The following is a 68,706-nucleotide window of genomic DNA, read 5'->3' on the forward strand; positions in this document are numbered from 1 at the left end:
GGCGAGTCGTGGGGCCGCTGCGGATGCCTTGGGGCGGGCTCGGGGCCACGCCGGCAGTCCTGCTTGGAACCTGGGCAGTGGGGGAGGGACTGGATTCCCAGCGGAACCTGCTGGCTCCGAGTCAGCCCCCAAGTGCGACGGCCAAGGCTTTCTCTCCCCAGCCCGCCAAGGGTGGGGTTTGGCCCGCGAGGGGCGCTGGAGGTGGCCAGGCCAGAGAAATTCCTTCCATTTCCCCGCCGGCTGCGGAGAACGGGTTCCAGGAGCTCAGGAGCCCGGCTGCCAGGTGACCCGGCCGGGAGGGACCGGCATAGCGCGACGCAAGCCCTTCGTGGGACTGCGTCGAGACACGAACCTGGAGAGGGTCTCATGGAGTCAGGCACGGAGCTGGGATTCGGACTTAAGTCCTGTGTCTCCCAGGCGTGTTTTTTGTCTCAGCATCTTCTCTCCTGATAATGGCCTTGTACTCGGGGGAGAGCGGTGTTTCCAGACCCCCCTCCCCTTGGTTTGCGGCGAGCGCAGGGGCGCTGGGCGTAGTTCTTGACTTCCAGACATTCCATTTGTACGTCTCCATTTTTGATAGGTGACCTGTTGGACGAGAGACATGCAGTGGCAGTGGTTTAGAGTGAATTATTAATTTGGGTTTGGGGCTAGTATTAGGGGCATGCTGGGAAGACGCAGGCTGCGCAGAGGTAGGTACGTTCACAGCAGTTGTACCCAAAGAGTGCTGATGGATTAGGGGCTGTTGTCGCCTGGCCTGGGGCTCCGGTGGTGGCCACAAGGCTTGATCCTAGATGTTACTCCAAGTGAACATTTAGATCAGTGACTTGGATGAAGACTTGGAAAAGGAAGCCAGCCGACTTTGTAGTGACCCAGAGCTGAGAGGAATGACAAGTGTACAGTATGATAAAATCAAGATTCTAAATGAAGACGATAGGGCAGAACGATGGGCCAAGACTAACAAGATGAATGAGACTGATGATAAATATTAAGGCCTTTGCTGGAGTTAAGATCAGCTCAGGAGTTAGGCCCTGTGCCTGGCTCAAAGGCCCAGTAACCCAGGACACCAGCTTCCCACCTGCTCCCTGGGTGGGGGCAAGTCAGACTCCTCTGTGCAATCTGAGGCCTCTACCTACTATACAGGTCCAAGGGGGCTGGTGGGGGGGATGCCCGGTTCTGGGTTCTCTTGTTGGGCTCCCTGGTTCTCCCAGTGTTGCCAATTCCTAGCTGTGTGATCTTGGGCAAGTTACTTAACATTTCTGGGCCATAGGTTCACATTGGTAAAATGTGCATAATAATAATTGCTTCCTCATAGCATTGTGAGGCTGAAAAGAAAAAATTCATGTAAAGTGCTTAGTAATGTATCTAGCACATGTTGTTCAACAAATATTAGCTGCTGTTGGTATTGCTAATAATAGTAATATGCCCATTTCTGGGTGGGGACATTGGCCAATGTAGAGCTTGTGCCCAGGAGGCCACCAGGCTTGCAGAGAATCTGTCAGCCATGTCCTGTTGCAAGGAGGAGTTTAATTTAAAAGAGTCTCAAATACTTAATAGGACTAGAAGGTTTTTGGTGGGCCCATGAGGTTTCTGGGGTTTTTTGGAGTCAGGGTTGTGACTCACCATAAGGAAGAACCCTGACTGTTGCATGCCCCCAGAGGGAAGGGACAGCCCCTCAGCTGGAAGGCTCTCCCCACCCAGCTGATCTCCTCTCAGCCCAGGTCCAATGCCGGCGTGTGTGGGGCCCCCCCACATCCCACACACACTTAGCAAACACCTGGTAGTGCTGAGCAGGGTTTAGAGACTGAAGACTGCAGAGAGACAATGTCCTTATGTTCTAGTTGGGTAGACAGGTGATAAACAAGTGAACAGATGAACGTTAGGCCTATGGAGAGAATTAAAATGGGCTGATGTGGTGGAGTGGGGGTGCAGGCTGTTGGAGGAGGTGACATGGGAATGGAAACTTGATTGCTGAGGAGGAGCCAGCCATACAAACGTAGGGCAGTGACTTTCTGGGCAGAGGGGACAACCAGTGCAAAGGCCTTGAGTGGGGAGAGAAGACCCCTGAGGCTGGGGCACAGTGAGTTGGGGAGATGAGGTGAGGAGGGGAGCAGGAGTGGGGTACTGTAGTCTGTCGGGCCTGATGCTCCACCCATTTTGGGGAATCACTTTCTTTTTCTTTTCTTTTCTTTTCTTTTTTTTTTTTTTTGAGACAGAGTCTCACTCTGTTGCCTGGGCTAGAGTGAGTGCCGTGGCATCAGCCTAGCTCACAGCAACCTCAAACTCCTGGGCTCAAGCGATCCTTCTGCCTCAGCCTCCCGAGTAGCTGGGACTACAGGCATGCGCCACCATGCCTGGCTAATTTTTTCTATACATTTTTAGTTGGCCAGCTAATTTCTTTCTATTTTTTTTTTTAGTAGAGACAGGGTCTCACTCTTGCTCAGGCTGGTCTCGAACTCCTGAGCTCAAACAATCCGCCCACCTCGGCCTCCCAGAGTGCTAGGATTACAGTCGTAAGTCACCGCGCCCAGCCTGGGGGGATCACCTTCTCTTCCTCCAAGCCCACTCAGCCCGTGGGCTGCTCTCTGCACAATGCTGATTGTAGTTCACTGTGGTTCATCCCCCCACCATGAGCTCCTGGGGCCCAGGGCTCTTGGTGTGCTCATTCTTGGCTCTCCCATTGTTTGGGGCACACTGCCCAGCCCTGGAGGGTCTTCAGTAAATGCCTGTGGTGTGACTGTTGAGGGGGGAATTTTGATCAGATACCTGTTCAAAGATGTTATGGATCACTTTCTGGGTACCACCTGGGAGCCAGAGTCTGGCCCCTGTTCTCAGACACAGATGGGGAGGGCCTGGGTGCTCAGGTTGGGCCTGACTGTGGTAGGTGGAATTTGGCCCTCCCTCCCCTTTCCCCTCAGCTGTGGGCTGGTAGGGAGAACAGGGAAGGCTGGGGGCACCTGTGGACCCATTTCCCGGGTATGGGAGGATGGCACTGTCATTCTGGGAAGCAGGTGTAGTCTGTGGGCTGGGGCAGGTTTGAAGGCTCGTTTTGCTTTCCGTTTGGAGTTGGAAGTGCTCCAGATGCTCCTCCCTTCCCTCCTTCTCTCCTGTGGCCTTCACTTCCTGTTCCCCATAATAGCCACAGAAACATGAGAGGCTCTGGTAGCTCTGAAAGGGGAGAGGCTGGGTACCATGGGCCAGAGGAGCTCCCCTTGGCCTGTGGACCCTGGTGCAGAGGTCTCGGGTGACAGGGTGAGGACACTCATCACCCACCTCTGGGGCCCTGCTTCTTGCCTCCTCTGTCTCCCAGCATGGAAACATCTCCTTCTTTCTCAGGCTCCTGTTGGCATGCGGCAGCCAAATAGCCAGCGAGGGTCGAGCCGTGGCTGGTCCTGCCTTCACTCTGGGAGCAGCTGAGAGAGAACACTGAACAAGGGTGGGAAAAAAGAAGGGGAGTTGTGGGTTCGGGTGCTCTGGCTGAAGGGGGCTTTGGCCCCAGCGGGGCAGGAAAGAGCTGAAGAGGCTGGCGGTGGGGTGAGGCACATAATGGCTTCCAGCCAGGAGATGCCAGGTGCCCAGAAGTGGCTTAGATGAGGAACCAGGGTCTCAGGTTAGGCTTTTATGTGTCCTCATATAATTTCTCCTAATAATGATACGTAGCAGCTATGTGTGTCCAGCGCTATTCTAAGTCCTTTACACATTAACTCGTTTTAAGCCTGATGATACCCTATAATTTTTTTTTTTTTTTTTGAGACACGGGCTTGCTTTGTTGCCCAGGCTGGAGTGCAGGGGCATCATCATAGTTTACTGGAGCCTCAAACTCCTGGGCTCAAGTGATCCTCCCACCTCAGCCTCCTAGTAGCTGGGACTACAGGCACATGCCACTGTGCCTGGCCACCCATAATTGTTAATTTTAGAGATGCCATCATTTTTACAGATGAGGAACTTGAGGGACAAAGAGGTTATGTTTTTTGCTCAAGGTGTTAAGTGATGGAGCCGGCATCCCGCATCTGTGCCCCTGACTGCTCTGCTCTAAGTTGGGCCTTCCCGTTTGGGGACAGAAGTTTTGCCACAGAGGGTTTCCCAGAGTCCCCTTTGCTCTGGTTTGAAGGCTGGGCTCCTGAGACAGGAGCATGGAGCCCCTGCCCTTTTAGGGCCTCTGAGATTTCAGGGGCCGAGCTGGAGCCCCTCAAGGAGAGGGGTATTCTGCTCTGTCCTCACAATAGCTCCCTTCTCTCTGCCTGCAAATGCCCTTTTGTGCATGTCAAGGGCTGGGAGCTGGGAGGCCGAGTGCTGGTATGTGTCTCAGTGGCTCTGGGCTGCCCCAGATGCTGCCTGCAGCTCCTGGCCACACCCCACAGCCCAGAGCTGATTGCCTGGGGTGTGGGCCCCCAGGCTCTGACGCCCAGCCCAGGGAGGTCCCTGGGCTGGCTTGTCCCCCTCTTGTGGCCTGGATCCTGCTCCTGCTTGTTTCCTGTCTGTGCTGTCTCCAGGATATGTCTCTGCTGGCCACTTTCTTTTGCTGACACTGACTCTCCTCCCTCTGTAGGCCTCCACCATGGACAGAGGCCAACTCCTGCCCCTCCTTGATATCCTGGCTCCTCTGCCTGACCCTGAAGGCTGAGGGGTAGTGTGAGTGTTGGCCAAGGCCTGTTGGTCTATCCAGAGAGGTAAGTGCTCTGCTGTTGCCCTTTCAACACCCCTGGGGCCTCCAAGCAGGTGAGGTTGGGGGCAGAGGTGGGTGTGGAGCTGCCTAAAACGGATGTGGTTTGGGGGCTGGAGGGGGAAGCCCTGCAGAGGTGGCAGGTGTGGTGCTGCTCAGCATGGGGAGATCTGATTTCTTCAGAGGTGGGGGTAATGTGGGGACAGGATGGGGGAAGCCTTATTTTCTCAGCAGGACGGGCTAGAGGGCTCTGGGCCCAGGTGACAAGGGCTGATGGGGGAGGGAAGATGACAGCTGCTTCCAAGGCAGCATGAAGCTGGTGGGGTTGGGCGGCGTACGGTAGCTTGGGGCTGGGAGTGGGCCGGGCTGGGAGTATAGTGGGGCAGATGTGGCAGGGGGGAGCTGGCCTGTGTCCAGACGTAGACACCAGAGAGGAGAGTGCAGAAAGGACCACCCCTCCCTCCCTGAAAGGGTGGTGACCACTCTCCTCACCGTGGCCAGCCTGTAGGTTCTGTGGAGTCTGTGGTATGGGGAGGTGGCTTCTGTCAATGGGAAGGCAGGGACAGACCTTCCACTATCCATGCAACATCCTTGAGAGGGAAAATCCCAACTTGCGACTGTGGCCAGAAGGATCCTTGGTCATCTAGCATATCCCCTGCTCTTACAGACGAGGAAACGGAGCTATAGAGGGGAGAAGTGACTTTTCAAAGTCCTGCAGTGAGGACGTGTAGAGCCAAGCCTGGGATCTGGGTCTCCTGGGTTCCCAGCCAGCCCAGAGGCTTGGTCTTATGGTGCAGGACACGCCTGCCTTGTCTGAAGGTTCTTCCAGAGAAGGCTCAAGCTGATCTATGGTGAGGGGTAGAGGGCAGGAATGGGCTTTCCACCAGGCCTTCCTCAGGGGACCAGAGATACTGGGATGGGCTAAGGGCACCGTAGTCCCGGTTACTGTGCCTGAGGAGCTGGAGCTCAGCCTGGCATCTGGACAGGGGCCCTGTGATTCCCTTCCTCCTGTCCCAAGACAGAGGCCGTCTCTGAGCAGCAGACCCCTCAGGCCTTGAGAGATCGCGGACGAAGCAGGAGCTGGCTCAGTGTCTGCCCCGGCAGCCTACACACTGGACTCACACGGGGTTAGCGTTCAGGGTGCAAAGAGTCCCAGAGGACTGGGATGGGGAGGACGGGTTGTCCCTTCCGAGCCTGCATGGAAGGGGGGAAGCCCTGGGAAGCAGGGCCTCTTGTTCTGGGGGCTGGGCTGGGTGTGCACCTGGCCTCTTGCTGGCAGCAGGCTCTGTGCCACCAACCTTGGGCCGGGGACAGGGAGAGGAATTACTGTAAGTGGGAGAAGCAGGTGTTCTCTGGTCAGCCGGAGATCTGGACTTGGGAAGCACGTGAGTGACAGCAGTGGCCAGGTGTTCTTCCCTTCACTTGGCCCCCACCTCATCCCCCAGCCCAGACCTGGCTTCTCATGTGCCCAGCCTTCCCTCTGGGTACACAGCAGCCCTGGTGGGCAGAATTCCTTGTGTTTACCCCGTTGTCTGGGTGATGGTGGTGATTGGGTGGAACTCCCATGCCAGATACACTGCCAAGGCCACCCTGAGGGGCTGCCAGCCGGGGCCCCATGAGTGCTAGGGCTGCTGGTCTTGTGACGTGGGCACCTGTCAGCCAGGCCCGGGCATGGGCCCAGGGTCACGCTCACGCCGGGGCTCCCATCAGCTGACTATTTTGGGCTCTTGCTGACCTGGGCCAAAGTCAGACCCAGCCAAGAGGGCCCAAAGCAGCTCCCCCCATCCCCAGAGGCCGGCTCTGGTTTCCGCAATATAAACAGAGGAGAACACGCTGCCGTGGACGTAGCTCCACATCCAGAGCCCACTCAGCCGGTGCACAGCCTCAGCCGTGACGACAGGCTGACCAGGCGGTCACGTCTCACCCTGCAGGGTTCCCTGAGGCCGCCAGGAAGAGCCCCCAACCAACCCTGGGGTTCTCCCTTCGTATAGTCATCCAGGATCGCTGAGGGTCAAAGCAGATCGTGAGGAGGAAGCTGGTGAGTCTTGGGATGAGGACACTGAGGCAGGGGCTGGGCTGTTTGGATTTTTTCCCACTGTGCCCATCATGCCAAACCTTTGGCCTCGAGGAGGAGGGGGAGGAGGAGGAAGCAAGTGTAGCTGACCGTCCTGGGGAATGAGAGTGTGGCTTGACCACAGGTGGGTGATGGAGTTGGACTTGGGAACACTCTGACTGAGAACCGGAGAGGTGGAATTAGGCAGGTGATGCTGCCTGTCTCTTCCTCAGAGGTTGCCTACAGGGTCTCAATCCTCCTCTCCTGCCCACCCGGCCTGGACGAGGTGCTGGTCTTCTCAGGCAGGAGAGGGATTCTACAGTGACTTTGGTGTCCACCAGGGTCCCTCAAGATTGGTCTTTGAGCAGGGTCCCTGAGCCCTCCACTGGTTGGGACTAGGTGGCTGGCCAGGCCCTTGGCGTCCTGCGAAGCCCTCAGCCCTTTGCCTGCCCTCCGTGCCGGGCCTCCCAGCTGCTTTTGGTGTCGAAGGAGCAGGGCCCGAGCCAGGTCTGGCAAGTCCGCCAGCCAGCTTGCCACAAACACGCTCCCAGGACCCATGCCAGGGACTTTGGCCCAGCACGGAATAAGTGGCAGCTCCTTACGTGGGAGGCTCTTGTGCTCTCCTTCCCAGTTCTCAAAAAAAATTTTTTTCCCTTTCTGAACGTGAGTCTCTAAATGAATCCAGAGCCTGTGTCTAAAAATACTTTAACAATAGGAAAGTGCATCAGTCTTTCCGGCTGGGGCTTGTTATCAGAGGGTTTTTATTTTGGAATTTGAAATTTGGCCTGTGGAGGCTGGGTGGAGGCCTTGGGCAGGGGCAGGGGGGCATTTGGTGGGTGTCAGTGTTCTGCAAGGTGGTGGGAGACTCTCCAAGGTGGGAGGAGAGAGGAGCTGGCCAGGAGCTCAACAGACTGAGGGGTCCTAGAGGGAGATTTGAAGTGTGGGCCGACCTTTCCCAGAGGAACTCCGTGATCTTGTTTGTGTTTTCCAGCCCTGTCTGGCTGTTCTTCCTGAAGTCTGATCCTTTTTTTTTTTTTTGAGACAGAATCTCTCTCACTCTTTTGCCCAGTTCAGTGGCATCATCATAGTTCACAGCAACTTCAAACCCCTGGGCTCAAGTGGTCCTCCTGCCTCAGCCTCTCAAGTAGCTGGGACTATAGATGTACACCACCATGCCCAGCTAATCTTCTAATTTTTGTAGAGATGGGGTCTCGCTATGTTGTTCAAGTTGGTCTCCAACTCCTGGCCTTGAGTGATCCTCCTGCCTCAGCCTCCCAAAGTGCTGGGATTACAGGCATGAGCCACTGTGCCCAGCCTGAAGTCTGATCTTATTCCTTAATGCTGTCATTTCTTCTGGACTGAGAGGGTGATGGGTGTAGAGAAATCACTAGACTGAAGATAGTTTCTGTGGCCATAGCCTGACCTCCTTAATTAACCAGCTTTCTCCAGAGTATTAGTTGAACACTTGCTGCACACAGAGTCTGGAATTTTCCCAGTATTGGGTAGAACCACATCTCTGGGCACATTCTTATTTCCTCTCACTGAGCCCTGGAGCAGGGGGAAGTGGGGATGGGGTTACTGTTTATCTGTAGTTCTCCAGAGAAGGAGGGCTGCTGGCTCCCCAGTCCAGCTGAGGACCCTGGTGTCTGCTGTCCCTGCCTGCTACTGTCACCCTCCCCACCAACTCCGCCAGCCCCAGGATTCTGCTGCAGGCCCCTAAAGTCCAGGCACCAGTGCTCGATTTCGATGTTGAGCCTCTCTCTTCCATTGGTGAGTTGAATTCTCTCAGCACCAGGGCTTGTGACTCCGTCTGCATTGGGCAGATGAGAAAACAGTCTTGGAGAGGGCAAGGGACTGGCCCCAGGCCACATACCAGGCTTGCTGGCTCCTGGTCAAAGATGCCCTGGTAGCTCTTCCATCTTTTGCCCCTGCTGAGGACTGGGGGGGAACTGGCTGATCTGTCTGCATCCTTGGGAGCCTGTTTTTGGGGTGGTAATGATACATGTGGTCATATGGCAGGGCCAGGGCAGGGGCCAGATCAGAGCTGGAGGCCTGGGCCTGACCCTTCACCCCTGGTTCCCAGAGTTGCCCATGGGAAGCCCCCGGGGCAGTGGGCAATGCTTCCTTGCCCACAGCACAAATCTCCCTGCCCGCTGCTAGGGCAGGAAGAGGAAGTGGCCAGGTTAGGGCTGGCAATAAGCCTTGGGGTTGAGGAGGGGAAGCTCCCTGGACCACTTCCCAGCTGGAAGGCAAAGCTCACGCATTCTGCCCACCCCAGGGGAAGGGCGTGGGGCCTAGGGGTGGGGATGGTCTCAGTGAAAGTAGGGCAGTTCCCGCCCTCTGCTCAGCAAGGCTGGGGCCCAGCCCAAGGTTGGGGGGCAGTGTGGGAAAGGGGCCATGTAATTCCACTTCCTCTGTTTCCTATTACCCAATTTCACACCCACTGTCTTGACTTGGGGATGATAGTGGGCATTGGCTGCCCATTTTGGGCCTGCCCTGGGCTACTTACTATGTAAGTATGAGGATGTACGATGGGTCCTCCTGCCAAGGTGTGGGAGACAGTGCTCTTGCCTTCATGGTGTTCACATACTGTCAGGGAGGGATGGGTCTGAGCACGTGATAAGTCCTCGGGCCTCATAAGGTTTGATGGGGAGGGCTAAGGGCCTGGTGAACAGTTCAGATAACATACTGTGTTGTCAGCATGAGGACCAGATATTGCAGCCTCTCCTAACTGTACTTGTACTCTATCTGTTGATAGAACAAATACATAATGAGAAACAGCCACTATGATTTCAGAAACACATACTTGAATGAATTTACTCAGTAAATTCCAACTGCATCTGCATCCACTGGAATAAATATGTGTCTCCCATTTAAGCTTGGCTATTTTTTTTTTAAATGAATTTTTTTTGGGAAAACATAACATACATACAGAAAAGTACACAAATCATAGGTGTATAATCTTAAGAGTATAGTTTGATGACTTTTCCAGAGTGAACACCCATGTGTGACCATTGTCCAGATCGAGAACTAGAATGCTCCCAGCCCCACCAAAGACCCCCTCATAGGCACCCCCATTTCTGATTTCCAGGCAATGTGTGTGTGCTCCTAGTTTCATGGTGCACTCATAAGAAACAAGGCTGAGGGGCAGAAGCCACAGCCCCAGGAGTTCAGAGTCAAGAACACTGGGAGTTAGGAGACCGTAGTTCGAGTCCTGCCCCCGAGCCTCTGTTTCCTCATTTATAAAATGCAGATTGTAATTCCAAACCAGGAAGGATTGGGGAGAGTGTTAATGGGAGAATCCATGTGAAGTGCCTGAGCCAAGGTCTGACCCACCCCTGTTGAGAGGATCCTTGGTAGAGTTGGGTGGGTCCAGGAGGGTGGCCGGTGAGCTCAAGTCTTAGGGATGAGCAGGAATAGAGTAGAGGGAGGGTGGGAAACAATGTGCCCAGTGGGTCAAACAGGATGTGCAAAAGTGGGTGTTGGGAAGGTTTAGCTCCAGGTCCTTGTGGGGGGGTACTGGGGAGCTGGCTATGGGGGCCTGACTAGGTGGGCTGTGTTGTCTCCAGCATGACCTCTCCCTGCCCTTCCTGTGTTATACGGCCTGGCCTTACCTTCAGGTCCTTGTCTCTAGTTTCAGATTCCTCTCCCATCATGACCTGTTCGTTCCCATCTTAACCTCCTCCACAATGAGCTGTTGACTCTGACTTTGTTCTTGAAGGCTGGACTTGGGGGTCCACTGGGGGTCTCTGTCCAGTCTGGAACCAGCTTTTGCTCTAGGCCTCCCAAAGTCTGCATCAGTTATGCCTTTCCCCAGAGTTCTGCCTTAGGTGGGCTTCACTCTTGCAGAGCCCCAGGCCACCCTCCCTGGAGGGCCCTTGAGGCCTGGGATCTCCAAGCCCTTTTCACCTCTCTCTCCTCTGTCCTGGGCTAGGTGTTCCACATGGGTACCTGCATGAGTGGCCCCTCCTGTGTTCCCACAGAGGGACTTTGCCTTTTTCTCCTTATTTACTTATTTTCAGAGTGTGGTATTTTCAGACCTTCTCAAGCATGGCCAAGTGGCAGCTGCAGTTCCTCACCCTCCTTTTGGTTTTGGGGCAGCAGGACTGCAGACTCCACAACCTGCAACAGCTCAGGGAGGGGGGGCCTGGGCTGCAGGCCCAGATCTGGAGGCTAGATGCTGAGATGCTGGATTCAGACCAGGGACCCTTGTGCTCCTGAGCAAGGTGCAGTTCCTCTTGGAACCCTTGCATCCTAATCTACAAAATGGGAGGACTTGAATTCTGTTAGTGTTTTTAAACCCTTTTTTAGCTGTAGAACCATTTGCCACAAAAGGATTCCCCAAAATCCAAGCAAAATCTTATGCGAAAGCTCAAGAGAAAGAAAAACAAAACTTTGGTGGAAGTGGGATGGGGATCCTGGATTCTGGGGATCGTGGTCCAATTGGCACCATCCTGCACATACTTCTCCTTCACCCAGCTGGCCCTGAAGGTCTTTCTGGAAGTTGGTTTGGGACAACTCAGAGCTCTCTGCAGGCTCATTCATATTGAGATTGTATGCTGGGCTGGGGAGCTCTGAATGAGATTGGTATTACAGTCGTCACTTGGTATTTGAGGGGGTTGGTTCCAGAAGCCCTGCATATACCAAAATTGGCACATATTCAAGTCCTGCAATTGGCCCTGTGGAACCTGCGTACATAGGAAAAGTCGGCCCTCCATATATGCAGACTTTGCATCATGCCAGTGCATTTGGTTGAAAAAAAAAACCCACTTATAAGTGGACCTTTGCAGTTCAAACTGGCGTTGTTCAAGGAACAACTGTATATGAACACTGCTCCATCCATGGTGGACCGTGAGGATTTAGAAAGAGGAGACAGGCTGGTTAAGGGGTAGTTTTCTAAATGGGGGTGAGCGAGGAGAAGGAGAGGTCAAGGGGCATATCGGGTTGGTCTGCTGGACCAATGAGGTGGGGGTTGTGCCTGGCAGTAGGAAGCGGGAGGGAGGGGTGTCCAAAAGATGTTCCAAAAAAGAATTTCAGGAAAAATGAAAAGTTGCAATTGGGGCATCTGGAGCAGAGATGAGGTGGCAGGCAGGGGGTGCAGAGATGACAAGCTCTGCCTGGAACAGATGAAGTTTGAGGTGTTTGTGGGACCTTTGAGTGTGCAGAAGCGGGGGCTGGGGACAAGGGTGTGGGAATCCTGTGATGGAGGTGAGGGTGGAAGTGAGGAGCAGGCAGTGCCTCAGGGCAGAGGGAAGTGCTATAGGGTGAGCAGAAGAGGTGAGAGCAGGGTCAGTGGGTGTGGGCTCAGTGGAAGCAGAACTCCTATGGATGTTGACTTAAACGGGAGAAGGGGAATGGGGCAGGGGGCACGGGGCTCTCTTCTCCTCAGTGTTAACCCTTCTTCCTTCCTCTCTTACCTTGCTCTGGGGAGGAGCAGGTGGACTCCCCAAGCTCTGGGGAAATGGAGGTGGAGAGGTGACAGCCAGACCAGAGAAGGCTCCAGGTACCTGCAGCCTGGCCTGTGCTGATACAGCCCTGGCAGGCTGTTCCCCGCTCCACAGGGCAGGTGATAACTGGTCTGAGCTACTCTCCCCACGCGGTGCTGGAGGTGGGGTGTGGGGGGCAGGTGCTCCCTGTTGGTGGGCAGGGGGAAGAGATTGGTAGAAGGGAATGAAAAGATCCCCTAGAGATGCAGTTCGTGGTCCAGCGTTCTGCCCCAGTGTGCCACCACCTCGCTCTGTGACCTTGAGCAAATGCCATTATTTCTCTGAGCGTTTATTTATAAAATGGGGAAGAGTTCACACAAGTTTGAAAATATTTCTCAGGCTCCACCCGGTTCTGAAATTCGGTGATTTCCCAGCTAGGGTGCACTCACCCTGTAAGGGGCTGGGGAGAGAACTGGTGAGAAACCAAGTTCGGCGCGTGGAGCAGAGCCCACTGGCTGAGCTTGGGCCTGGCAAACCCCTGCCCTTGGGAAGGTACTTTGCAGGGGAGACTGCCAGGAGGGACTAAGCAGGGGCTCTAACTGACTGTCTCTAGGGCAGCCTCTCAGCATGAGAGCCTGCTAGGGAAGACGAGTTAAGTGCACAAGCTGCGCCTTGGGCAGATGTGTGAGCGCAGGCTCGGCAGGGTGTGTCCCCGAGCTGCCCGCCCCAGCCCTCGGCCTGCTCAGGCCGCTCTGCGGCGGCAGGGGCAAACCCCAGGCCTCCAGTAAGGACCTGGGAGGGTGCAAAGGCGGGGCCGGTCACGGCGCGAGCTGGAGGGACCGGGCACAGCTGGCTCCCGGGAGCAGCCGGAGGGTGAGGAGATCTCGTCCGGGGAAGCCCCGCGGCCGCGGCTCTACAGCGCCGCCTTCTCGGGCTCCGGCCCTCCAGCCCGTTATTTCGGACCTGGGGTCCCGGACCGGGACCGGGGTCTGGTATGGGGAGCCTAGCAGGTCCGGGAGCTGCTATTTTTAGCCGGCGCGGCGGGCGCGAGGAGACTATTTATAGATCAAACAATCCGCGCTCCCTGCGTCAATGGAACCCCGCGTGCGTCACGCGCGCAGACATTCCAGGCCCCCCTCCCCGCCCCGCCCCCTCGGGCTCCCCGTCCCCGCGCCTCCCCCTGGCCGCCTCCCGCCGGAACCGCGCCGCCCCCCGCGCCCTTGTATGGCCAAAGCTCGCCGGGCCGCGTGCGTCAGTGGCGCCCCCGCCCCTCCCCGTGCGTCACGGAGCGCTTAAGAGGAGGGTCCGGCTCGCCGGGGAGCCCCAGTGGCGGAGGCTGCGAAAGTTGGGGGAGTGCACAGGAGGAACTGCGGGAACGCACGCGGGACCAGGCTGCTTTTCGGAGCGCTGGTCCCAGGCAGGGGGAGCAGGAGCCGGCCGGGTAGGTGCCCCTCGGGGAGCGTGCATCTGTTTTAGGGGTGGTGCATGAAGGAGGTGGCTGTACGCGCGGGCAGAAAGGATGTTGTAGGGTTGGCATGCGGGGGGACGGGTGTAGAGTGCAGCTCTGGCGTTGAGGGGTAGCGGTTGTTGTGGGATGAGGATCCGGAGCAGAGTGAAATCTATTGGGGGTGAGGGGTACAGTGTCTGCAAGGTGGAAACAGCAGGGGTTGGGGTTGGCGCCAGGAGTTGGGGACTTGTCCAGAAGGCAACTGACCTTAGTTGTCTCCCAGGATGCCCAAGTGGGCACAAGCTGCTCTGTATTTGGGGATCGTTGGGGGTCTCAGCACAGTGGAGGAAAAAATAACAGAACTTTGGCACTGCTGGGATCCATCCACTCCAACCAGGATTGGATTTCCAAAAGGGTCTCCTTCCTCCCAGCCTGTCAGCTTCCCTCCCCTTGCCCCAGTTGTTTTCTTAACAGTTTAGAGACTGTAGCTTAGTTTGCAGGGATTCCCCACCCTGAACTTTCTGCTGGAACTAAATTAGGAGACCTCTGGATCACTGAAGGAAATGGCTCAGTTGGTGGCTGATCTGTGGAGGGCTGCTGTGTGTTGGAATAAAGGAGACTGCTTCAGGTCAGGGCAGGGAGGATTGTTTTAGCTGGAACTTGGATCCCGTGCGTGCATGCGTGTGTGTGTGTGTGTGTGTGTGTGTGTGTGAGAGAGAGAGAGAGAGAGAGAGAGAGAAGGGGGAAGAGAGGTGGACACCCTTGTCCTTGGGGATCCTGGATGGAAGTTGCTAATGTTGGAGTCTTGGGAGTGGTGCTACCTGGAGGATACTACCACCCACCATTCCAGCTCCACATGCCGATCGCCTCTGTGCCCCCTCCCTCATAGGCCCTGTTGGATCTTACAGGTAGGGTGCAGCCTGAGGCCTGTTCAGCAGAACAGGTGCAAACCACATTGTTGCCAGGACCTGCCTGAAGCCGGATTCTCCCCACTCCCTCCTTCAGCCCCGCCTCTTCCTTCTCCTTGTGGGACTGCCCCCCCCGACCCCCCCCCCCCCCCCGCCAGTGAGGCTAGATATAGGTCCATATCTTGTGTTGCTAAGTACCTGCATGAAAGGGGGGGCAGATTGATGGGGGTTGATCCGGATGTGGGATGTCCAAGTGGAGAAACAGGATTTGAATAAGGCTGGAATGAACGCCCAGTTCTGTGTGGCTACCGTCTTTCCTCCTCCACCCCCAGCCCATCCCTGCACAGGCTGTCCTAGTGCAGGCAGATGTGGCCACCCTCACCTCTCGCAGGTGCTGTATGCCTGTGGACGGGTGCCCCTGGGTGGGTGGAGCCTGGGCTTCAAGGGGCTCTGTTGTGTTGGTCGGTTGTGTGTCAGGCCAGGGGGGGAGGTGCCCTCTTCAGGGGCCATGGAGTTGGGATAGAGACTAGGACCAGAGGACTTGCTGGGCTCTTGCCCAGGAGGTGGTGACAGCCTTTGCCCCCACTGCTGTACCCCGTATGTGGTACTCTCTGTTGCAGCTTGATTTCTTACTCAGATTTCCTCCCTGACTGGTGAAGCCAGTTATGCAGACCCAGACATGGAGGAGGGAGGCGAGACTGTGTCCCAGAGCCTCCTCTGCAGTATTTTTTGACCCATCTGTGAATTTGGGAATCTCCCCTAAATGATGTTATCTCTGTTCCTTCAGGCTTCTGAGGATTAGGGGTGCATAACCCCCTTTACCTCAGCCTCTGGGTTCTTCAGGGCACAGACATAGCTTTAGTGGAGGAGCCCAGGCAGGGGGCAGGATGTCCTCACCATCCAGCAGCTGGCTCCTGCTTCTCGCATAGCCACCCTAAGTCTTCTGCTGGACTCTGAGAGTTCCCTTATAAAAATAACTGGGGATAGCAGAGACATCCCTCTTAGGGACTGTCCATTGTCCCGGAAGTCCAGAGGACTGTGCTCCCCTCACTCCACCCCATCCCTCCCTCCAGCAAATGGTCTTTAAAGGTCTGGAGCCAGATTACCCATGAGCAGGCCTAGGCTCCTTTACTCTTTGCTTCTGGGAGCTTCCCAGACAGTGCAGAGTGGGTTCCCAGCCCCAGATGGCAGGACTGGGGTGTGTGTGGGATCTGCCACCTTTAGTCAGTATGCAGGGTTGGGGTGAGGAAGGGGGACAGGCTGGAGGCAGCTGCATTGCTACTTAGGCCACCTTCTTAAACAGCTGGGCCTTCATTCCAGGCTCCTCTTCCATGTCCAGGATGTCCTTCTTCCAAGGCACTGTGGGGGGAGCAGAAGAAGGTTTTGCAGAGGCTGGGGTATGCTGGGAGTATTCCCAGGAAGTGCCTGGTTGGAGAAACAACATGTCTGCTCCTGGGAGCTGGGCTGAGGCTTTGCTGGGCTGCCTCTCCCACCCACCCTTCTCCCAGCCCCAACCCACGCCTTCCCCAGTCGGGGAGGGGCAGGGGGCTGGAGGAACACAGCTTCCCCCTGTTCCAGCAGAGAAATGCTGGCTGGATGCCTTCCCCAGGGTTCCCAGGCCGACTGGGGTGTGGCTGGCCTTCTGACTGAGCCCACTCTTGCTGGGCCACTGCCCAGGGGCTTTGTGGCACGTAGGTCGGGATGGTATTCCGGCCAGGGGTCAGGATTCTTGGGTTCTGTGGTGGGCATGGTCCTGATGCCTCAGTGTCCCCTCTCTGGGCTGGGCTTCCTGCCACCTGGCTGCTCTGGGGCCTGTATGCTTTGAGACCAGGTTTCGAGCTCTTCTCACTGACCTTTCCCCTCCGCTTCCTGGGGTTTCCTCCCTCTCCAGAGATGCCCTGTATCCAAGCCCAATATGGGACGCCATCACCAAGCCCAGGACCGCGTGACCATCTGGCAAATGATCCCCTGACCCCCGAGTTCAACAAGCCCACTATGGACCTGGCCAGCCCTGAGGCGGCCCCCGCTGCCCCCACTGCGCTGCCCAGCTTCAGCACCTTCATGGATGGCTACACAGGAGAGTTTGACACCTTCTTCTACCAGCTCCCAGGAACAGTCCAGCCATGCTCCTCGGCCTCCTCCTCGGCCTCTTCCACATCCTCATCCTCGGCCACCTCCCCTGCCTCTGCCTCCTTCAAGTTCGAGGACTTCCAGGTGTATGGCTGCTACCCTGGCCCCCTGAGTGGCCCACTAGATGAGACCCTGTCCTCCAGCGGCTCTGACTACTATGGCAGCCCCTGCTCGGCCCCGTCACCGTCCACGCCCAGCTTCCAGCCTCCCCAGCTCTCTCCCTGGGACGGCTCATTCGGCCATTTCTCACCCAGCCAGACTTACGAAGGCCTACGAGCATGGACAGAGCAGCTGCCCAAGGTGTCTGGGCCCCCACAGCCTCCAGCCTTCTTCTCCTTCAGTCCCCCCACCGGCCCCAGCACCAGCCTGGCCCAGAGCTCCCTGAAGTTGTTCCCCTCGCAGGCCGCTCGCCAACTGGGGGAGGGAGAGAGCTATTCCATGCCAACAGCTTTCCCAGGCCTGGCGCCCACCTCCCCACACCTTGACGGCTCAGGGATACTGGATGCGCCTGTGACCTCAGCCAAAGCCCGGAGCGGGGCCCCAGGTGGAAGTGAGGGCCGCTGTGCTGTGTGTGGGGACAGCGCTTCATGCCAGCATTACGGTGTCCGCACCTGCGAGGGCTGCAAGGGCTTTTTCAAGGTATTGTGCTACCCTGGGTGGGGCTGTTTGTGTGAAGTGGGGCTGGTCTCTCACCCATTGGGGTCTGTGGCAGCCTCGCTTGGGTTCTCCTCCTGGCTGGTCGTGTCCCACAGGAAGGGGGAAGGCCTGTCAGGTGGGCTGCATTCCTAGAGACCCTTAGAGGCAGGGGCTGGAACTTCTCATTCGCCAGGACACGCAGGGGCCTATGGAACTGCAGAGAGCTTGAGGGAGGGGTGAGACACAGGCTGCAGGGGTCCCCAGGAGGGAAGTTGTAGCAGCCAGCCTCTGGTTTTCCCTGCCCCTCCTCCCTCAACTCAAGGTCCTCGTGGGAAGGGGCGCCCCAGGCTCTCGTGTTCCTGGCATGAGATGAAAGGATCTGGGCAGAGGGTTTGGTTGTTGAGGGCTGGGGGTGGACTCGGGAACAGGCTGTGTGTTTGTCCCAGCCCTGGGTGCCTGCTTAGCTTCCGGTTCCCACCCCCAGCCCCTTGGCCCTCTCCTGTCTGCCCAGGGAAGGGGCAGCGGACACAGGCACGTTAGAAAGTACAGGTGTCTGGACTGCTGGGGAGCTCCTAGCCCCTGACCTGTGTCCTGGGTCCTCCTGAGGCAGAAACCACCTCCAGTGTCTCTAAGACTTTTCTCTTCCCCACACCCCCTTCCATCTCTCCCTCCCTTGCCACCCAAATGTTAGAAAAATAGCTGTGAACAGAGAGCGCTTTTGTCTGTAATGGCAGCAGGATCTGGAAGGTCCCCTCCCCTGGGCTCCCCCCCTCTGACAGCCTGTTCCGTGTTGCCCCCCCTACTCAGCGCACAGTGCAGAAAAACGCCAAGTACATCTGCCTGGCTAACAAGGACTGCCCTGTGGACAAGAGGCGGCGAAACCGCTGCCAGTTCTGCCGCTTCCAGAAGTGCCTGGCTGTGGGCATGGTGAAGGAAGGTGTGTGCCTGGGATGGGGCCCAGCAGGGCAGAGGTGGGCCTGGGCACGGTGGGCAGGCAGAGTCCCCAGGCTTCTGCCCTGGAGGACCACAGGGGAGGGCATGCCTAGACCTTTCTTCCACCCCCACCTCCAGACCCCTGGGCCTGAGTGGGAGGCAGCGTCCGCCTGCCTGGCTTGTGAGGGTGGTGGTAGGAGAAGGTCCCTTTAGTGGATCTCCGGGGCTGTGGGTCCTTGAGACTTGGGGTGGGGGGTTCGTCTCAGCAGTGGTGTGCACAGCTTGGGTTGAGGATCCCTTCCTTCCTCACCCCTGCCTGTTCCTCTGCAGTTGTCCGTACAGACAGCCTGAAGGGGCGGCGGGGCCGATTACCTTCAAAACCCAAGCAGCCCCCGGATGCCTCCCCTGCCAATCTCCTCACCTCCCTGGTCCGGGCGCACCTGGACTCTGGGCCCAGCGCTGCCAAACTGGACTACTCCAAGGTGAGGCCCCACCCGCCCCGCCCCGCTGCTGCTCCTGGGAAGGCTGTGCGTGCACATGTGCTTTTGGGCATGTTAGAAAAGGCCCCCCTCCAATCTGACAAATCAGAAATAGAGGAGCCCCCTCTGGGCTGACCAGATGGGAAATTGCACCCCCTCAGGCAGGTGGCCAGTTAAAAAAACATGTTCCTTCTGGGAGCTGCAGCGCTGGGTTAACGCGTGAGTCTCGGCAAGTAAGAGCGTAGGCCGAGTCTCAGGTGCACTCTCACTCCCGGGATCTGGCCTCCACGTGTCGGACACAGCTGGACAAGGGGCGCTGCAGGACCCTGCCTGGGGTGCTGACCGCACTGGACCGCCCTCTTAGTTCCAGGAGCTGGTGCTGCCCCGCTTTGGGAAGGAAGATGCCGGGGATGTGCAGCAATTCTACGACTTGCTCTCCAGTTCCCTGGAGGTCATCCGCAAGTGGGCCGAGAAGATCCCTGGCTTTGCCGAGCTGTCACCGGGTGACCAGGACCTGCTGTTGGAGTCAGCCTTCCTGGAGCTCTTCATCCTCCGCCTGGCCTACCGGTGAGCTGTCCGCTGTCTGCTTGGCCCCTCCCTCTTCTGTCCTTACCCTTGAGCCACCCTGACCACTTTCCATGCCCCCCTGCCCACCAGGTCCAAGCCAGGCGAAGGGAAGCTCATCTTCTGCTCCGGCCTGGTGCTGCACCGGCTGCAGTGTGCCCGAGGCTTCGGCGACTGGATTGACAGCATCCTGGCCTTCTCCAGGTCCCTGCACAGCTTGGTTGTCGACGTCCCTGCCTTCTCCTGCCTGTCTGCTCTGGTCCTCATCACAGGTAAGTGCCCAGCGCCAAGCTGGGTCCAAGGGGGTGGGTGTCATGGAGTTGACTGGTCTTCAGGAGGGCGTTGGGTGGGCTGGCACTTCCTGGGCTCCTGCACTGCCCCATGCTCATACCCACCTGTGAAGTGGAGGTGACAGGAGTTGGAGAGGGGCTCTGCTACATCTGACTCCACAGCCCAAGCCGGCCTCTCAGTGATCCCAGACTGCCTGGGAGATAGACTGTAGGTGTCATGTATGTGGCCTAGGGTTTTGGTTTATTTTGAAACCTTTCCTGTCAATTATACTGCATACAGAAACATACACAGATGATAAATTTTCATAAACCACACTTGCATAACCAGATGTTGGTCAAGAAGGAGGACATGACTAGCCCCCCAGTGCCCTTCCTTGTGCCCCCTTCCAGCCACTGTCCCCTCAAAGGTAACCACTGCTCTGACTGCTGACAGCACAGATTAGCTTTGCCTGTTTGGGACTTCATGTAACACAGTTGTGTAGGATGGACTTTGGTGTTAATACGGGGTTTCAGATCTCATTTTTTTGTTTGTTTTTCAAAGCACCAGAATCTGCCCCTACCTCCTTTTTCACTTAAATTTCCCAGAGGAAGCAACTATCTAGAACACAATCGGAGGTCCGGGCTGCAGAGGGAGTGGCGAGTTCTGAAGCTGACTCTCCTTGGAGGCAGCCCCTAAAACACTGCTGCCCAACTCCAGGGCTTCTCAGAACCGTCTAGATGAAAAACCACAGGCCTAGCCAGAAGTCCTGGGTTAGGGTTTTACTTTTTGCGACCTTGGGCAAGTCATTTAATCTGGCTGGGCCTGGGTTTCTCACTTGGAAAGTGACGCTAATGAGTGTTACTGCCTTATCAGACGTGTGCTGAGGCTTACACGTGGGCTCGTGCTTTAGTGACGTGCCAGAGGAGCTTGAGGGGTGGCCAGTGGCAGCAGCTTACAGGCCCCGGGGGGAGGCCAGGTCTTCGGGGGTCTGGTCCTCAGATGTGTGGGTAATCCTGTACCCTCCTTGCAGAGCGGCACGGGCTGCAGGAGCCGAGGCGGGTGGAGGAGCTGCAGAACCGCATTGCCAGCTGCCTGAAGGAGCACGTGTCCGCCATGGCTGGCGAGCCCCAACCGGCCGGCTGCCTGTCACGCCTGCTGGGCAAACTGCCCGAGCTGCGGACCCTGTGCACCCAGGGCCTACAGCGCATCTTCTACCTCAAGCTGGAGGACCTGGTGCCCCCTCCACCCATCATCGACAAGATCTTTATGGACACGCTGCCCTTCTGACCCCAGCCCGGGAACACGCGTGCACACTTGTGTGCACTCTCATTTGCCGCCCCATGTGCCTTTAGCCCACGGACCCCCAGAGCACCCCCAAGCCTAGGCCTGAGCCGCAGCCTGGGCCACCTTCTCGCCTGCTCCAGGAGGTTGGCAGGGAGCTCAAGCCCCGGGGGAGGGGGTGCATTCCTGGGGGTGACCCCACTATTTGTCTTACCCCCCAGCCCAGCCCTGGCCTTCATGTTTTTTGTAAGTAAACTGTTTTTAACACACACTGCCATGCTGTACATAAGCTGGATGACGCTGTAAATATAGGAAGGAAGAGGTTGAGGTGGGAGTGGGGGTTGGAAGGAAGGGACGGGCCCCCCACTGGCCTGGGCAGGCCTCTCCAGCCTCCTCCTGCTGGCGCTCTCTTCCCACCCTCCTTCCACGTGTACATAAACTGTCACTCTAGGAAGAAGACAAATGACAGATTCTGACATTTATATTTGTGTATTTTCCTGGATTTATAGTATGTGACTTTTCTGATTAATATATTTAATATATTGAATAAAAAATAGACATGTAGCTGAAACTGGGATCTAGTCTCTCTCTGACACCCTCCCCCTGTCCCCCATAATGACATAGGAGACAGGGTGGCTCTGGATCGATCCTGGATGTTACCAGCCTGAGCCAACGGGCCTGAGTGTACTCACTTGTAAAGGCGGATGGTGATGACACCTGCTTCACAGGCTTGTGCACAGCACTTAGACTGGTTGCTAACACGGGAGCCTCCACTAAACTTGCCTGGCCTGTGCTAGGGCCTTCAGTGGCAGCAACTAGCCCAGGGATCACAGCACCAGCTCTAGCGATAGCCCGGGCTGCGGGTCTCAGGGCTGTCGTTGCACTTCCCAACCTGGGCAAGTTATTCTGATTCTTGGTTTCCACATCTGTAAAACAGGAAGAGGGTAGGCCCAGCCTCGTGGAGCTTTCAGGACCAGAGGAGTGTGTTTGTGTAGTGCTTCGCATGGGCTGGGTAGGATAAGCCCCAGATGGCAGTGGCTGCTGGTATCCAGTTAAAGTGTTTTTCCATCCTTGTCCTCAGCATTCCTCCCCACGCCCCTGCCACCCCAGCAACAGCATCCGGGGAGCTGGTGGCCCTCGCCTTCGTGGCAAGGTTGTACTGAGATCCCCACCTGTGGCCTCCAGGCTCATCGGTGGTTTAGTCAGCTGGCTTAAAATGTAGATTCCTCCTAGAAAGGAAGGGGCTTAATGAGAAAAAAGAAGGAAGCAAATTTCTAGGCTCTACCCCCAGAGACTCAGACTTGGTGAGGGGTGGACCCTTATATCCGTACTTGCAGCAAGTGCCTGGGTGCTTGTGACACAGGTGGTCTGGGCGCCACCCTTTTGAGACACACGAATCTAGATGGACCCAACATGAGGCCCAAGGTAGCTGGCCACCAGGCGGGGCCTGGCACCCTTCACTGCCTGTCCAGCCTCACCGTTTCCTTCCCCAGGACCTGGTAGGAGCCCTAAAGGCTGTGCCCTCACACCTGTTGCTTACAGCCCTTGGCCCAGGCCCCCTGAGTCTCCACCTCCATGGCCCCTGGGAACTGGCTGGATGAGGGGCAGCTGGAGGTGGGTCAGATGAAACAGGGCTCTCCCCTGGGTAGGGGAGACGGAAGGGCCTTCACGGTGCTCCAGCCACAGCCTACAGGCTCCCCAAGGGCCCCCCAGCCAATGCCTTCACTTGGGTTTTGGGAACACGGTCCAGCCTCAGGCCTTCTGAAGTGTCCACGTGGGGCTGGGGTGGGGCGACCACCACCCCCAGCAGTGCTGTGGACTTCCAGGCACGTATCCTTGGCACCCCCCCAGATCCCCCGAGTGGGCCTCTGTCAGCAGCAACTGCACCTGACAGCACTGGGCCATCAAGAGATGGGCTTCTGTCCCCAGTCCTGCCTCCAACTCCATGCTGCCCTCCAAGAAGCTCCCCTTCCTCATTGAGCCTCGGTGTCCCTGTCTGTTCAGCAGGGAGCTGAGTCTGGTGGCAGTGCTCTGGTTAGGAGCAGACAGAGCTTGCTGGTAAATACCCCACCAGCTGTGGCTGGACTGAGTCTTCTTTTGGGTCACCCTCCTCCAGATTCCTGCTTTTAGCACAGACAGATGTGGGGCAGGACAGCCCCTGGGGGAGGCAAAAGGACTCCTTAGATGCTTGGGAACAGGGTGGGGCAGAGGGAGGGTCTTGATCCTTGTAGATCTCTAAGCCCTGTCCTGATGATAGTAGCTACTGGGCGTTATGGTCACCACCGGCTAGATTCTTGCCACGTGATGCTTGTTATTTCTAGCCCTCGCTACCGTCCAATGAGGAGAGCATGATCCCGCCCCCTGACGGGTGGGCACTGCTGTGGAGTTGTAAAGACCAAGGACACTGGAGCTGACCGCCTAGGTTTAAATCTTGGCTCCAGCTCTTACAGCTGTGTTATTTTGGGCACGTTACTTAACCTTTCTGTGCCTCTGCTTTCATCTATAAATGAGGAAAACAATTGTATCTATTTTATAAAGTTGCTGTAGGGATTACAGGAGAGAATACATATAAAGAATTTCCAAGAGTGCCTGGCACGTAGCAAGTACCCAGTAAATATTAGCTATTGTTTTTACAAAAGAGACTTCATTTCAGAGAAAGGAAATGACTTTCCCAAGGTCACTTGGCTTGTAAGTAGCTGAGCTGGGTGTGTCTGGCTACTTAACCACTAGGTCTCCCTGCCCAGGCCCTCGAAAATAAAAGAAGCTCCATTGATGGCGGTTCCTTTCCAGGACTCGGGCAACTGGGGTACTGAGCGAGAGGGGCTGAGGCCTCCAGCCCCACCCTGCCCCACCCTGCCCCACCCAAGGCTGGAGCCTGGAGGCAGACCCTTTCTTCCCACTAAGCAACTGGAAGAACTGGCCTCCAAGTCTTGCTAGGGGCTGGGAGGGCAAACAAGGGGGCATTGAGCCTGGTGGGGCCTCACAATGGCTGCTCTGTCCTGGCTGGCCGGGGGCTGGGCCCATTTCCGACAGGGACAATAGTCAAAAGGCAGTGACGCTGGCAGGGCCTGGAACCCCGGGCGGGATTTTCCAAGGCCTCAAAGCCTGCTGTTTGTCCTCACACGGAGACCCAGGAAGCCTGCCTCCCTGTCTCCCCCACCCCACCTACGCTGGGCCCCATGCCCAGAAGCCTGGCCCCCTCCCCAGCCCTGAGGTGCCACTGTGACTCAAGGGACAGAGGGGAGCTCTGCACCCCAGGGGTCTGTGCGTGATAGCCCTTCCCCGGGACCAGGGGTGGAGGAAGCTGCCCCACACCTGGGCTCTGGCCACCAGGTCTTGGTGATGGAGGAAAGTGGGGAGCTTCTGAAGGTCACGAGTGACCGTGCTGTGGTGGACCTGCGCTGACCGTGTGGCGCACTCTGAGCACCCGCGCGCTCAGCCATGGGGCAGCCCAGCTCTGTGGCTACACGGGGAAGCCTGAGAGGGTGAGCGGGAGCCTGTCGGGGGTGGGTGGCTGCTGTGTGGTAACTGGACAGTCAGCAGTGACATCCTTTTGCAGCCACGAGTCAGTTTGCCAGCCATGTCAGAGTCGCACCTTGGCAAGGGCACTGCTGGGGCACCCTCGTGTGAGAGCTAGGCCTGGGAACCTCAGGGAGTGTGACCTCAGACATCTGAATGAGCCCACCAGCCCCGGACCGAGCAGAGGCCCCAGGGCCGCTGGGCCCCCTCAGAAGATGAGGCTCAAGGGGTGAGCCTTGTCTACCTGCATCCAGCCCTGTGTGGGCCTGGCCTTGCAGCCCCTCAGCTCAGCTGGCAGCTGCTCTGTCCTCCCCAGAGCAGCCAGCGCTCAGCCCCAGGCTGTGGTCTCTGCCCAAACCTCTGCCTCCATCCCTGCTCCGGTCTCAGGCTCTCAGGCCTCTGCCCAGGCCCTTCCTCGGCCCCAGGCTGGGGGCTGTGTGGTTAAGGCCCAGGTGGCCCTCTATGGTGGGCACAGAAAGGAGTTGGTGCGAGGCAGAGGAAAGCTCCCTTACTCCCCTGCATCTCCTTCCCACACAAGCGGGAGACTTCTGAGGGCAGGCGGCACATTCCGGGGTCTCCAGCTGGACTCAGCTGGCCTGAGGCCCATGGGCCCCTGGAGGCTCGGGCCTTGGTTTCTGCCTCCTGCTGCCACTCCGGGGCCCTCACTCTGTTCATCCTCCCCACCAGCCCGGCTCCCCCTCATCTTCTGCTGGGCCCTGACCCTGCCAGGCCAGGGGTGCCACTTGAGGTCTCCTTGAGGTCTGACCCAGGCGCTGGCATGCTCCAGCCCCAACTCGGGACCATAAATCAGTCCTGGTGTGGCCGCAGGGGCTGGGAGTGGCATCTGGGACAGGGAAGGGAGTGCTGGGGGGGGGCCTGTCCTGGTACATGCTGCGTTAGCAGGGAGCGGTGCCCAGCTGCAAGCCAGGCAGGCGGGGTGCTGACTGTTGCTGCGCTCCTAGCCTGGGGAGCGTCAGAAGGAAGAGGCCCCCACCTACGGAGTCCAGCCTTGAGGTGGCTAAGCAGGAAACCTGGACCCCATCCCAGGGGCCCAGGTAGCTGGGATGCCATGAGGATAGATACAGAGATGCCCAACAAGAAACAAGGGACAGAAAGACAATCCCCCAGAGGTAGATCCAGAGGCTCCCTTACCAGGGGTAGAAAAACAGCTTTCCCCTTTTGCAAGCACAATCACAAGGAATCCTCTTTCCCAAACAATGACAGACACACTGATCTTGTGGGAAGGAAAGACAGCCCCTCACCCTTGAGGAACGGATGCACAGAAATAAAGCCCCACCCCACCCCCACTGGGCCAGGCACATGAGCCTTCCCCAGCAGGGAAGGACGATCACCGGAGTGTCAGGAGAACAGACAGCAGACATGCTACGCTGGCCTGGTCCAGGTCTCCAGGCTGCCTGATGAGGTTGGCAGGTTGGGGCTGGGAGGTGCCTCTTTCTCACGCTCTCCACCACTCTCCCGTCCGCCCAGCCATTTCCTCTGCCACGGAGGGCGGGGGCTGCGAGTGACGTCCCAGAAAGGGTGGGCGGTGGAGGAGCCCCTGCCCAGGATCCCAGAGGGCAGATGTCAGAAGGGGACAGCTGTTCCTCCTCACCCCCGTAGCCTGGCTCCACAGGAGGGTCAGCAGGCAGGGTGCTGCTATCCAGCCAGGCTGGCCACCGTCAGGAGCCCCCAGCCTGACGTCAGTCCCACTCATTGTTGTTGCTGGGGCTTGAGTCACTCCCTGTGACGCCACTGGGGTCAGCTCTGGAGCGGCTGGGGTGGCCTACAGGGTCAGTGTTGGGGCTCAGCTCTCCCCTGGGCACATGTGAGGATGAAGTGGGGCCATCTGAGGCCACACTGACCAGCAAAGCCAGCTGCCTACTCCCAAGGTCTCGGGTTGGCCTTCAAGGTCCCTCCACAGGCCTCTGCTGCAGGCATGGCACAGAGCGCCTCAGTCAGTCGCCTGCTGCCCAGCTGGCCGTGGCTCTGGGCTCTGGCTGAGAAGTTGGACCTCTCTATCCTCACCTCTCTCACCCCAGAACCCTCAGTTTCCACCCTCAGTCCTCACCAAGATCTCCCCCCCAGCTTTTTTCTGCCCCCGTGTCCAGGAAGCCTTCCCAGAATACTTCCCTGCAGCCTGCTTCTTCCTGGACCCATGCCCTCTCCTCAGGTTGCTGCCCTGACCTCTCCACAGCCGTCCTGGTTTCTCCTGGTGCCCAGTCACTTCCCAGCTTGCTGAGAGCAGGGCTTGGGACTCCTCTTCACTCTGAATGTGTCACTTTCTATTCCAGGCTACCAGCATCTCTCTGGGAGGACAGCAGTGGCCTCCATCCTGGCCCCCCCGGCCCCCACAAACTCTGCTGCCGTTTCTTTCATTCCACTTGCTCGGGTGTATCTCCTGGTCCAGCTCCTCTATAAGACTCTGACCTCCCAGAGGGCTAGAATTGTGACTTGTCCCCCTTGGTATTACAAGGTATTACATGGGCCTGGCATGTGGACAGTTACAAATGTGTGGCATGAATGAATGAATGAACAATTACATCTTGATCATTGGGGGAGGGGCACAGGATGGGAGAATTCCCTCCACACAGTCCCACTTTTTAGCCAAGACACTGTCCCACTCCCCACCCCCTCAGGGGACCACTCAGATAGGGGTGGGACCCGGGGTCTGAGCTGCAATGAGAACTGCCTTGTAAGAATTCAGTGAGGTCTGAGGAGGCAAGGGTTGGCTAGCATGTAAGATGAGAGGTGAGAGGACTCAGCCTCATCCTCAGGCAGGAAAGGCCCCATGGAGGGGATGAACTGGAGTAGGGCCTAGAGCAGGTAGAAGGACTAGTGGGAGGAGGGAAGGGGGCTGTGTGGCTTTGGCAAGTGTGATACTCAGGGTTCTCCAGAGAAACAGAACAGCACACACACACATACACACACATCTGTGGACAGAGAGATTTATTATAAGGAATTGGCTCACATTAGGCTGACAAGTCCCCAGATCTGAAGTTAGCAAGCCAGAGACCCAGCTGAGCTTATGGTGTAGTTTCAGTGTGAATGCTGCCAGCAGGCGTGAGACCCAGGAAAAGCAGGTATCTGAAGGCAGTTTGAGTCTGAAGGCATGATAATAACTGATGTCCCAGCTCTAAGGCAACCAGGCAGGAGGAGTTCCAACCTTCTTGTTCTATTAGGCCTTCAACTGACTGGACGAAGCCCACTCACACTGGGGAGAGCAATCTGCTTCACTCAGTCTACCAATTCCGATGTTAATCTCTTCAGAAACACTCTCACAATAATGTTTGACCAAATGTTTGCGCACCTTGTGTGCCACTCTAGTTGACACATAATATTAACTGTCACATCAAACCACTACGTATCACTGAGCCTCAGATATAGTATCTGTAAATTGAAGGGGGGGTGGTGTTATATCTATCTTGAAAGGTAGTTGGAAAAATCAGTATAATAGTGCCTATGAAGTACTGGCATGGTACCTGATAAGGCTCAATGACTGGTGGTAGTGATGGTGATGATGATGATGATGATCTCACGATAGTGGCAGCAAAGAGCCCTGAGATGGAGTGTGTTGGGGGTGGACAGAGGTCAGTCACTCTCCTCGCTCACTGGCAGGCTCTGGGGGTTAGGCTCTGGCTCCTCCCCCATCTCAGGGCTGGTTCCAACTCTCTGGACCCTCCTCCTTTGACTCCTCACAGACCCTTCCTCTCAATATTTTCTCCTGATCACCTCCTGGTTTTGTGCAGGCTCCAGAAGAGGTTGCTGGTCTGTAGGGCAGGCAGCTTCCTCTTTCCCCAGGCCGTGGGGATATTCTCAGGCTTCCCAGGGAAAGGCACCCACAACTGGGACAGAGGCAAGGGCTGAACAAGGGCAGAACTGTGGGGAGGAAGGAAAGGAGATAGGGAACAGATGAAGAGGAAGAAGGGTAGCCAGAGGACCCCCTCCTCTGGAGGTGGCGGTGGTATGCTGCAGCCAGGTGGTATGGGTACTCAAGAGCCGATTGTACTCCTGACCATCAAGATGTAATCATTCATTCATTCCACACTCTACATTCAGTGATGCCCTACAGCCGTGGTAGAAAATTGGCAAATCAAGGCATTTCCCTCCAGAGAGCAGGTGTTAGACATTTACCAGCTCTGCACTGGTGGGTGGAGCTATTGGAGAGCGGTAGTGCATGGAAAGGGTAGGCTGAAGAAGCCAGAAAGAGAACTTCTGTAGTAGTCAAGAGCCCTAGATTTGAACCCCAGTCTGTGCCATTTCCTGAGTGACTTTGGCAGGTTACTTAACATCTCCTAGTGTCAATTTCTTATCTATCTCACAGGATTGATTGGAATCAGTTTTACATTTGTACATATATATGGCATTTAGAATCATGCCCTTTCCATTCCACTCAACAAATGTTATACGTTATTGATTTGGGAGATAAAGTGTGTGTTTGGAAAATAAGCATCTTAATCCCCAAGTAACGACTCAGGAGTGCCTCCTGTTGGAGGTGGGTGCACGCCAGGCTCTGCAGGCATTAACAGAGCAACTGACAAACTCCCGTCTGCCCTGGGCTTGCAATCTACACGGAGAACCAAACACGATCCCGGGAAGTTATACAGAACTAAAAATGCACTCATATTCATACTACATTTTACGGGTCGCTAAGGTTTTTCACGTGAGTCATCTCTGGTGATCCTCACAACAGCTCCCTGTTTACAGAGGAGAAAATCGGAAAGGATGAGTGATGTCAAGGGTCACATGGAGAAACTATGGCAAAATTACAAGGCTTACAAGAACGGTGGTGCTGCTGTATGAGGTAACACTCAGAGATTCTGATTAAGCCCCTTTCTCCAGCATCTTTGTGTGCGTCGAGGCCAGGGATCCTGTCTATTATGCACACTAGACAAGCTCACGTTTGCCATCCACTCGGCGTCCTGCGGCACACTGGAGTGGGCTTCTCTCCAGGAACTGTCTCCAAATGGTATGCCCTTCCTCTTGTGGGGACCGCTGCCCCTTCCAGGCCTCTCAGCGCACAGCCCGGACTAAGTCTCCGTCCCAGGAGGGGGCTCGCCGCCGATGACTCCTCTCCGCCTGGGGAGGCGGCGCAGAGCCCGCCGGCCCCTCCTTCCCTCGAGACTCTATGGCGGAAGTGAGTTGTCCCGGCCGAAGCACAACAGCGTTCTCGGTTGTGGGAGCGAATGGACTCGTCCAAATGAGGGGGATACTTCTCACCACCAAATCTTAAAGTCCGAAAGATAATCAGGAAAAAAGCATAACCCAAATGACATGTCAATATGTGACTATACTTGTGTGCTAATATGAGTGTACAGACGACCTGGGCGGCTGCATTTGTGTTGGGCTGGCCGCGCTGGGCACGGCCCCCCGCCAGAGGCCGCCGGAAAAGGTAGACCCTTCCGGGCCGCGGGTGGGGGGACGCACTTCCGGGCCCGGCGTCGCCTGCTGCTGTGGCTGTCTGGCGTCCGCGGTGAGAGCGGCGACGTGGTGGGCGGGTCGCCGGCGGGGGCTTCGGGAGGTAGAGCACTGTTATAGCCGTCTGTCCTCTGCCTTGTGCAAGCGCGGGCGCTCCCTGGGGCAGCGGGAGTGAGGGCGCTCCTGGAACTCCCCAGTCCGGCTAGGCTTGGCGCGGGGCGCCGCCCCCGAGACATCCGAGGAGTCAGCTCCTCCCCTGTTACTGGACCCTGGAGGTTTCGGTGGTAGTGGCGGTGGGAGAAACGGGACCCGCGCGGGAAGTCCTTCCTGCGTCCCGCTCCAGGCTCTTGATGCTTTGTTTTTGTTTTTAGTCCGTCTCTCGTGCTTCAGCGCCCATGCAGAGATTGGAGCCTACTTGCAGAGGTCGTATCTGCGGAGGTCGTACCTGGGAGTGAGGAGGAGGAGGAGGAGGAGGAAGGTCATGATCCGAGCCTGAGTAACCTGTGCTCCAGCCTTTGCGCATAAGGTGGGAATAGTGGTGCCCTAGGCTCCAGCCTAGCTCCGAGAAGGCGTCTGTTAACTTCTGCTACTTGGGGGGACCAGAGGGATGAGACTTTCCAGGCCCTACTCTGGGGAGCTCCCCTGCTCACCGTAGGGCTGTTGAGGGGGAACAACAAGCTCATCACAGATGAGACGTGGCTGCCATGGGAAGGAGAGTGGGGTTGGTCAGGACTACCTGCCTGGAGGAGGAATCCTAGAATAGCACCGAGAATGAGAAAAGCCTGGACTTGGGGCAAAAGTGAGGACATGTATGGCATGTATGAAAGATTGTGGGGAGACACAAGAGGGAAAAGTCTGGAAGGAAGAGCTGGACCAGAGCTGGGAGTCTTTAGATAGGAAACTGCTGGAGGAAGTTAAACTAGAAGGCAGAAATGAGTAAGAGAGCCCTTCTCATCCTTGATCCAAGACTGTAGGAGAAACTAATCCAGCAACCCTTGGAAGGACCTGGAATTCCTTCCAAAGGTTAGGACTAACTGAGCAGTTACTTTGTACTAGGTACTAGGAATTGAGTTTAGAGTGACGGGCAGAATGTAGTCCCTTTCCTCAAGAAGCTGTTTGTCTAGCAAGAGAGATAAGAATAAAACCTGATAGGACAAGTAGACCTGAGCTGGTTGCCAGGCGAGAGGCAGAGCCAGCGCCAGCCTGATTTCTCAGCAGTCCACAGATTGCTGCTGTGTGCCTTGTGCTGAGCACCAGGGTTTAAGAGGGGCAGAGGCAAACTGAAATATACTTAGATGAGGACCCCAAGGAGATAAGATGTGATGTGGAGCAGGCATGTTTATGGGCACTGGGAACCTTTACTCTGTAGAAGAAGTGAGGGGTGACAGAAGAGCTGCCTCTAAATAATTAAAGGTCTCTAGTGGAAAAGGGGTGAAACCTATTCTGTGTGGCTTGATCTCAAAACTAAAACCAGGGGTTTGAAGTGCTAAGAGGCAGATTCCTTTAGTAGAAGGAATAACTGAATAGAACTGTCCCAAGATGAAATGGTCTGCTGTGAGAGGTAGTGAGTTCCCTGTTAGGGAATGTTTGCCAGTTGAACGCTCAGCTAAGAAATTTGACTCTTCCCTCTCCCTCTGGGCTCGTATTTGGCCACTTACTAAGTTCTGGTTCTCAAGTCCCTCCTTTCCACTCCCTCCAACAGTGTGGTATAGCATTGCATCATCTCTTGACCATAACAGCGTAATAATGAATTATGGCAGGTCATACTTAGTGAATGTTTACTACTTGTCAGATACTGCTTTAAGTGTTTTATGGATGGTAACTCATTCATTCCTTGAGATAGTTGTTCCAAGGTAGCTATTATTATCTTTTTTTATATATGGGGAAACTGAGGCACATGGGTGTTAAGCAGCTTGCCCGAGATCACCCAGGGAGCAAGTGGCAGAGCTGGGGCTCCAATCCAGGCTGTCCGGCTTTCAAGTCATTGTTTTTAGCCACTATTCTACTGTGTTTTACATGTGTTATCTTAATTAATCCTCACTACCATCCCAATTTACAGATGAGAAAACTGAGGTTCAGAGAGGTTGAGTGATTTGCTTAAGGTCACAGAGCAAGCTGTAGGAGAGTTGGGATTCAAACCCAGCACTGTTGGATGTGAAAACTCTCACACTGTGCACTTCACTCCTGCATACCTAATTATGCTGCTTCTGTAACTGCCACTATTATAATGGCCTCTAACTCATTTCCCTGCCCAGTCTTTCTGCCTTAAATTCACAAGTTTTTACTCTGGAGTCTGTGGACGGCTCTGGAAGTATGTGAGATTTGATGTGTATATGCGTGTGTCAGTCAGGTTTTAAAGCCCAGCCTTCATTGCTTCATTGACTTTTCAGAGCAATTTGTGTGACTCCAAAATAGTTTAGAGCCATTTTTGCCCTTTAGCCAGAGGTAGCTTTCTGATGCACAGGTTTGGTCTTGGCACAGTCATGCATTGACTTCAGTGCCCTCAGGACAGAGTCCAAATGCCTTAACCTGGTCATTCAAGGCCCCAGGAAATCAGATTCTAATCTTTCTTTTCTTTTTACCCCTACCTTGTACTGTCACCATTGCGATAATGTTTACTTGTCTGTTTCTGTTTTATCCTATCCGTTTCTCAAGGGCAGGGGCTATCCTTGCCTTTGAATGGCCAGTGCCTGACAGGTGTTGCGTAATGAGCACTTGCTGTACACTGCACTGAATGCCATAAATGGACTCCTGGCCTTGGTTGGTTGTTTGGGCTGGTAACTTTGAAGCTCTTGCTCTTTCTGATGCTGAGAGTTTGTTATTCTCTGATAGTATGTGCTGCCAAAGTGTAGAGAAGGGCCAGCGGAGGCAGAAGCCAAGCTGAGCCTAGAAGGAAGCAAACAGGTAACATTGCACATCATTCAGAGGGTGTCATCATTCTGACCTGGGCTCTTCTTGCAGGGTGACCCCTGGGTGGGGTGAAGCTCCCCTGTCTGTATCCTTGTACCCCACCCTAGTGTGGGCCGCTGGCTGCAGGATGAACTGTCGCTCAGAGGTGCTGGAGGTGTCAGTGGAGGGGCGTCAGGTGGAGGAGGCCATGCTGGCTGTGCTGCACACGGTGCTCCTGCACCGGAGCACAGGCAAGTTCCACTATAAGAAGGAGGGCACGTACTCCATCGGCACCGTGGGCACCCAGGATGTCGACTGTGACTTCATCGACTTCACCTATGTGCGAGTCTCTTCTGAGGAACTGGACCGTGCCCTGCGCAAGGTTGTCGGGGAATTCAAGGTAGGGGTGTGGCACAGCAGATGGCAGGTGGGCCTCGAATGCCCCTCCAAATCCACCCTGGCTTGCGGGTGGAGCAGGTTACTCTTCCCGAGTGTGTGGGTCAGGTTCTTTTGAGTTCTAAGGAACAGGCGTGTTGAGAGCTCCTCTCGGGGAGAAGGGCTTGTGTGTCTGTGTGGAGGTTGGTGGTGGCGGGGTCACTCATGAAAATATCTGAGGAAGAAGGGGGAGCCCAAGCCCTTGCGGCGTGGTGCTCAGGTCTTCTTGGGAGATCAGTTGCTCCTTTGGTCTTGACCACAGCTCTGGCTCCACGGTTCTCTCTACTGCCACCTTCTATCTCTGCTGCTGCTTCCACTTTTTTTTTTTTCGCCAGTTGGCCTTTCCCACAGGAAACTCCCGCAGAGGGAGGATTGCTTGGCTCAAGATAGAATGTCCTTTAGGCAGTGTGGCATGTGTTTGTGTATGTGTGGGCATGGAGAAACGTGGAAGGGACACACCAGCCTGCTGATGTTGGTCACTTCAGGTGGTGGGAATGGCAGCGTGGTTTTAATATTGTCTTCATTCAGAGTCACGGTGTTTCACCATTTCAATAAGTGGGTATTTTTCAATTTTAAAGTAACAAAGGGAATTTTTCTTTTTTTAAGGCACCCGCTCAGGTCAGAGCAAGAGGGCTATGTGTCTGACTTTCATTCCACAAATGTTTGCACCCTCCACTGTACCAGGTGCTCTGTGCTCATTGCAGGGGCTGCCCAGTGTCAGGTGGAGCCCTCTCCCAGGCCACAGCACTCAGAAAGCCACCCTCAGGCTCAAAAAGGGCAAGTTCATAAGAGGTGTTTCCTAGTCAGCCTTCAAAAGAGACAGTGGCATTTAGCTCTCTGTCCTCCGATGTCTGTGAGAGGTAGCTAGAGCAGAGTGGTTAAGTGTGTGGACTCTGGAGCCAGGCTTTACCACTTCACAAGTGTGTGATATTGGGCAAGTGACTCCACTTGTCTGGGCATCAGTTTCTCTGTATGTAAAATTGGAATGATAATTGTACCTTCTTCATACGGTGTATGTATTGCAAGGACTAAATGAGTCAAATGTGTCCAGTGTTTGGAACAGAGCCTGGCACACAGTAAGCATTGCAGAAGGGTTGGCCATTTGAGGTCACGTGACCTGGTTTGTTCACAAAGGAGAGACTGTTTCCTGATGGGCAGTTCAATATTTGAGAGAGGCATCCTTACCCCTGGGTTGGCACTGACTCAGAGGGAGAGGTGCTTCAGGGTCCCAGCTGCCCTCAGAGGAGGAGTATGGGGCCACCTATGCCCCTGGGTGGGAAGGGCAGAATCACTGGACTAGATGGTCTCACTTGCTTCTCAGAGGAGAAGAGGGAGAAGCAGCCAGGTCTGTCCTTCGACTTCCCTTCCCCATTCTGTTCCTTGGTTTCCCTCTTTCTAAGCAAGGATCACTAGGCTTTACAGTCTCCTCTTCTTGCTCTTTTAAAAGAGACTGAATTTGGGTCATCATAAAGTGAATGAAGTAGGACAGTGTTTAATTGGTGGCAGAGAAGGCAAATAGGGTTTACCTGGAAGGAGGAGATGTGGGCAAGGGGGTGATTTTGGAGAACATTTGAAAGGATTGGAGCTAGGGGGTGAGTTGTGGAAGGAGAAGGCCCTTCATGTAAAGTTGAAATCAGACAGTCTGGATTCAAACCCTGGTGCGGCGTTCACAGGCATGGCATTGTTGAGAGGAGCCAGTGGGGTTGTGTGTAAAGTTCCTGGCACAGAACAAGTGTCCACAGGTCGGTAGTTATTCTTATGGCATCAATTCTTAACAAAGCTGGAGGAGTTGGGCTTGGAGACAGATTTTGTTGGTTTGCTCCAACTGTTCAGTTTCAGGCTGGCAGTTTGCTGTGTTACTTCACACAAGTCCTTTACTCTCTGGGCCATCCCTAAAGGGTTAATGGAGCTGAGAGTCATTCTTGGGCATAGGAAGCAGGCCCTCAAGGGGCTTGAACTCTTCAGAGGCATCGGCTTGCTCACCTCTTACTCCTTGTTCCCCAGGATGCGCTGCGCAATTCTGGTGGTGATGGGCTGGGCCAGATGTCCTTGGAGTTCTACCAGAAGAAGAAGTCTCGCTGGCCTTTTTCAGATGAGTGCATCCCATGGGAAGTGTGGACAGTCAAGGTGCACGTGGTAGCCCTGGCCACAGAGCAGGAGCGGCAGATCTGCCGGGAGAAGGTGGGTGAGAAACTCTGCGAGAAGATCATCAACATTGTGGAGGTGATGAACCGGCATGAGTACCTGCCCAAGATGCCCACCCAGTCGGAGGTGGATAACGTGTTTGACACAGGCTTGCGGGATGTGCAGCCCTACCTCTACAAGATCTCCTTCCAAATCACTGATGCCCTGGGCACCTCGGTCACCACCACCATGCGCAGGCTGATCAAAGACACCCTTGCCCTCTAGGCCTTGCTGGAGCCATGGGAGCTCTTCGGTGGCTCCCAGACCTTGACTTCTGTGGATTGTACTGTTAGGCCCTTGGGGCTCTGGAGCTGGTCCTTGGTGAGACTTGGAAGGGACAGCGCCTGGTTTCCTTGGTTTGCGGTTGCCACTCTTTGGTCATCCCCTTAACCTTTATTGACGGTCAAGTCCTGCCTACACTGTCTCTCCACACCCCTTGTGGGGTCCACCTTCCTTCTCCACTGTACAGAAGAGCCACCACTGAGATGGTGAATAAAGTTGAGAATGTGAGTTTGGGTTGAGCCATCTCTCCTTTGGCTTGTGTTCAGTCTGGAAACGTTAACATGTTCTGGTATCCCCATGAAGACACATGTGTGTGTTGAGGGTATTGTTCTAAGGTGAGGGGAATGGATGGACGAGATTTAAGATAGATTAAAACTGACAGATTTTGCACTTTGTTGGACATTCACATAAGCAGGTGTTACCCACCCAGATATGACCATGGCCAGTCCATGAATGAGGGCAGGGGATGAGGGTCTGTTGCTTTTGGATGTGACTGAGTTATCTCTACTCCCTTCCTAAGGAAGCTATGACATCCCTGGCCTTTATATTATCAGGTCTTGTTTCATGTTGGCCCCAAAGAGTACCTTCTCTGTCTTCACAGAACACACACAGGCCCCCATGTGCACCAGAAAGGTCATTTGATGTGGGGTCTCTCTCTGGAGAGAGATTGGCCAGCTCGAGACTGGCATCTGGTGACACTTCTTCCAGGTTGGGCTGGTCCTCACTTGGTTGTTAGGACATAGCTTTAGTAACTCGTACTCCTTTTTACACAAGCATACTCAAATGTTTGTTGTGTGCTATGTTTTTGTTGATTTTTTCCATATTTTATAATGTGTTTTGGTTATGTTTGGGGCAGTTCTAACCAGACTACATGGTGTGTAGGGAGGGGTGCTGAGGGAGAAATGGGGGTGGAGGGTCTTGCCCAGGGTCCTCGAGCAGGGTAGGTAGCCAGGATGGCCAGGAAGTGTTTTCATGTTTTTTCCATTCCAAGCCACCCTTGGCCATGTGATATTCCATGACAGGTTTTGTGATGTCCCACTTGATCTCTGGGGCATCAGAGAGTTGAGGATTCAGGAGGGGGATTGTAGATGGGGAAGGCCCATTCCCAGCAAACCCTTGGTAGCATGTGACCCCCACCTGGCTTGCTGCAGTCTAGGGAGTCTTCCTATTTTCTTCCCAGCTGGCCGTCAGCTAATCTCATCCCTTCTGAGGGATTGACTGGTATAGGGATTGGTTGGCAGTGAATTTATTTTTAAAAAGAGCACTCAAGGTTTGCTATAGCATTTTTCAGGATACCTGGGCAGGAGGGTCTTGCTTCCATGTCAGCTTTCCCAGACTTTAGTCTACTTTTCTGCAGACTCTGCCCTACTCTCCTACCCTGGCTTGGCCATAGGACACCCGGTTGGTAGCCAGCTGGCCTTGGTGGACAGGACCAGTAACATCCCCATCCCTTTTGGCATTGTGATTTCTCTCCCTGCTGTGGGGTCTGGAGGAGGCACTAGCCTTCTTGTCCAGCTCCAGGAGGCTCCCAAAGGGGGCGATGGAAGAGGAAGGGTATGAATCACTCAGATCCCTCAGGCTGCCATTTGCCTGCTCCCAGCAGCCAGACAGGCCACTTAGCAGTATAGGGCTTTGGTCTAGGGACAAAAAGCCCAAGAATGGGGGTCACCTTTGTCCTGTGTGCTCTGTGTGCTGCTCAGAGCCAGCACCTAGGATGGAGTCTGAGGATCTTTTCAGGGCTCTGACCAGGTGCTACCTCTCAGGCCTTCTTGGCCAAGTGAGAGGGAGAGTCTTGGAGACAGGGCTCCTAGGTTTGCCTGGCTGGATTCGCATGGGTGGGTGTGTGGGCCTTGCGGACAAGAAGAAATAATCCGGCTCAGGAGTCCGGGCCTGTGGAGAAGGGGCCATAGTCCACACTGGAGGAGCTCTTTGTCTTGGAAGGGCCCGGACACTCGCTTGGCGCAAGGGGTGGGAGCCTAGGGCGCCTGGGATCCGCCCCTTGGTTCCCTCCCGCGTAACCCCTGCCCGCCCACCAGTCCGGCTCCCGCACATCTGGCGGTCCCACGCACATCTGGGCAGCTGACGCTGGAGCATGAACGACTCTCAGGGGGAAGCCGCGGCTTGGGCCGCCTGGCTGAGCTCCTGCTGCAACCAGTCCGGGGCGCCGCTGGAGCCCCCCGAGGGGCCGCGCGCGGTGCAGGCGGTGGTGCTGGGCGTGCTGTCCTTGCTGGTGCTCTGCGGGGTCCTGTTTCTGGGCGGCGGCCTCCTTCTCCGCGCCCAGGGCCTCACAGCGCTGCTGGCCCGCGAGCAGCGCGCGTCCCGCGAGGCCGAGCCCGGCGGCGCCAGCGGAGGCGACAGCGACGACGACGACAACAACGACAACTAGGCGCCCGGCTGCGCTCATGGTTGCAGCCTCCAGGCAGCCCTGGCCTCTCTGCTTGGTGTCGTGCGGAACACGCTCGACAGCTACTGCGGAGACTGTATCTTTCCCCGATGCGGCGCGCCACGCGCAGGTGAGAGCTGGGAGCTAGGGGGAGTGGGGGCGCGCGCACGTGGGGTGGGGTCGACGATGGTAACCTCCTTACTGAGGGGGCTCCTCTGGGCACAGCCAAGGCAACTGCCTTTGCAGAATAAGCTCTCCAGCGACTCTCGTTCCCAGCTATGTAAATCCACAGGGGTGAGGCTGCAGCTACCCCAGTGTGTGGAATCAGAGGGAGGAGGCCGCCCCTCCCAGCTTCCCGGATGTCTCTCCTGCAGTGGCCCCCCTCCTCCCATCTTAAGGCCCCCCCTTATGTCCTTTTTCTAGGAACAGAGGGTCACTGTGTGACTGTGGGAGGGGGGCGGGCAGACATCAAAGAAGAGGGAGCGTGGGGGGCCACTGTGCTTTGGAGCCCTTCAGCCCTGCACCTGCTCTCTGCCTGCGTTGGGCATCTGCCCCAGCCGCGTGGTGCCCCAGCACTGCCCATTCTACCGGAGGCTGAGACGGACAGCCACAAGCCTTTGGCTTCAGCTTCCTCTCCTTCCTGAAGCTTTTTCCCTGGAAGGGGGCTCCAGTGAGATCCACGCTGTTGCCTCCCTCTTGAGGCAGGTTTGGGAGTTTGGTCGCATTTGGGGCAGAGCCAGGGGCCTGGATGGCACTGGGGAATGGGAAGTTGTGCCCCTGCTCAGGCTGGGGGGATAGATGTGGCTCAGAGCAAAGAGCTGTGTGTGGGGGAGGTGTTGGGGGGTGTGGATGGCAAGGTTCCCAACAGCTGGGGGCCTTAGAAGCACATTGCTTGGCGAGTGGAGCTGAGGATTCCCAGCTGTGGGGCCATTTTAACAATGTCTGGGTCTCCTGCCTCTGTCTCTCCAAGGACAGGAACCATCTGGAGGGAAGGGCCTGGGTGGCCCCAAGGACAAGGTAACTCCAGGCCAAGGCCTCCTGGGCAGAGCCACGGGGGCTGGGTCAGGGAGGCAGGGGGAAGTCTCCACCGTCCCTCGCCTCTGTTCAGCTTTGTACCTAGGCGCTCCTGGGGGCTGCTGGGGGTGGGTGTTGTTGAGGGTGACTCTGATCACTCTTGACTGTCCCACTCGGGAGCTCCTCCCCTGCTTGCCTAGGGCACAGGCAGGGTACCCGTTTCCCTCTGAGAGGGAGCCAGGCAGGGTGTGTATGAGGAGGGGCTGGGGAGGGGGAGGGGAGGATGTGGGCAGGTGCAGCGAAACAGCTGTGAAGCTGACTAGACGTGTGATCCCTGCTGAGAGGCCTGGGATTTGGCGCTAATCCCGGGGGCTGTGCCACACAGGCCTTGCTGAGCTTCGGACTTCTCACCTCGGGGATGCCGCCCCCCGCCCCCTTGGAGAGAGAGCTGTCCAGGGCAGCAAGGGGGTGTGTGGTTACTGCTCCTGGCACAGGGTGGTGGGCTGGGCCCAGGGGCATTCCCCCAACTTTGCTGTTTCCTGGGGGTAGGGGGACTCCTTCCCCTTATTGCATCCAGGGTCTGCAGCCCTCTCCCTGATACCCTTTGCACCCTGTGCTCACCTCCCCTTCCCCAGCTGGGATGGAGGGTCTCCACATCACTGTGAACCCCTTCATTTCACAAATGTGAAGCTCAGAGAAAAGTAAGCGACACGCTCAAGTGAATGACAGAGCTGGATGGGCCCTGGGGCTTCTGATTCCAAGTCCAGGCTCATTCCCGCCACGCTTGGATCTCCCGTCTTGCTCCGTCCACCCTCCCTCTGCTTTCCCATCACTCTTGAGATGCTGATGCATTTGGCATGCAGTTCACAGTTGAAGGCAGGGACTTGAACCCCAAGCCCTGTGCCACTGTCCCCTTTCTGTCCCTACGTTCCCCAGAGGCCTTATTAGATACCTTCTTGCTGCTGGGAATAGTCTTCCAGATGCTGGGCAGCAGCTCTCCAGCCAGCTGGGCTCAGCCTTCCTGGCTTGACCCTGAGCGGGGAGGGTTACAAAGGGTCAGTCAGAATAAACATCTGTGGAAAAAAATCCAAGCACTCAGAGCAGAGGGATCAGAGATGAAGGGTGACAACCTTTGGTTTGGTCTTTGGGCTCAAGTTCCGGTGGAGTTAGGGGTATAGAGTGGTTTGGTGGAGGGAAGGGCCGTGCCCCCAGCATTGTCGAGTCTGCTTACACCCAGGACAGGGCTGGGTGGGGAAGAAGGGTAGCAAAGGCTTTCTTCATCCAACTTCCTGCCTTTGCTGTCCCTTCAGCCCCGTGCTTGAAGAGCCATGTGTGGGGTGTGCTGAGGACCTCAGTGTTCCTTGGGGAAGATACTGAGACGTTTGCTATGGAACTCTGACCTTGGTCAAGGCTGTCAGACTGAGTGGGGAGGAAAGAATTTGGGAAATTGGGAAGTGGGTGATGCTGTCACTCCACCTCTCAGGCTCCAGCTGGGAGTGAGAGGTGGGGGATGGGGGCAGGTCTGAGCACGGGAGAGAAGCCAGGCAGCAGGACTCCCAGCTCCGTTAGCCTGCACTGTCCTTGGGGGTGCTGGGGCTGCTGAGGAGTTAAGGTCTTAACCTTCCTGCAGCCCTTGAATTTTGCCCTAAGCTGGAAAAGGCCGTCAGGGATTTATCCAATCTGTTCCTCGGCGTTCACATAGTAAACTCCCTTTCCAGCAAATACGGGGTGCTATCTCTTACAGATTCCTGGGCCTTGCATTGTCTGCCTACCAGAGAGCTCTCTCTCCAGCTGCCGCACCGGGGAACCCCTGCCACCTTCAGCCCATTCTTGGTGCAGATGAAAGACTGGGAGACACCTGGATTGTGTGAGACCTCAACCTGGAATCCTAGCACCCATCTCTTGCCTCTGACCTGCTCCATGCACCCCTGAAGAACTCCTGTTGTGAGGGAGGGGGGCTCTTGGGAGGTCCGCGCTGCCAGAGAGAATGAGCCCACCTGGTGACTGTTGCGTGTCCTGGGCAGTAAAGTGGCCACACACCCTGCATGCTTGGGGGGAAGGGGGTGCGGGGAGAGATGCTGGCTGTGCCCTCTGCCTGCTGGGCCTCTCTCCCATCTGGTGTGGGGCAGCAAGGATCTGACAGGCCCGTTTCCTGTTCCTGCTGAGGGCTGTGGGTCAGTGTCACCCATGTGGAGGCCTGGGGTGCCCCAGCAATCCAGCAATGTCCCATCACTTTCTGTGGCTTGTTATTAAATATGCTGGTGATATAGGCTTCGAGTGTCCAGTTTGTTTCCAGCCCTTGACTCTTGGAATCAGTGGTTTGTGCCCCCACTGCCCTCCAGTTTGACCTGCTTCTAGCAGACACTGAAATAGCAGCCCTAACACGGCCCCTCTGCCCCATCTCTCCTCGGTGGTGGCCATTCCTCTTCCACCCACAGGTCCAAATCTTTCTGAGCCAGTGTGAGATGGGGCAGAAAGCAACTCATGCTGGCACTCGGCTGCCCCACTGTGGCCAGTGTGGGCAAGAGCATCGCTTCATTCGGCCAGGCACCGTGAGGGTCTTGTCAGAGTCCATCAAACCTGGCCTTGAGACGCGAGTGGATTTTGTGAGCGTGTGCGGTGAATCCTAGATTGCAAACCTTCCTAAACCTCAGTCTCTTCATCCATAGGATGGAGGTGTCAATGTTGGTTTGACATTGATCAAATAGGCAATGTGCTTGTCCATCCATAAAAGGCTTCCTGCACTATAATTATCATGTGACATATTATTTTCCCTGAATCTCACCATCCCCAGAGAAGAGGAGAGGCGAGGGGAGAGGAGGAGAGGAAGAGAGCAGGAGAGGTGTAGAACTACCCACCCTGTTCCCGGGAACACTATTTGTTCTTCTTTTCCATGTGTATTAAGTGACTGCTCTGTGCCAGGCACACCCTGGGAAGCGGAGACGAGGAGATAAACGGGACAGAGCCCCTGCCGTTGAAGAGCTCACAGTCCAGGACAGAGTGAAACTGAAGTTAAACTAGACAATGACAAGTGCCCAGGTTGAAAGAGCCAAGAGCAGAGTGTGAAGTCTGTTGGGGAGTCGGCACAGCACCTCCATAGAGGAGGTGGCGTAACAGTGGGCTTCCGCCTGGTGGAAGGGAGCAAGGCACTCTGGCAGCGGCCCGGAGCACCTGGGACAGGGAGCCTTTGGAAGCAGACGGCAGGCATGGCCAGCCCGGGTGGGAGCCGGAGCTTACCCTGGGAGTAGCAAGGTGTCTGCTGGGTTTCAAGCAGGGAGTGACATGGTAAGATCTGGATCTTAGAGAACTGGGGGGTGAATTTGTGGGTGGGAGCAGGCGGGAAGGGGCAGCAAGGAGGCTGTTGTCAAAACCCAGCAAAAATGATGGTCACCTGAACTAGGGGCAAAGAGAGGGGCCAGGCTGGAAATACAGGCTTTGGTCACTGGAGGGATGTGAGGGAGGAGGGAGAGGGAGGGGGAGGATGATGTCCTGCTTTCTGGCCTGAATAACTGGCAGTAATGCCACCCACTGAGAGGATGTGTTATCAGTTAGGACTTTTTTTGGTCTTACTTTACAGAAGAACCCAAACTATATTTGGCTTAGGCAGAAGGGAATTTATTGGCCCATGGAACTAAAAAGCCTAGGGGTGGTTCTGGCCACAAGCCTGGCAGCTGCCTCAGTTTCTCCCCCTTCCTTGGCTTCGTTTTGCTTGCCACTGTGTCAGCTTCTGGCCAAGGGCAAGCATTCTGGGATCACACTGCCTGGATTTGAACTCTGCCACTGTAGCTATTAGCTATGTGATCCGAGCAAGGTCCTTAACCTCTCTGTGCTCAATTCCCTCAGCTTTAGAGTGGGGAAAAATAGAACCCGGCTCGTGCCGTTTGTTGTGAGGATGAAGTGAGATTCACGCATGTGGGGTGCTCAGCGTAGCATCTGGCACAGAGCAAATGCACAGTGTTGATGCTATCAGTTCTCAGCCTCCACGTGAGGCAGGACGTTGGCTTTATGGCTTCTCAGGTTCAAATCTATCAGGAAAGAGGGGGTCACCCCCCAGATCATGCAGGCCAAACCTTGAGTGGGCCTGTTTGACTCTGTGCTAGCCCTGAAGCAGTGTTATCCTGACAGTATAGACTGTTGTGGGTCTTGGGCACATGCTCTACTTGGGTTGAGGGTGGAGGTGGGGGGCTATCCCCAACCACAGGGCCCAAAGCAGGGGCTGTTTAGTCCTGGGTTGGCCATAGACCAACCTGTGGCTGCTGCAGACGGGGCCCTGGGCAGCTGGTGAGTCCAGCTGTGGTGCGCCAAGAGTGAGGGGAGCTGTCAGGCGGACAGTCAGTGTGTAGGGCTGGAGCTCTGCAGAGTGGATGCTCTGAGCCGTGATGTTGCCAGAGATGGAAAAATGAAGCTGTGGGGATGGATGAGAATGAGGCAAGAAGGTGGGAGGTGAGGATGCATCCCTGGTAGCTGCCGTCACCTAAAGCAGGGCAGGAGAGGGGCACGCAGAGAGCAGGGAGGGAAGCCGAGGGGTAGGCTCTCTTGGAGTCAGGGAGGAGGGATTTTGGAAACTGGGGTTGGCCAGGAGAATCCATGTCCCTGGCAGTTCTGGGGTGCTGGGAAGGGGCCCGCAGCCTTGGAGGGAGACAGTAGGGGAGGCTTAGCCCACCTGAGATACCCCCTATTCCCCCTCAGCCTGAGAAAGGAGTCCCACGCAGAAGAAAGTGGTGACTCGGCTCCCTCTGGGCCTGCAGACCTGTTGTAGGGAGAGGGACGGGTTTGTTTTTCTAGTATCCCCCTTTGTACGGTGTGAGTGCTTTACCGTGCACACGTGTCGCCTGGGCATAAGACAATAAAAAGTAAAACAAACACGAAAAAGAAACCGCACCCTGCTCCACGCCTGCCGGGCTTCCCTTCCAAGCCCAGCTGACTTGTGCCAGGCTTCTGAGTGCTTCGGAGCTTTCAGTCATGTGCTCCCCACCATGGGCCTACCTGTGCCTGCTCAGAACTGCTACCCCTGAGAGCCCCGCTTGCGATGCTGTGCTCCAGGGCACGCCTTCTTTGCTTCCAGCTTCCTCACTCAGACACTTCCACTGTGGTCCCTTGCCCTCCTCTTCCCCACTGCCCAGACCCTTCCCGTCCCCCTTTCATCCCCTTCCATTCAGGTGGCCGGGCCCATGGCCTCGGCTGGTTTCTTGCCCTTATTCTAACTTCGCTCAACCTCAGCCCTGGGGGACTGCAGCTCTCTGTTCTCTGAGCTTGCACCTGGGCTGCTGAGTGCCCCCAAAGAACATCAACCCCTGGGCAGACCGATGGCACCAGGAGTAGTCACCAGGCCCCACTGGACCCTCGCCACTGCCTGGCTGGCACTCCAGCCAGCTCTCTCTGCCCCTGCTCGTGCGCTACTGCAAGCCTCCTCCACTCTGTCACACCCTGACGCTCCGGCCTCCTCCTCACAGCAGAGAGGCTGGCAGGGGGAGAGGAGCGCCCCCACCCCGCAGCCCCTGCCACTGCCGCTGGTGCTCGGCTGGGCTCTGCTAACTCCCATGTTGAAGCACACTCAGGTTTCTGCCGCCTTAAAATAGCCCCCTTTTGCACCCACGGCCTCCTCCGGTTACTATCCTATGTCTCACTTGTCTTTACTGCCAAGCTTTTCAGAAGAGTTCCCCACGCCTGCCAGCCCCACTTCCTTGCCTCCTATTTGTGTCTCTCCAGCCTGGTCTCCACCTGCTCCAGCCCCCGGGCCAGGGGCTCCAAAGCTGCTCTCCTGCTGGCCACTTCTACTGTCACTGACCCCTCCTCCCCTCAGCTCTCCCCGACCCCACTTCTGAACAGCCCCCGAACATGCTTGGCGACGTGGACGGGAGAGGCTGAGACTGTGGGCACCAGAACAATGCTGTCTGGGCCCAGCCCTGGGTCTGCCACCAACTGTGTACTCTAAATTCTCTTCCTGATTAGGGAAATGTGGCAATGATAACACCTAGGTGGTGACACTCAGACAAGACGATGTGTACTTCGGGGTCTGTGCCCTTGGGCAGCCTTGGTTTGCCAATTGCCTCTACCCCCTTCTCCTTGAGAGTCCTGTGCCAGCATCTCTTCTTTCCTCTCCCAAAACTTGGGTGCCGAGTTCCTCAGGGTTCTGTCCTAGGCCTTCCCCTGTCACTCTCCCCTTCTCCTGGAGCAGAAATTGCCATCTCTATGTCCTGAAATCAGCAGCCCCAGCCTAACCTGGCTCCGAAGGCCACATTAATTCATTCGTCCACTCTACAAAGATTTACTGAGCAGCTACCCTGGGCAGTCACCGTTCCAGGCACTGGGGAGGACACTGTACGTGAGGCAGAGAGGTCCCTGACCCAAGAGCCTACGGACATTTTGGTGGGAAGGGACGTGCGAGGGACCTGGGAACAGAACTTGTGGTGAGTGCAGACAGCGACTGTGCCGTGAAGAAAAGAAAGCAGGATAAGGGATGAAGACCTGTGGGTGACTTTCATGAAGGCGGCCAGGGGAAGCCTCTCCAAGAAGTGACATTTGAGTCGAGACCTGACCTGTGAGGAGGATCTAGCCAGGAAGAGCTGGGGCACGGTGTTCCAGCCAAGGGACAAGAAGGTCCCGCGGTGGGGGTGAGCCTGGTGTGTGCGAGGGGCCACCGAGAGGCTCGCGTGGCAGGGGCCCACGGAGCGGGAGGGAGAGCCCACGCTGCGGCCGGCGTGGAGGGTGCCGAGGCACGCCTTCCCGTGCATGCTCTCCCTCCCAGCGAATGGCTCCACCTCCTCCCCAGCCTCTCCCTCAGTTGCCCTCCGTGCCAGCCCATCACCAAATATGGTCCATTCTGTCCTTAGAAAGCTTTGTTCCACCTCCCCGGCTGCCACCCTCACCTGTCACCCGGTCCCCATGTCTGTTGGTGCTTCTCAGCCCACCCATTCTCCGCACTGTTGTCAGAGTCGTCTTTACCGAAGGAATGTCCTGTCGAGCCACTTCCCTGTTTGACACTCCCCCGACACGGCCTCCCATTGCTCACAGGGTGGAGCCCAAAGTTGTCCTGTGGTCCCCAAGCTGTTGCCCTCTTGGGTCCTGCTCTTCTGTGGCTCTCACCACCGTCCCTGTGTGCTCCACCGTCTGAAGTCCTCTGGGCCTTTGAGGATGTCATTCCCACCCCCTCTGCCCTTTGTCAGGCCACCCTCTCTCCTCCTCCTGGTCCGAGAGGCCCCTTCCCCAGGGAAGCCTTTTCTGATACCCTCCAGACTAACGGCCCTGGGGGGCATTCCCGTGGCACCTGGGGCCAGGCCTGTGCCTGTCCCTGCAGTGCTTAGGTACACATCCGGTGTCTGTTCTCTGAGTTATGTAAGCTCCCTGTGCTCATCCGTGGTGCTGGGCACATTGCAGGTGCTCAGTAAATATGTGTTGAATAAACAAAGAAAGGGTCCAGTTCTTCCAAGAGGCCCTGGGAGGGGAGGATGGAGAGGCATCTCCCTGGCCTGCCACTGCCGCTGGAAGCTGGCTTGCCCACCACGCTCATCAGCCCTCGCCCATGAAGATGAGACCAGCCCACTGGATTTCTTCACAGCCTCGACTCCCCTTTAGCTCTGAGTCCCATTCTGTTCCTGTTCTCCAGCGGCTCTTTGCCCTTCCGACCCATGGGTGACTCTGCTGCTCCCTGGCACAGGCCTCGGGTTCTTTCTTTGACTACTGTTTGCTCTCCAGCATCTCTGGGAGACATCTGCACCCAAGATAGCCAGGTCCCGGGTCCAACCCCAATACTGGCCCATGTGGACCGGTTCCAGGTGATGCCAAAGTTCAAGGGGGTGAGGTTGAGCAGAGTGGAAGGTGGCTGGAGTCTCACTGAAGCACAGTGTGTCATTGGGGCCTCATCCATCCTTCCTTGGGGGGACCTAGGAGTGGGAGAGAGCGGGAAGCTGTCAGCCAGGTATTGGTCTTCGGTGGCTGTGGAGGCGTGCTGGGCTTCATTCATTCACTCCCTCCTTCATTCAGTCCTCCGCCACTTAGAAAGCACTTACCATGGGCCAGGCACTGCTCACTGAGAATGCAGCAGAGAACAGACAGACAGATCCCTGCCCGTGTGCTGCTTGCTTTCTTGTGAAGTGAGGCAGATGAGAAACTGCATATGCAATTTAAAAATAGAGTATATCAGATGGTGTATTAGTGTCCTAGGGCTGCCGTGACAAATACCACGAACTGGGTGGCTTAAAACAACAGAATTTCACTCTCTCACAGTTCTGTAGGCTACTCATCGGGAGTCCCGGTGTCGGCAGGGCCATGTGCCCTCTAAAACTTGTAGGGGATCCTTCCTTGCCTCCTAGCTTCTGGTGGTGGCTGCTGTATTCGGTGCTCCTTGGCTTGCAGCTGCACACCTCCAGTCTGTCTCCTCGGCATGTGGCGTTCTCCTTGTGTGTCTGCGTCTCCAGGTTTCTTTCTTATAAAGACATGAGTCAACCATCGCCCTCTTAGTGCAGCTGGTAGGCGTCCGTCTCATAAAGACAGGAGTCATTTTGGATTTAGGGGCCCACTCCACTCTGGTCCAGTATGACCTCATCTTAATTTAACTAATTCCTACCACAGTGACCCTACTTCCAAATAATGTCACATTCTGAAGTGCTGGGGTTAGAACTGCAACATATCTTTTTTGAGGGGAGACACAATTCAACCTATGCAGAAAAGTGGAACGGGGAGGGGTTATGGAGAGAGTGGGGAGAAGGTTGGGATTTTTAAGTGGCGTCATCAGGGAAGTTGTCACCATGAAGGCGGCACTTGAGCAAAGACCTGACTGAGAGGGAGCGTTAGAGACAGTTGGGGGAAGTGTCGCAGGGCACACCATGCCTGGTGTGGTTAGGGCGCTGCAGGGAGGCCCAGGGGCTGGAGCGGAGTGAGCACACGGGGCAGGACACTGGAGGACGTGGAGACCCTTGGAGAACCCTGCAGTCGGAGCCAGTCTTCCATGGAGACTTAGAAAATTGACCTCTCTCATAGGTTTTCTCAGGAAGCCACTGCAGTGTGCTCTACTCAAACCAGAGGGTAAACCGGTGGCCCAGGTCTCTCTTCATGTTCTGGGAGAGAGGAAAGGCCGGGCAGCTAGTCTCATGAGCTCTCGGCCCAGAGTGTCTTTTGGCTGGCGACCCTCACACCCAGGAATCCACAGATGGCCTGTGGCGGGGAGGGCAGCTCCTTCTTGAATGCTGTCCCCATCCCTGGCTGCCATCCTCACCTGGCCCAATACACACTGAACTTCACTGGACACCCAGGACGTATTTTAGTGAAGGATCGAGTAAGAGTTTCAGAGTGGGAGGGGCCGCTTGGCTCAGCCAGCCCATTCCTTCCACCATATGAGGCTCCCAACACTTTTGCTTCACTGTCCCCTCTGCGGTCCCCTCAAAGTCACTTTGCCTCGTGCAAATCTCCCCCAGGCTTCAGGTGCCCATCCAGGGGGCCGTCCTTGGCCTAGGCCTCTGCTGTTTCCACTCCAGCTTCCAGAGTCTCTCTCCTCAGGAGCAACCTCAGTCGCCTCACCCCTATAACAGCTACTCTTCGTTCGAAGATGACGATCTATGGGAACCCTCCTATTTTCATGACTTTGAACCCATTCCTTGCAAAACCACTTGGCTCAAGACGGATTTGCCTACTTCTTGGACTGGTTTTCATGAGAGCTACTATATTAGCTGGAAACGTCTCTGCCTGTGCCATCTGCTCAAATGTCAGCTCCATTAGGATGTGGATTTTTGCTGTTTTGCACGACACGTAGTGAGGGCCATTAGGAAATGTGTTTTTGAACAAATGGTGTTGTCCTTTAAATTTCTTCTTTGATCATAGAGCAGAGAGGAGGGGGAACTGTAAGTGCATCATAGCCCCTCAGCTTTCTCAAACAAGAAATGTGTTAACGCCCAGAAATGTGCTAGAATCTAACACAGGCACATTGGAGTTGATCGTATGATTCGTTGCTGGCATGAACAGAAGATTCAGAGAGATGTCACAGCAAAGTTCAAGAACAGTTGGTAGACACAGAGATATTGTCATGCTCCTATTTCGGAGTTAGTAATAATGAAGTTTTGTGAGAAAATAACTCCAAAATATTTCAATACTGTCAATTCTTTAGACACTACACTTCCTGGATTTGCAACAAATGATCAGAACATTTCCTCTAGTGTGCAAGTGGGGGGAGAGGGACACAGCTGTGTAATTTGTTGGAAGTTTGAACAGCATGCCCTTGTACCTGGGAGAGGGTTCCAGAAGTTACGGAAATGCTGGGAGCAGAATCAACCACTTCAAATGCACAGGTGGCTGGTGAATGGAACAGTTTGCTGCCTGTTGGTTTCCAATTTTGAATGTATTAATATCTTTTTGCTTAAAATGTCTGTATCATATACCTAATGTTATAAGAATCATAAGGGGAATAAATTAACAGTAGAAACAATGTTTCATCCTTTGTCATTTGAAGAAATGAGGACTATGTCAAAACCATTTGGCAGAAAGCAGGAAATTATGCGCCACTTACCCTTCCCCGGAGGCTAAGGCAGCGTCTCTTTAGGTGGATTCCAAGGTCCTCTAGCCCCAAGGGACTTTAATGGGTGTTACTTGAAAAAAGGGTTGCATGGCCTAATATAATAAATTTGAGGATTATTCTGTTAAGCAAAGAAAAAAGGCTTCTTTATTACAGCTTTTAAGAGGCATTACTATGCCAATATTATGAATCTAAACAAGAGGAACAGAGGATTTTCAAGCAGATTTAACCGAAGAATTTTTTCTTCTCCTCCCCCACCTCCCTCCTTTTTTAAAACGGTGCATTTCATGGTACCACCATTCCAACAGACATGCTTTTGGAAACGTTCTAAAACCTTCCCTTTGGAAGAGAAGAAGAATTTGAGAAAAAAATTAAACCATGCCACTTGAGATAGTGCATTTCCTTTACTTCGTCAGAACAACAGTATAAAATTAATTTTATTCCAAGGATTGTAATGCCATATTACTAAATTTAAATGCACATTTTTCCCCCAAAGAGTGGTTTAAAAAACACATTTCATAACTACAACTTAATGCGAAACAAACTTCTACATGGAACAATGGCCAAATATGTTCAAGAATTTTACACAGGATGGAAATGTAATCCCAGATTTTCATTTCTGCCATAACTCTTTTACCCAAAGCTCATTGTACTCTGTGGTTCTGGCAGCGCATAGATCTTGGCTGGTTTTCCTTTAGCACGGTTATCACAGAGAAAGCCCGTTCCTCGCAGGGCTATTTTGTTTGCTTTGGTTTGGCTAATCTCTGTGGCAGCCCGGCAACCTTGTTGTCTCAAACAAACTGACCCAGAGACGGGGGTCAGTGGCCTAGGCTGTTGGCTGAGCAGTGGGGACTCGGGCCAAGCAGAGGGAACCCAAAAGCCTGACTTGCCGGCTCTGCTGGGAAGTTGACTACATTGGCTAAGAGACCGGTAATGTTTTCCTAAATTAATCGAGCTTAACGTCAGTATGTTTTATCATGTTATACATTCCGAACTGTAATTTCTGAGTTGTAATGCTGGCCTCTATGTCATGGCTGGAGGTTATCGTGTTGGCTCTATTGCTGGACTAACATAATGTAAATCAACAGATTTTCTTTATGAAACCGTGTCATTATCAAACAAAAGTAACCCTTTTGGAAAAATCTAACTTGAAAATTTCCTACAAAGCTTTTTTTCTTATTGAGTTAAGGTTCACTCAAAGAGGAACCTCTCCCTAGCACGTCCAGGTAACCTGTGCTTTTGCCACCCCCTGGAATGTTGGCCATGCTATGGCTTGACCTCTGAAGGTGCTTGGCACTGGCGTTGAACACCACCCACCCTTTGAATGCGCCTCCCTCCCAGGCTCTGTACTCTGCCTCTGGGCCCCTGCGGCGCTCTTTGCTGACCCCGCCTCCTTTGCTGTCAATCAGTGTGGGTGTTCTCTGGCTTTAGAGTGTGGTCCCCTTTCTGGAGCTGGGACCTGGGTGAGGTGAAGAAAGCACTTGCCCTGAACAGAAAATACTCATTAATCAAGATAAAGAATATTTTAATACAGTATTTTAAAAAATAAAAATTAATGCAAAAAACCCCACGATGAACACAGTGGAGGATAAAGACAGAATCTGGCCCTGCACTTGCATGACCCTGCCTCACCTGCCTCCCCCTGAGCCGGGTCACACGCTGTCCTCACCCTCCGTCTTTTCCCTGGATGGTCCTGTCCAGCCCATGTTTTTAACTACGGTTCCAGTTTTCTGTTGCTGCATAACAAACCACCCCCAGACGCGGTGGCTTGAAACAACCGCCGCCATTGATTCGCTTGTGGTTCTGTAGTCACGGGCTGCCAGGGCTCTGCAGGGGCGCTGGGGCTCCCCTGGGTCTGGAGGAGCCAAGATGCCTTCACTCCCACGTTGGCGCTGCAGTTGGGCAGGCTGGGGCTCCTTTCTCTGCTCTTGGTCTCTCATTTTATAGTCTAGCTTGAGTGTCTGCACTTGGCGCTGGGTCCCAAGAAGTTACTCGGTGTCACTTCCAATGCAATATATAGGTCAAAGCAGGTTACTAGGCCAGCCCAGATTTAAGGGAGGAACACTGACTGCACCTTTTGATGAGTGGCAAAGTCACACTGCAAAGGGGCCTGCGAGTGTGTGTGTAGGTGCTGTGAGTCTCTTTTGAAAGAATCTACCACAACTCCCAAATATACGAAGGGGGCGGTCAAACACAGTGCCCACAAGCCGAGTCTGCCCGCTAGGCGTCTGCCTAGGGAGGGGCTGCAGAGCAACTCTAGGCGACTGTCGCATGATCAAATTCAGGCCCATTGTTGTCAGATCTTCTGATTTTTCAAGAGGAGATGGAAATCCAGATTTTTACATAAATTCTACTAATTTTAAAATGTAGGCTCCATACGAAAAAAATGGTGTGAGCCAATCTAAACTTCCATGTGTGACCTGAAGCTGGCCTATGGGTCAGTCACCTCTGATGCTGACAAATCTCTGTCTCCACCTTTGGTTCCCTCCTGCGTATCAGAGCCAGATGCAGATGTCTCAACTGGATGTCCCAAGGCCTCTCAGTTTCCACATGTCCAAAATTGCATTTGTTGCCTCCTCCAAGCTGGGTTCCTGTTCTTAGTGAGGACACACAAACCAGGCCACACACCTGGGAGTCCTCCTAGAAGCCCCTTCCCTCCCCACTTTCAGTGGGTCTCTGCGACTACTCGGCTCTAGTTACTGGCAATCGGCCATCCCCATCCTCCTCTCCACGTCCTTCTCACAGACGTCAGGCCTTCATCCTCCCTCACCTGGACCATTTCTGTGGCCTCCTAACTGGTGTCCCTGCCTCCAGCCTTCTTTTCCTGTATTTGCTCTAGAGCTGCACTGGCCAATATAGAAGCCACTAGCCACCATGGCTATTTAAATTCGAATGAATTAAAATCAAATGACGTTTCAAAATCAGGTCTTTAGTCTTTCTAGCCTTAATAGTCACATGCGGCTAGTGGCTTCCATATTGGACAGCACAGCTATAGAGTATTTCCCTTACTGCAGAAAATTCTGTTGGACTGTGTTGCTGTGATCATGTTTACTTCCTCAAAGCCCTCTCAGGTGGTCATTTCCCTCTGAATAAAGTCCAGTCTCCTTGGGCTAGCTTACACCCCACGCCACCTCACCCCTCCACCTACCCCTCCCATCCTGGGTCCGCATGCACCCTTGCTCCAGCCACGCCAGCTCCCTGCCTGTGCTGACTCTCCCTACCTTCATGTGTGGGCACCCTTGGTCCTGAAGCTTGGAGCACCTCCTGATACCCTTTCACCTTCATCACCCTAGCCTCAGTTCAAACACTGCGCTTATGGGCCGGGTGCGGTGGCTCACACCTGTAATCCTAGCACTCTGGGAGGCCGAGGCGGGTGGATCTTTTGAGCTCAGGAGTTCGAGACCAGCCTGAGCAAGAGCAAGACCCCATCTCTACTAAAAAAAATAGAAAGAAATTAGCTGGACAACTAAAAATATATATAGAAAAAATTAGCCGGGCATGGTGGCTCATGCCTGTAGTCCCAGCTACTCGGGAGGCTGAGGCAGTAGGATCTCCTGAGCCCAGGAGTTGGAGGTTGCTGTGAGCTAGGCTGACACCACAGCACTCTAGCCCGGGCAACAAAGTGAGACTCTGTCTCAAAACAGAAAACAAGAAAACCACTGTGCTTATTTGCTCTTATGTGGCGCGTGGAGAGGATCAGCGTAAACATGCCAGTGTAGACTCTCAAGGCACTCTGAAAGTGTGGAGGGACCACGCAATTCTTCATGGAGAAGCTCTGGATCCTGGAAGCAATCCAGGGCAGAGCCTTCTCTCATTCTGATGCCAGCAGGCCCTCGGGGCCCAGGAAGAAATACAGCATTCCAGACAGAATAATGGGGCCCTCTGGAGCAGGACAGGCTCCTTGCAAATGTGGAAATGCTCTTTCCTCACTCTCATTAGTTTGAATGGCTCTCCCTGGGAGATGCTCTGGTGTTCCTGGAGGCTGGTGCCACCTGAGGAGGAACCTGCGGGGCTGTCGCGCCCTCTAGTGGGCGTCCGGAACCAAGTGGGAGAGTCTGGTTCTCTGTGGCCAGGGGACTGCACCCGCCTCCTCCAAGCCCCGGGGCTCCTGAGGGTGGGCGGCCGGGAGTTGCCTCTTCTCCCCCACCCTCCACCCTGCTGCGGATGCCATTTCGGGGTGCAGGACTTGGACCCAAGGTACACTATGAAGGAAGGTGAAGGGGAGGGGTGCTGGAGCACGTTTCCTGAGGGAGGGAGAGGGAAGGAGTTGCCGGCACTCCTAGGGCAAGAGCGCAGGAGGAGCGGGAACACCATGTGTGGGGTGTCCCTTTCTTGGAAAGGCCCAGACATTTAGGTACATTCTTTTGTGAAACTCAAGGGAAAGTCCAAGTGAGTTGGGACTTTAACTAATTTTCCTCTCAGAAGAGGCAATTCCCTTTTGAAATTTCATAAACACTTCAGTAAAGAAATTTGCATAGATGGTAAATGTGCCCAGGGGAGATTTAAGAGATACGGTGAGAAAGAAACCTCTGGCCATCTCCTGCTGTCCCGCAGAGAAGGCATCAGCCTGCTGAATGGCCAAGAGGTTTCGGGGGTGATGGTGTCTCTAGAGGGGGCAAATTGACAGAGAACTCTGGCTCCCACCCCGGGATGAGGGGAAAAGGGGGGTCCAGCGAGCACCTGCCGTGCGTGTCTGTGCCGAGTGCGGTGCATCGGCTCTCGGCATCCATCTCCTCCTTCTCTGCACCCTTCTGTGCTGCCGATACCAGAAAGTCAAACACCGCCCGCACTTCTCAAATGCCCTGCAGCGGGAGGGACCGTGTTCTTCTGTCGCATGTGCCTGTGCAGGATCTGGAAGGCGGAGGTGTGGGGCTGGGGGCCGTCTTCCCGCTACTGGTTCTGCTGACCAGCGAGGCAGGGGAATATGGCTGTGGCTGGGACTCTGTGCTCCCGTGTCTGGTCACGAGCGTCCTGGGCATTAGGTGGTAGCTGCGGTGGTGGGTCGATGTGTCCTTCAGCTCGACGGCCCCATTGAAAGCCACCTACGGCCCCCAGTGCCAACTGCTGTCACCATCCATGATTTTATAAGCACCTGATTTCCTGTGTTGAGTCTTTTTTTTAAACCCAGAATGGTTTGCTTCCTCACGGCTGGTGCAGTAGGCACACAGTGAACACCGGCATGAATGGCTGAAACAGAATGTGGAATCTGCTTCTAAACCAGATCTCTGGGGACATTGGCTCTAACAGGGGCCACACTAGATTGGACAGTGGCAGGTGGGGAAGACCCCTCAGAGGCACAGGGCTGGGTGGAGTCCTATTCTACAGAAGCCAGTGTGATGGGGCAGAGAACGTAGGTCGGGGTTGAAGCAGAAGCTTCTGGGAAGGACCAGCCTCTGGCTAAATGGTGACATTGGCCAAGTTGACTTTCAGGACTCTAGACACTCTTTCTTTCCCTGCCTTTCCAGGCATCTGGTGAGGATGGCCCAGGCACTCCTTCCCCCTTAGCCACAGCTGCTCCCTGCAGAGATCTGGTGAGCCACTGACACAACCGGCCTGCAGTGCCAGTCCCGGGGGGGGGGGCAGTGGGGGAAGGGCTGGGGGAGCTGTTTTATAATGAAAGTCCCCCTAAGATCAGTGATCTCTCACTGGGAATTCCAGGCATGAATGGTGGGAAAGGGAGTCCTTTTTTGATACTAGAACACTCTGACATCGTATAAGTAACTGGCGGAGGAGAGACTGCAAGGGGGTGTCACTTATGGTGTTATGGGGTGTGGCAGTTTGAAACAGGTCCCAAATTCTTTGACACTTCTCCTGTGGAAGTGGGGTCTATATGCTTTCCCCTTGCAACTGGGCAGACCTGTGACTGCTGCCAATAGAGTACAGTGGAAGCAAGGCCATGTGACTTCTTAGGTCATGAAAGGCCAGGCGGCTCTGGCCTGGGTCTCTTGGAATGCCGTTCATCAGATGTCGCTCTCTGGACATGTCCTCTGGAGCCGGCTGGTAAGCTGTGAGGAGCCCAGCGCCCATGGAGAGGCCTCTGCGGATGCTCCTGCTGACAGTCCTGCCTGAGCACAGATCATCCTGCACAGATCTTTGGGAGAAGAAGCTGGAGGGGTGAGGCCAGGCCCAGACATCCCGGTCACCGCCAGCCATTCAAGTGCTCCCAGCTGAGGCCCCAGGCTCCAGCCCCGTCACACCCTGTCCCAAACCCCAGACCCCCACAGACTCTGAACATAATGAAGCAGTGGCTGTTGTATGTCACCAAGTTGGAGGGGGTTACAAACACAGTAGCAACTCCGTGGGTCCCTGTCCCTGCAACAGCCTGCTGTGGGATCGCTGCCAAGTCCAGCACTCAGTGGGCTGTGGTGGGGCCAAGCCCTCGTCAGAGTCACGAAGCCCAGGGTGCACTTTGCGAGACCTCCAATTCCTGTGCGACTTCCCCTGTGCCGCCCTCACATGGCACAGCTGGGGCCTCCTGAGCCCAAGCCCTCCCCATCACAGGGCTCAGTGTCTTCCCCCAGCTCCACAAGGAGTCCCGTGACTGCCAGTGTTTTGCGATTTTCGGGACAACCCTGCTGAGATGTAGCGGGGTGGGCAGCACCCTGCCACTGTCCTCACTGGTCTTCTCAGTCTCCCCGTCCCTGTCCCTCTCTCCCTTCCAGCCTCTTTCCCTCCCCATACCTAACGTCTCCCCTCTATAATGCAGAAGAGCTTCCCTTTGATAGCTGTCACCGCCTGTCATGCAGACCTTGTAGGCCTGAGCTTCAACTCTACACAGGTGTATCAAGCACGGGTCTCTCTCACTACAAGAACAAGCAGTCTGCGTCTGGATAAGTAGGTGAACAACAGCACCGTTTCCCCAGGGAAACCCCATGGAGCAGGCAGACCTGGATCTGAGATTGGCTCCACCAGTTACTGCCTCCCAGCCCTTGGGGAATTTTGGTCACATCTCCGAGCCTCAGTTTCCCCATCTGTAAAAGAGGGATAGTGTTAAGTCCCTTGCAGGGGTGTGTCCTTCTTTTGGGAGGTGTTGGTAGTGAAATGGCCTCAGGGGAGGCCTGTGCAGTTGGATACCATGCCCCTGGCCAGGTGTCTTCTGAGAGGAAAGGCAATGGCATTTCCTTGGTAGTTCTTGGGATATTAGTTCGTCTATACACTTGCCTATTGCATTAGAGACTCAACATAACAGTGGCTTAAGCAAGATGGGGCCTTAGTTTTCTCTCTCATAGCAGTGCTGGCAGCAGCCTTCCGGGACTGGAACAGCATCTCAGGCTTTTCCCATCTCTTTGCTGCGAAGGCTGCCGGGCAAGTTGGAGCCAAGATGGCTAGCCACCACCTTCGTGTCCCAGCCCTCTGGAGAGAGGGGACAAGGTGAGGAGAGGGTGTGCCACCCTCATCACTTCCACTCACGTCCTGTTGCCCAGGGCTCACTCGTGTGACCCCCAGCTGCGGGGAAACATCATGGGTGGCCCTGTGCCCAGCTAAAGATGAGGGCTCCCTGACTAATGCAGCGGGAGAGAGCAGATGCTAGGGGACAAAAGAAGTGTCTGCCACACTCGGCGAGGGGGAGGCCTCCACCTCCGTCCACTCTCCCTTTCCAGTCACCTCGGCTGTTGAGGGCAGAGGGGGGAGCGGGGGGCTGAGTCGCAGAGATGGAAAGACTTGGTCCTGCCCTCAAGGAACAGCCAGTTCCTGGGCAAATAAAAGTTGGTGCAGGGTGTTTAGGGCAAGGCTTTGAAGGGCTGAGCTGACCAGCCAGTTGCCGGGTACGGCGAGTTCTGGCTCTGACTGGACCGTACTGCCCCGGGAGAGCCTGTCCTTGGACCACGTTGGTGTCTCTTCTGGAGGACTCTGCGTCCCTCAGTGTTGTTGGTGTGGTGTCCTCAGCATTGGTCAACAGTCGCAAGAAATAGACTTTCCTTTTGCTGCAAAAGTGTTTTCTTAACGACCTAGCCAATCAATCGCATCGCCCAGCATTCCTTATATCAAGGCCCAAGTGAGCAGTTTTTATTAGAATGCATCGTAAGGGAAAACTTTGTCCCCACAGAACAAACAGACTGCTTCCTGCAGATAGTAACGGATCAGATGTCTTCTTCTGCCCTGGCTGCCTTGCGGCTTAATCATAGCATCTGTTGCCGCTCAGGTCAGCCTTTTACAATCTCTGTTTTCTGTGGCCTAGCATTTTATGTCTTTGAAGCATGTCGCCTCCCACATTCTCTCAGGAAAGAAGCAGGCTATCATTACAGATAAAATAGAACACGAGGGCCCCCTAATTAGGAGGAAGACAAAACTGGTGGCCCTGAGGGGTGGTACCATCGCTGCACTTGGGTATCAGCGTAGTCTCTAGTTTCTCAGCAGCTGGTGCAGAGAGGGAGGAGTTGCAAGGCTGTCTCAGAGCCAGCAATATTGTGAGAGAAGCAAAGCAGCCAGCTCTGAGCTTGCGGGAGAAACCCCTGCAGGGGTTCAGGTTGCAGACAGACGGGGAACCTGGGCACTAATCGCTACCACTCAGGAGCTGTGTGGCCCCGGGAGAGTCTCTTAACCTCCCTGTGCATTGGGATAGTAATAGTGACTGCCACATGGGCTGTTGGGAGGGTTGGATGTTTATTTTAATACATGCAAAGGGTGAGAATAGAGCCTGCACTTAGTGCTCCATAAATGTGAGCTTGCATTGTGTGCAGTAGGGTGGAGAAAGGACGAGGAGAAGGAGGAGTGAGTATCATGGAGGCCTCTAGCTTGGAGTGGACCCAACAAAACCACGAAGGCAGAGTGTGGATATGATAAGTCCTCATGTAAGGCTGCCAGCTGTTCTGTCTCTGTGAAGGTGAAGACTGGGATTCACTGGAATAGAGGGATTCAGGGTGGGTGCTCAGCTGCACAGACATATCTAAGGTTATCCTCTCTGAGAGCAGAGGTGTGTCCCTGGGGACCTTCTGGCTTCCTTGGGAGGCAGGTCTTGATTCATGGGAGGCGGGAGTTGGGTATGTGCTGGCTCTCCGGCTTTGAGGGCTTGGCACCGACCCTGATTGCGGTGGGTCCACAGGAAGATAGCCTGCCCTTTTGATGTGAGGACAGGCTGGGAATGGGAGAGTTTCTCCAGGAACTCCCAGAGGTTTTGGGGTGGGCCCTGGCATAGGCTGGTTGTCCTGTTCACCACGCCTAACTGTTGGACCATTATTATTTGGGCATGAGACACAAGCAGGAGCTCTAAAGATCAGAGATGTTGGGCCCTTTGAGATAAGAGTGGGACAGTGGGAGAGGGGGTTGGAGTAGATCAAGAGAGGCTGAGAAGAAGGGACAAGAGAACTTTTGGAGGTGATGGATTTTTTTATCTCAATTGTGGTGATGATATCACAGCTGTATGCGTATGTCCAAACTCATCAAGTTGTATATGTCAATTATGTGCAGTTTTCTTGTATATCGATTATGCCTCAAGAAAGCTGTTAAAAAAAGAGAACTCCTATACATCAATAAGAAAATAACAGAGAGCCCAATAGGAAAATATGAAAGAGATTTGAACAGGCACTTTACAAAGTATAATATCCACATGGCCAATAAGTATGACAAGTTGTTCACCCTCACTAGTTATCAAGGAAATGCAAAATAAAACCACGATGACATAGGCTAGCTCCACATTTCCACCAGCATGGCTAAAACTTAAAAAGACCAAAAATAATTAGTGTTGGTAAGGATTTGGAGCAACAGAATTTCTCATACACTGCTGGTGGTTGCACAAATGGGTACAGCCACTTTGGAAAATGTTTTGACATTAAGCATTAAAGATGAAGGTTCTTATATCCTATAACCTAGGCATATGTCACATGCCCAACAGAAATGCATGTGTATGAGCCCCAAGAGACATGGCCAAAGATGTTCATAACTTTATTTGTAATATCCCAAACTGAAACAACCCAAATGCCCATCAATAGTAAAATATATAAATAAATGGTGGCAAATGCAGATAATGGAATACTACACAGCAATGAAAACTTCTGAACTACAGGTACATTTAACATGAGGAATGGGCAACAGAAACCAGACGCACAAAAATACTGTATGGTTTTATTTAGATAAAGTTCAAAACCAGGCAGAGCTAAATGATAGCATTAGAAGTCAAATAACGGTCAATTCTGAGGAATTTCTAGTGTAGAAATAGAGGGTCGGCATGAGAGAAGCTTCTGGGGCAGTGACCTGGGGCTCTTTTTCTTCACCTGAGTGGGGGTTACACAGGTATTTGCATTGCTATAATTTATTAAGTGCATTTATTTTTTATGTTTGTGTATATGTTTATATATATATTTTATATGTTGCTGTACTTCTTAATAAAAGTTAAAAATAAACAAATTTTATATATGTTTGTGTGCATATATATATAAATATATACATAAAAGAGAGAGGCTGGGAGGAGTTGCCCACCTATCTCTGGGAGGAGGGGTCTCAGCAGTCTGACATCTCACTGGGGGTCCCAGGGTGGGAGGGGCTGGATCCAAGTGCTGGGCTGGCCCACAGCCTTCAGTGTGTCCCCCACACACCTGCCCAGTTCTGACTCACCACGCTGGTCACCTCCCCAGCTTCTGTGTGAGTTTCAGGTGGCCTGCGCAAACGCTTCTCCTACAGCCTCTCTGCAAACAAGCCCTGGAAGGCCACCTTCTCCCAGGCAGCTCAGGAGCCCAGGCAGCATGAGGCTTCTCCCTGCCATTCCTTCCTTGCTTGCTTTCCTTCCTTCCTTCCTTCATTCATTCATTCATTACTTTAACAAACCTTGTTCGAGCACATATTATGCACCCAACACCTTGCTAGGCACTGAGGACACAATGGAACAGTCCCTGCCCGCATGGACTTACAGTCTGGCAGGGGAGATGGACGTTAGTTGACTAATCCCTCAAACGATGAAATATTGCGACAAGTGCTACAGTGGAGAGGCACAGACCCAGATGGGAGCACAGGCAACTGGGAAGCGAGATGTGGCCTTGGATCTGAGGTCTGAGAAGGAGTTCATTGAAGAGTTAGTTGGGATGGAAGAGCATTCTTGACAAAGGGAACAGCGTGTGCAGAGACCACATGGTGGGGGCAGGGTGACGTTGTTGAGCACCAGTGGCAAGGAAGAAAACAAAAGCCAAAGCGGCGGCAGCAGTGGGGCTGCTGACAGGCTAGGGAGCCTGAGGTGCAGGCTTTAAGCCCCTGGCAGGGACTCTGAGACATGGCGCCCGCTTGCTACCGGGACAGACCCTAGGAGCCTGGAAAAAGAGAAGCTCACGCTAGGTGAAGCTGAAACACAGAGTCGCTGCAGCGGAGCGCGGAGGAAGGGCGCGTGCTGGAGTGGAGGCGCTGTGCGCGGCCACAGGTCATCCAGGCACGTATGTTCTTGGGGAAGGGTCAGGGGACCCACCATTTACACGCCAAGCAAAAGGCCAGGCCAGGACCCCCTGAACATTCCGGGAGGCTCTCTTCTCCAGGCCAGGCTGACGGCAGGAGAGGCACTGGGGGCCGGGCCCTGTCCCTGGAGGCCAGCGGTGTCACTTGACTGAGAGAAGCCGGGAGGACGTGCTGGTGGCAGGCGAGGGGACCTAACCTAGAGAGAGCTAGGGAAACAGTTGATAGAATATGGCGTCCCAGCAAAGTAGAGGAGCAGCCAACCCAGGTCCTCCTCAGCGGGCACGAGAGGAGAAGCCGGCGAGGGACGGCCGCGAGGCTGCGCAGCTGTGAGCCCACGTGCGGTTCCCGGGCCTGGAAGCACAGGAGCAGAGTGAGGGAAGAGGGGCCGGGTCTCTCTGAGAAGGGAACCCGCAACATCACGACAGCAGTGACAGGACCGATTTCCTCAGTCCTTCCCAAGGGACCTACGGCCATTTGCTCGGAGAACAGTGTGCCGCGGAAAGCGCAGTAGCCAAGCACTTGAGGACTGCTGGACGTGGAGCCCGAGGCAACCGCGACACCCAGGAAGTGAAGCTTCATGTGACCTCCCTGTGAGGGTGGCGTGTGGTGCTGCTTTGGAGCTTCTTCCATCAAGAGATGGAGCTTAATTGCCCTCCCCTCGAGTGCGGCCGGGCTCGGTGACTCGCTTATGACTAGAGTACGGCAGAAGGGAGGGCGGCCCCTCACTGGGCTGGATGGGGGGTGGGCCGGAGAGCAAATCCTGGCTTTGTGGGGTCTGTGGGCTCTGCTGCGCTTGCGCGGAGGTGCCACTGCAGTGCAAAAGCAGCACCAAAGGAATGAGTGTGGCAGTTGTGGGCCAGAGTCGGCCAGCAGGCTGTGACTTGTGAACGTCTGGACTGGTTTGTAAAGGGCAAACTTCGTCCTTGTTCTCTCTGGTATCACTCTTTTTGGGGCAAGCCGGCTGCCACATCCTGAGGACACGCGAGTAGCCTGTGGAGAGGTCCACGTGGGGCGGTGTGGATCCCAGGCCTCCTGCCAACAGCCATGTGCATGGGCCATCGCGGAAGCGGATTCTTCGTAGGCAGCACGCTGACGGCAACCTCACGGGAGACCCAGAGCACAGCCAGCCAGCTAAGCCTCGCCCAAACTTCTGACTCGCAGAAATTGTGAGAGATGTTTATTGTTTTAGGCTGCTAAGTTTTGGGGTAATTTGTTACACAGCAATAGATAACCTACTGGGGGCAAGGGGGACCAGGTCACAAGGTGTCCTAGCCAAGGTCTGGCTGAAAGAGGCTTAAAATTCATCTCATATACCTAGTGGCTATTTCTTTAATCCCCAAATGCACAATTGGGGTTGACAGAGTGCGTGTGACCCCACATTGGGCCCATGGCCTGTGGGGTAGGGCATCAGAGTGGGAGAGGCCAGGTGGAAACTTCCGAAACTGCCCCTCCTCACCATCCCCCAGCCAAGGGTGAAAATCAAAAACAGTACTTCATCCTGGGGGCATGGCCACTAGTGCCATTGTTTTTTTTTTTTTGAGACAGAGTCTCACTCTGTTGCCCGGGCTAGAGTGCTGTGGCGTCATCTTAGCTCACAGCAACCTCAAACTCCAGGGCTCAAGCGATCCTCCTGCCTCAGCCTCCCGAGTAGCTGGGACTACAGGCATGCGCCACCATGCCCGGCTAGTTTTTTTTTCTATATATTTTTAGTTGTCCAATTAATTTCTTTCTATTTTTAGTAGAGACGGGGTCTCGCTCTTGCTCAGGCTGGTCTCGAACTCCTGAGCTCAAACAATCCGCCCGCCTCGGCCTCCCAGAGAGCTAGGATTACAGGCGTGAGCCACCGCGCCCGGCCACTAGTGCCATTCTTAAGCCTCTAAAGCATTCAGGGATAGTGGTCCCCATCTCATTTCCATTTATTTTTTATTTGTAATTTTTTTAGAGACTAAGTCTCACTGTGTCACCCAGGCTGGTCTCAAAGATCCTCTCATCTCAGCCTTCTGCGTGGAGATTACAGGCTCGAGCCACCACGCTAGCTCACATCTCCGTTTGATTCACCAGTCTGGTCCTGGCAGAAACCAGACAGAACCTGGAGGTTGGAGAGAGACTACCACACACTCCACCAAGTAGCAGCCCCACTTGCAAGTGCCGTGCTGGGGGTGGTGTCTTTGCTAGAGAGGATCAACACAGCCTCGGGTCCTTAGTGCACAGCATGGACTTGGCAGATGCATTTTTTTCTATTCCAAGCAGGGAAGAGGATGGATCATGAAATAGTTTGCATTCATGTGAACCAGGCAGTCATATCATTTGCATCTTTGCTCCAGGGTTATGTTAAATCTCCTGCTCTCTATCATATCATAGTTTGAAAGATCCAGGCTCTCTGGACATATGCAGGTCATCAGGTTGATCTGTCATATGGATGGTATTGTGCTAACAGGGCCAGATGAGCAAGAAGTGGCCGGTGCCCAGGAGGCCTCAGTAAGAGACCGGTGCTCCTGAGGGTGGGAGACAAACCCTATGGAGATTCAGAGAACTGTGAATCAGTACAATTTTCAGGGGTCCAGTGATCAAGGGAGTGGCAGTGGCAGGACATCCTTCCCAAAGTAAAATGAAAAGGAAAAACAAAAGTCTTATTTGACATGCTAACTTTGAAATGTCCATGAGGCATTCAAGTGGAGATAAGGGGAAGACCTTCCACTCTATGCACCTCTCATCTGTGTCATCTTCATGTGCATGAAAATACCTATCAGCTACTTATAACCGGTCTACCCACTGCTCTCTACCACCTATGATGCCGTCTAATTTTTGGGCATCTCCCTCTCCCTCTCTACTTCCTATTTCTTAGTTATTTCTACCTATCTTCTGTGATCCATAGTACTTTGCTGAGTCGAGCTGGATGGTGCCACAGTGCTGCTCCTGAGACCTCCGGGCTGGAGTTAAGGCGGAGGGGACGTCTCGTCTACATTGCCCAGGCAAAAGCTGGGAATTGTGTCCTTAGGAGTTCCAGGGTCCCTGTTCTCTGGCCATGGCTGCCTTCTGCTGCCTCATGGCAAATCTTCCTGTCTAATGGAACCTGCGCACTGGGGAGGCTGCCAGAGCCCTGGGATCTGAGCTGAGCTCTACTCCTGGCCTCCTGGGGAAAGATTCTTTCCTTTACTGGGCCTCAGTTTCTTCATGTGTCAAGCTGAGACAACTGGACCTCATGACCTCTACAGCCCCTTCTAGCTCTGAGGTTTTCTGTCCTCAGAGAGTTACAGATTTGCAGCCACTGGGTCCTTCTCCCAGGGGGATTTTCATCTTACGGACTATATTAGTTTCCTGTGGCAGCTGTAACAAATTAGTACCAACTTGGTGGCTTAAAACAACAGATTTGAGTCTCTTTCAGTTCTGGGGCTGGGTGCGATGGTTCACGCTTGTAATCTCAGTGCTTTGGGAGGCCGAGGGGGGAGGATTGCTTGAAGCCAGGAGTTAGAGACCAGCCTGAGCAAGAGTGAGATCCTCTGTCTCTACAAAAAATAGAGAAATTAGCCGGCATGGTGGTGCTCGCCTGTAGTCCCAGCTACTCTGGGAGGCTGAGGCAGGAGGATCACTTGAGCCCAGGAGTTGCAGGTTGCTGTGATGAAGTCACTGAACTCTAGCCTGGGCAACAGAGCAAGACCCTGTTTCAAAAGCAAAACAAAACAAAACAACCCCCCCTCAAAAAAAACCCTGAAAAACGGAACAAAATTAAAGCCAACAGAAATTGAGTCTCTTAGTTCTAGAGGCCAGAAGTCCCAAATCCAGGGCTCTGCAGAGCTGTGACCCTCTGAAGGCTCTAGAGGATGATCCTTCCTTGCCTCTTCCAGCTGCTAGTGGCTACAGGCTTTCCTTGGCTCATAGCCACATCATTCTGGGTTCTGCCTCCGTCTTACATCACCTTCTCCTTCTCTATGTGTCCAGGTCTTCTCTTCTGTCTCTTAATGACACTTGTCACTGGATTTAGGGCCTACTTGGATAACCCAGGATGATCTCACCTCGAGGTCCTTAACTTAATTACACCTGCAAAGACTCTTTTGCCAAATAAGGTCAAATCCACAGGTTCTGGGATGTGGACATATCTTTTTGGGGCCACGAAGCAACCCACTACAAGGCCTAAAGTTTTGGATCTAAGCAATGCATCTCTTAAGGGTGGGGAGAATGTTTTTTGAGTGGGAGGAGAGGGCATTGTGGGCTCCTAAAACCACCTTGTAGATTGCAGTTTTTCTGCAGAGCTGCCCCTGGCCGTTTCTGATGTAAGCTCCTAAGGACAAGGCCTAAGCTTCTCTTGCTCCTTCTCTTGTGGCTGTCTCAGGGCCACGTGCATACTGTGCACACACAAGGTACTCAATGCATGCTGAAATGTCTGGCTTTCTTGGAGGGTGCTCAGAGGGCTGGGGAGCAGCATGAAGTTGAGGGGCCAGAAGGGTGCTGAGAGGACTGAGGAATGGGGGTGAATGGAGCCAGGCAGGGAAGGGATGGGCATCCTTGGCTTTGGGCTGGTTAACTCCTATCTGCTCCGACTGAGGGTCGGTGTGGGGGGGTTCTGCCAAGAGACACTCTTCACCCTGGATAGACTGACTGACAGAGATAGGCCCGCGGTGGGACCCCTTTCCTCCTCTGCTCGCACACTCCCAGCATAGGCAGACATTGTTGGCTCACTGGTCAGCACTAGGGCTTCCTACTTCGACCGTCCAGTACCCAGCTGCAGCTCTGATTGGGCACTCTCCTGCTCAAACACTTCCCATGGCTCCCTACACCTGCTGAGTAAAGTCTAAACTCCTTCAAGGTTTGCCATCATGGGGAACTTGGCTACTTCTCCGGCTGATAATTCAGGATTCCTTCTCTCAACTCCTTAATCCTTCCCCACTGACAGTTCCCCCAACTTACCCCTGGGTCCTCTCCCTCTTGACTTTTCATGACGCTAGTCCCTCCTTCTGACATGAGTCTCTTCCTTCCAGTAAATCCAAATCCTGGCTGTCTTTAAAGGCCCAGCTTTATGCCTTCTCCTCCAAGCAGCCTTTTGAGATTTCCCAAGGTGGACGTGATCATTTTGTCCTCCATATCTCTCCTTTTCTTTTCTTTATTTTTTTGTTCTTGAGACGGAGTCTCACTCCATTGCCCTGAGTAGAGTGCCGTGGCATCAGCCTAGCTCATAGCAACCTCAAACTCCTGGGCTCAAGCGATCCTCCTCCCTCAGCCTCCCGAGTAGCTGGGACTACAGGCGTGCGCCACCACCATGCCTGGCTAATTTTTCTATTTTTAGTAGAGACAGGGTCTCGCTCTTGCTTGGCTGGTCTCGAACTCCTAAACTCAAGTGATCCTCCTGCCTCAGCCTCCTGGAGTGCTAGGATGACAGGTGCGAGCCACCGCGCCTGGCCCCCATCTCTCTCTTATGACACCTCCTACTTTCTATCTTGTTCCGTTGCTGTTTATGGACAGGACTCATTTCCAACATAGAGGTCATCCTCTGGGCAGGAGCCACGTCCAGCTCCCTTTTGGATTATTGGCACCTCACACAGTGCTAGCACATAGTGAGTGCTCACTGAGTATTTGTCACAGGAGTAAAGCTCCCGTTACAGTTCTCGCACATTGAACTCCAGTGGCTCAGGGGCAGGGATCTAAGGATGGAGCTGCAGGCAGCTTCTTGACCTCGGGGGGTGGTGTGGGGGGCACAGACTGAGATTTCCCTGCAGGTCCTCTCTCTCCAACAGGTGGTTCATTGTGGGTGCTCTGTGCCACTGCGTAATACAGAGTTGGTCCGAAATGTCGCAAAGTTTGACTTAAAGAATTAATAAACTTTAAGCAATATATGTCATATTTTAAAAAATATTATATATAAGGTTTAAAAAATAATAAAATGAATATCCATGTATCCACCACCCAGCTTAAGGAAAAGAACGTTGTTAACATTGTGGGCGACTCTCCCTCCCTTGCAGGTCCCCATAAGGTCACTGTTTCAAGTCTGCCTGACACCAGGAACAGCTACAACTTAACAGTGCTCAGGGACTGGACCACCAGGTTTCAGAGCTCTTAGAGTCACCTGTGTTCATACCAAAAAGGCACTGTGGCCCTGGGACAAAAACAGTTTTAGTGACGCTATTGTAATTGGTAACTTTACGAAGCAGCTCAGTTGTGCGGTCGTCAGTACAGTACCGAATGGAGGGCGAGGTGGTTGGTGTTTGGGGTTCTAATAGGATCTTTTTCTTCCAATTAGTCCCTCTGGGTCCAGATGGCCCTGCGCCGCTGCACTGAAACCTCTGCAGTGCACGCTTCTGTCCCTAGATGGCACCACCGGTCTGTGCCTCTTCCCACCTCCTTGGGTGTCCTGGGGAGAAGAGGCATTTTGTAGTTTGGAGATGACAGAAGAGAGAAATGCTTTAAATTGAAAAGTGAAACTCTGGCCCAAACTTAAAACAGGCGGAGTTAGTTGCTAATGTCAGCTGCCTGCTCCTCTGAGTTCAAATCCTCTGGTCCACCGTCGGCGTCTGCATGACTTTGGGCAGATTGTATATGTGAAGTGAAGAGAAAAACAGCCCAATACAGAGATAATTATAGAGATAATTAAATGATTTACTCTATATAAAGTGCTTAGAACAGTGTTTGCCACATAATAAGTATTCAATAAAATTAGATAATCTTTTCCTTTTCAATTCGCATTGCAGTGACTTATCCCATCCTTCGAGGACAGAGACCAAAGCTTGCTGCGGCTATCTGCATCCCAGGTGCTTGGGGCAGAGTAGGTTCAGAGTAGCTATTTCTCTTCCCAACCTGCCCCATCACATGGAGGAGGGAGGGGCTGTGTTTCCATGTGGCTTCAGAGGAGACGACAAGGCAGGGACTTACAGGGAGGTGGATGGGTGGGCAGATTGGCAACCTGAGATGTCCAAGAATGGAACAGGCTTCCTGGTGAGGGGGTGAGCTCCTGGGCACTGGGGGTGTGCAAGAAGAGCGCATCTGCCATGCAGGATGCTGCAAAGGGGACCCTGGCTCAAGGCGGGACTGAGTGGTCCCATCTGGAGGTCACATTTTTAAGCGCAATGCTGATTATTGCTGGAACCATCCTGCTTCCTGAGGTTGTGAGAGAGCCAGGAATATCTGGGAAGGATGGGACAATCTGCTAGGATTAGAAGGGGAAGGCTCCCCAATCTGAGAGGGAGAGAAGGTGGGGACAGTGCCAGCCTTCTACCCTCCCCATCAATACCTAGGAACGGGTGAGCTTGAGTGTGTGTGTATGGGGCAGGTGGGTGGGTGTCTGTAGGTGGCTCTTGACCCTGGCTGGGCCTGCGGTCAGCTTCTGGGGTGAAAGTTGCTGTCCATGGACCCCTCATCTCCCCATCATTCATCCTTCCTCTTCTGATGGTTCCTGTCTTGGTTCGAGTGACACTTGGATGCCCCCACCCAATGCCTCTACTCCCCATCTCCACCTGGCCCAATAGGTGTACTAGGAGACAAAAGGGACTTCAAAAAAGTGGTAAGCTGGCCTCCCAGCTTCTGCCCTTGCCCCTGCAGCACCTCTCAGCGTGGCAGCAGGAGGGGTCCTGAGGGATCCTTAATCAGATCTTGTCACTTTGCTCATGCGCCCCCAGGATCTTGCTGTCTCATGCAGAGGAAAGCCACCTCCTAACACGGGGCTTCTCAGCCCCACCTCCTCTACTCCTCTCTCCCATGACCACACTGGCCTCTGGCTTTTCCTCCTACACACCAGGCCCCTGCACCATAGTACAGGATAAGGTGATCATAGTGTGTGGTGTATTTGGTGCCTTTGGCATCTGGGCTGGTGGAAGGGGATGGAGGTCTGTACACCAGGTGTCTGGGGTGATGGCGGATGCAGCAGACTCAGTGTCAGCCCTGCCGGCCTGCAGGGCTGCTGTGGGCCCCTCAGTGGAGAGAGGTTAAGGGG

General features: G+C 54.6%; 2 protein-coding genes across 7 annotated transcripts; both read left to right on the forward strand.

Moving 5' to 3' along the window:
* Positions 1–4,544: 4,544 nt before the first annotated feature.
* NR4A1 (nuclear receptor subfamily 4, group A, member 1) lies at positions 4,545–21,358 on the forward strand. 4 transcript variants are annotated; one of them, XM_012653752.1, is made up of 7 exons: positions 4,545–4,667; positions 16,386–17,263; positions 18,068–18,197; positions 18,524–18,675; positions 19,037–19,239; positions 19,330–19,508; positions 20,537–21,358. In XM_012653752.1, the coding sequence occupies exons 2-7, from the start codon at positions 16,388–16,390 to the stop codon at positions 20,791–20,793; spliced, it is 1,797 nt and encodes a 598-aa protein (XP_012509206.1). In that variant the 5' UTR covers positions 4,545–4,667; positions 16,386–16,387; the 3' UTR covers positions 20,794–21,358. The 4 variants fall into 4 exon arrangements, with proteins under 4 accessions (XP_012509206.1, XP_012509197.1, XP_012509189.1 ...); XM_012653743.1 differs by lacking the exon at positions 4,545–4,667 and adding an exon at positions 6,682–6,698 and having other exon boundaries at positions 20,537–21,355; XM_012653735.1 differs by lacking the exon at positions 4,545–4,667 and adding an exon at positions 13,420–13,580.
* Positions 21,359–29,757: 8,399 nt separating this feature from the next.
* On the forward strand, positions 29,758–35,750 carry ATG101 (autophagy related 101). 3 transcript variants are annotated; one of them, XM_012653775.1, is made up of 4 exons: positions 29,758–29,776; positions 30,093–30,247; positions 32,683–33,010; positions 35,050–35,750. In XM_012653775.1, the coding sequence occupies exons 3-4, from the start codon at positions 32,759–32,761 to the stop codon at positions 35,452–35,454; spliced, it is 657 nt and encodes a 218-aa protein (XP_012509229.1). In that variant the 5' UTR covers positions 29,758–29,776; positions 30,093–30,247; positions 32,683–32,758; the 3' UTR covers positions 35,455–35,750. The 3 variants fall into 3 exon arrangements, with proteins under 3 accessions (XP_012509229.1, XP_012509221.1, XP_012509215.1); XM_012653767.1 differs by lacking the exon at positions 29,758–29,776 and adding an exon at positions 29,834–29,996; XM_012653761.1 differs by lacking the exon at positions 29,758–29,776 and having other exon boundaries at positions 30,042–30,247.
* Positions 35,751–68,706: the final 32,956 nt, after the last annotated feature.

The sequence above is a fragment of the Propithecus coquereli genome, unplaced genomic scaffold (assembly GCF_000956105.1).
Source record: "Propithecus coquereli isolate 6110/MARCELLA unplaced genomic scaffold, Pcoq_1.0 Scaffold111, whole genome shotgun sequence".
NCBI lineage: Eukaryota > Metazoa > Chordata > Mammalia > Primates > Indriidae > Propithecus > Propithecus coquereli.

Excerpts from the sequence above, each read along its gene's own strand:
- NR4A1 (XM_012653725.1), top strand. The coding sequence starts at position 16,196 with ATGGTATTCCGGCCAGGGGTCAGGATTCTTGGGTTCTGTGGTGGGCAT. Across the intron at positions 17,264-18,067 it reads GCTGCAAGGGCTTTTTCAAG|CGCACAGTGCAGAAAAACGC; the intron begins GTATTGTGCTAC and ends CCCCCTACTCAG. Across the intron at positions 18,198-18,523 it reads TGTGGGCATGGTGAAGGAAG|TTGTCCGTACAGACAGCCTG; the intron begins GTGTGTGCCTGG and ends GTTCCTCTGCAG.
- ATG101 (XM_012653775.1), top strand. The coding sequence starts at position 32,759 with ATGAACTGTCGCTCAGAGGTGCTGGAGGTGTCAGTGGAGGGGCGTCAG. Across the intron at positions 33,011-35,049 it reads AGGTTGTCGGGGAATTCAAG|GATGCGCTGCGCAATTCTGG; the intron begins GTAGGGGTGTGG and ends CTTGTTCCCCAG.